Below are 67,470 nucleotides of genomic sequence, written 5' to 3'. Positions count from 1 at the left end.
CTCAAACTCACTCTTAATTTCAAGTGTCCAATGCTAAACAAGATGGAATAACAGTGGAGATTTTCCCTGCCATTTGAACCAACTAGAAAAACATGACAAAATTTAAGAAACACTGGTTTTCTTCTTCTTCTTCTTATTATACTTTAAGTTCTATGGTACATGTGCACAACGTGCAGGTTTGTTACATATGTATACATGTGCCTTGTTGGTGTGCTGCACCCGTTAACTCCTCATTTACATTAGGTATATTTCCTAATGCTATCCCTCCCCCTTCCCCCTACCCCATGACAGGCCCCGGTGTGTGATGTTCCCCAACCTGTGTCCAAGTGTTCTCGTTGTTCAATTCCCACCTATGAGTGAGAACATGCGGAAGAAACACTGGTTTTCAAGACATTAGGCAATGCAGGACAGTGATTTCAGAGAGACTGGAAACAAATACGGAGACTGTTACCATTGCCCCACGTTGCCTTGGAGAGAGTTCCCAGGCCATGGCTTCACTGGAGGAATTCTGCCAAACATTTAAGGAAAAATAATACTAATTCTACACAAACTCCTCCAGAAAATTGGAGAGAAGGAAATACTTCTAAACTCATCTTTTCAGGACAGCATTATTGTAGTAACAAAACCATGCAAAGACATTACAAGAAAAGAACATTTTAAGCCAATTATCCCTCATGAATGTAAAAGCAGAATTCTAAGCAAAATTTTGGTAAATAAAATTCAACAATTTATAAAAAGGATGTTATATCATAACTAAGTGGGGTTTATTCTGGGAATGTAAGGTTAGTTTAACATTTAAAAATAAATGTAATTCACCATATTAAACAAAAAAAGGAAAACCATATAGTTATCTCAATAGACAGAGAAAAATATTTGACAAATATTCAATGTTCATTTCTGATAAAAACTCACAGCAAACCAGGAATAGAAGGGAACTTCCTCAACTTGATAAAGGGTATCCAAGAAAAACCTAACATCATACTTAAAAAACTGAATTCTGAAGATGTGAACTTTTTAATAGCTTTACTGAGATATAATTGACATACAGTGGACTGCACACATTTGAACTATACAATTTGATCAATTTTGACATATGTGTACACCTGTGAATTCATTATCACCACTAAGATAAAGAACATATTCATCATCTCCCAAACGTTCCTTATGTCCTTTTATAGTCTTATAGTCCCACCTTCCCCTTCTCTCTGTCCCTACCTTCCCAGATAATCACTAATGTGCTGTCACTATGCATTTGCTTGAATTTTCTAGAAAAATTATAAATATATCCAAATATGGAATCATACACTATGTACTTTTTTTTTTTTTTTTTTTTTTTTTTTTGAGACGGAGTCTCGCTCTGTCGCCCAGGCTGGAGTGTAGTGGCCAGATCTCAGCTCACTGCAAGCTCCGCCTCCCGGGTTTACACCATTCTCCTGCCTCAGCCTCCCGAGTAGCTGGGACTACAGGCGCCCGCCACCTCGCCCGGCTAAGTTTTTGTATTTTTTAGTAGAGACGGGGTTTCACCGTGTCAGCCAGGATGGTCTCGATCTCCTGACCTCGTGATCTGCCCGTCTCGGCCTCCCAAAGTGCTGGGATTACAGGCTTGAGCCACCGCGCCCGGCTTTTTTTTTTTTTTTTTTGAGACAGAGTCTTGCTCTGTCACCCAGGCTGGAGTGCAGTGGCATGACCTTGGCTCACTGCAAACTCTGCCTCCCGGGTTCAAGCGATTCTCCTGCCTCAGCCTCCTGAGTAGCTGGAATTACAGGCACCCACCACCACACCCGGCTAATTTTTGTATTTTTAGTAGAGGCAGGGTTTCACCATGTTGGTCAAGCTGGTCTCGAACTCCTGACATTGTCTGCCCAATTCGGCTTCCCAAAGTGCTGGGATTACAGGTGTGAGCCACTGCTCCCGGCCTGTACTTTCTTAAAAAAATTTTTATCTGGCTTCTTTCCCTGAGAATAATTATTTTGAGATTCATCCATATTGTGTCTATTAGTAGCTTATTCATTTTTGTTATTGGGTAATGGATATGCCACAATTTGTTTATCCAATTTGTTGTTGGACATTTAGACTGCTTCCAGCTTAAGGCTATTACAAATAAAGCTAACATATCTTCCAAGTGTATTTCCTCCTCACCCATCCTAAGTTGGAAACTGCATATTTTCATTTATACTTTATACAGCACGATCATGTATCATTTTTGATGTTCCTACACATCCACAACCCAAGGGACCATGTCAAGTTCTCCCAGGAATGCTTTCCCCAAACTTCATTGCAGTTGGTAGCTGCATTTTCTGCAACTCCACAAGGAGTTAAGACATAATGATGACAATGATGATAATAATAAGTAACTAGTACTTATATAACGCTTACTGTGTGCCAAGATCTAACTTCTTCACATGATGTAATAGATGTAATAAATATTAACCCTGACAACAATCCTATGAAGCATATATTGTTATTTTCCCCCTTTTACAGATAGAGGAAATTAAGAGAGATTAAGTGATGTGTTCAAGGTTTGTCTAGTGTTACCTAGCTAGAGAGTGGTGGAATGGGGGGATAAACCCAATCAGTCAGGCTCAGAGCCCTTTCTCTTAACTATTATGCTATGTTGCTTCTCAACCTCCCCGTCTTTTAAGGTCCCTGATCTCTTGAGGGATTTTCTTGAAACTCTCCCTCACTTGAATCTGGGGAGAGGAAAGTGCCCCACCTTTAGTCTCTACTCTCCTAAGGGTGAAGCGAGGTGGGATATGTGTGTGGGAGTCTCTTATTACAAACACTATGATTTCAACAAGGTAACAGCTGCTGTTATTCCCCCTCTTCCCTCCCTGGTCTTCTAAAGACAAGATGGGAGTGTATGGGAGTGGTGGAGTGGTGGTTGATGGAAGTAGATTGAGTTTTGTTGCCTCTTTTTAGAAAAAAATTTTATGGGCACATAATAGTTACACATTGAAAACTACTGTTACCTTCCTTAGCCTGGCCTTCAATTCCTGGCCTCAAGCGATCCTCCTGCCTCAGCCTCCTGAGTAGCTGAGACTACAGGCATGCACCACTGTGTTTGGCTTTGTTGCCTCTTAACAAACCTTGGAGGAAGTATTTGGCTTGCTTTAGATTTGTGGTACTTAGCCATTTTTGTTTATGATCTGTGTGCCTTAGTCACCAATGCTAGGGAAAGGAAAAGTTACTTTTTAATTATAGAAATTATTATGATAGTATAGGAAAGAGGATGGAGGCTTGGACTAGGTTGGTAGTGAAAATGGAGAGAATCAGATGAATTTGGGACATGTTTTGGAGAGAAAGCCGACAGGTCATGCTGGTAAATTGGATGTAGGGGAGAGGAGAAGAAAGGAAACGAAGAAGAGGATTTTGGCTTGAGTAACTGATGGAGGTGCCATTTACTGAGATGGGGGAAAACTTGAGACAGAAAGAGATTGGTATGTGAGTGTGAGGGTGGATTGGTCATCAAGAGTACCGTTTTACATGGTTAAGTTTTAGATACCCATTTAGATAGCTACATAGAGATATACAAAGTTGGACATAGGCATTTAGAACTCAATGGGCAAGGTCAAAGTTAAAGTAATACATTTAAGAGTCCTCAGTGTGCCCTATGTTAAAGGCATGGAATAAGGTAAAATTAATTAGGGAGAGGCTAAGAGAATAGAAAAGATGAGAAATAAGCCTTGATGCCCTCAATATTCAGAGGAAAATTTAGCAAGAGACCCAGAAGGAGTCACCGGTGAGACAGGAGGAAAACAGGGAGTAATATTCTCTGTGTCCCATGAGAATAAAGTCTTGTCACAGTTTGAATATCCCAAAATACAATGAGCTGTGTCCAGAGGGAGTGAAGCATCCATCTATTTTGGATGATTTTCAAATAAATGCTGAATTTAGCTGTATAGAACATTGAAAAAAAAATTTGAGAGTCATGAAGGTGAGACTAAATTACCTTTAAGATCTCTTTCATCCGGCTAAGTCTATCACTGAATCTCTTACTACACAAATCTTAAATGTAAGTGTAGAAAAATAAGCCTTTTTTTTTTTTTTTTGCTAAGAATTTAGAACACATGGCTAAGTTCTCAATTACTTAACACACATGTAAAGAGTTCTACTATTCACATTTTACATTTTTTTTTAGTGGCAAAAATATAACTAAAACTGGTAAAGAAATGGTTTAAAAATTAAACTGGAACTTGCATTTGTATATAGTAGGTTAATTATAAAAAGAATATGCAACAGCTTACCTACAGCACAGAGTTATAAGCAAATACAAACTTCAGCTAACTTTTCAGTATGACTATTTATTTAAAAATTACCTTTATTAACCTTTTGTTCTTCCATAAATAGTTAATGCTGCTAGTTATTCTGCACCCCCTTACCTCCTGCTCCAGGCCAGCCTTTTTTCCCATTAGTTTGCAAACTTCAATGCACATCAGAATCAACTGGGACGCTTTTTGAAAATATATATTCCAAGGCCACATCTCCAGAAATTCTGAGTGTTGCCAGGAAATCCATATTTTAACCAGTACTACAAGTGGTTCTAGTCAGATGATCCCTAGAGCACACAAGGCAAAACACTAGTCCAGATCCTGTGTTGCCAGCACAGGTAATTCTCTTCTGATAACAAATGTGTCACACCTTATTTTTATTAACACAATTTATTTTAGATTTATAGTTTACGTAATCAAAATATAAAAATGCAAGATTGGCTGGGTGCAGTGGCTCATGCCTGTAATCCCAATACTCTGGGAGGCCGAGGCAGGCAAATTACCTGAGGTTGGGAGTCCGAAACCAGCGTGAACAACATGGAGAAACCCCGTCTCTACTAAAGATACAAAATTAGTCGGGCATGGTGGCACATGCCTATAATCCTAGCAACTTGGGAGGCTGAGACAGGAGAATCGCTTGAACCCAGGAGGCAGAGGTTGCAGTGAGCTGAGATCGCACCATTGCACTCCAGCCTAGGCAACAAGAGCGAAACTCTGTCTCAAAAAAAAAAAAAAAAAAAAAAAGCAAGAATGGAAGAATGAAAATATCAAATACAGAGCTTTTCTTAGGTTAGTAATTATGAGTTAAACAATCTTTGCTGTTATAAAAAAAAAAGAAACTTTTGGAGAAGCTTTAATTTGTTTCCAAGGATTTGTCCAACTTGCTTTGGGAAGGCAGTCTAGCCTTGAGTTTATTTTTCAAGAATTAAAAAGGTATCTAGCTCACTATTAATTACCCTTTTTTTTTTTGAGTAATTGAATAAGTCATTTATTTAGAAACTTCAGTTGGGGGTGAGGATCTTTTAGGGTGGTTGATAGTTGTTTTGACATCCTGACCACAAACTAAAATAATGTGCTTTCAGGTCTGTTTCTTTTTTTAATAAACTCTTCGTGTGATGCCAGTATATTTTCCCTAAACTCAAGTAGTTCCTAAGTCCCACTGATAGTAGAAATTAACATAAGGATAAACTTTGACAGTATAGTAATATTGCGTGTGATAGTGCCTGGCACTTTGTTCTTACAGACTTTCAATACATACTCTTTGAAGAAGTGCAATCATGTGCTAGCCTTTAATGTCTCTTTCATCCTGTCATTTCGTACTTCTAGCTTTGAAGTCAGCCTGGCTTACTTATGATTCTGAAGTACTCCTAATTACCTCTTAAAATTCTAGGAGTCTCTTCAAAAATTAGAGCTGAGAACCAAAAGTAACACAGATTTGATGCTGTTGTGTAACCAGCATATTCTTGGAACCAACCTTGCCTAAGAGAGAGGAAATTCTAGCATGTTGGAGTGGGAGTGCAGGGGGTGCTCCCCAAAAGCTCAGTTAGAAAAAAAATGACACTAATTAAGTGAAAAAATTTTTACACAAAATACTGCAGTGATTCAGTTTTCTGTTGAGGCATCTCAAATACAAATCATCTTATGGGTTTACAATTCTGAAAGGTGTAACTAGACACAAGGTCTGTCTTAATGTTATCAAATTAAAATATGGCAACTTATTTATCTAGTATCTACCAGCTTGTTTTTCGAGATAGAGTCTCCCTCTGTCACCCAGGCTAGAGTGCAGTGATGCCATCTCGGCTCACTGCAGCCTCTGCCTTCCAGATTCAAGTGATTCTCCTGCCCTAGCCTCCTGCATAGGTGGGATTACAGGCGCTCGCCACCGTGTGCAGCTCATTTTTGTATTTTTAGTAGAGACAGGGTTTCACCATGTTGGCCAGGCTGGTCTCCAATTCCTGACCTCAAGTGATCCACCTGCCTGGGCCTCCCAGAGTGCAGGGATTACAGGTGTGAGGCACTGTGCGCAGCTGAGTATCTACCAGTTTCTAATTCCAGTTCCATATTTCAGCTTATAAAATAACTGAAAGTAATCAAAATATATATTTTGTAAGGTATATACAATGTATATATTTTGTAAGGAATATACAATGCATATATTTTGTAAGAAATATACAATGCATATATTTTGTAGGTATATACAATGTATATATTTTGTAAGGTATATACAACGTATATATTTCGTAAGGTATATATAAAATATATATTTAAATCTGATAGCTTGGTTAATTAAGGACTAGTATAAAAAATTAGCATAAGGTACACTTGGGACCTTAAAGGACTTTCATTTCTCTCCCTTCATCTCTCCTCCTTCACTTCACTTCATTTATTATTCTAGGCATGGCAAATGTCAGATATCTGATTTGAAGACTAATATGAATATATCTAGGTAATAAAATGGAAAGTCCCTATTTCAACATTCTTAATGGAATCCTTCTTTGAAATTATTATTAGTCTTCTGGTTTAAACATTTATATAGTGTAAATGCAAAATAAAAATGATTGCATCAAATTATGGGTTTTTTTTTTTTTTGGATGCTTTGCAAGAAAATACTTAAATGTGAGTCATATGTTTTTCCAGTTCGGCATTTAAACTTCAGACTTCAACCACAGTTGTGATTGTTTTTAGTTTGTTAGCTGCCTGGAGTGTTATTTTAAGAAAGCAGAAGCACCATCATTTGCACACTCCTTATAGATCACACACCTTAACCCTGACTTTTTTTGCTCCAGTTTTTCAGAAGAAGTGAAGTCAAGATGAAGAACCATTTGCTTTTCTGGGGAGTCCTGGCCATTTTTGTTAAGGCTGTTCATGTAAAAGGTATGTGATATTTAGAAAATCAAAGGAAAAATATAGGACAGATCTTTTTTTCAGTTTTAAACATTTATGCCTATGCTTTGGTTGGCCAGCAGGCCAGCTACTTTTTCCTAACATGCTTTCATCTTTCTATGGCAGTTGTCTTTACACAGATAAGAATCTTTTAATTATTTTTTCTCTTCTATTAGTTATTTGCCTACTACAAACTAGAGAATAAGAAATTAGCTAACTACAGATAGTCCTACTTATATGAATGTCCACATTGAATCTTAAAAATCTGTAATCCTTCCCTTGAGTCTCTTAAATTAATATTCTGGAGAAGTGAAATAATAATTACTGTAAGTACAACATGGAATGCATTGGGATTTTATTTCCCCAAAGAGGCTGGTATTGGTTTTAACAGCTTTCCTGGATCTGAGCCCACAGATTTATTATGACCCTTTAGCAATGTTTAATGTTATACAGGTTGCCTATAAATTGATGACTGAACTTTTATTTTGTTTATTGATCTTTCAAACAACTTCAGAAAATGGAATACATTCTGAATTTAGAGGTACAGTATTAAATAATTTTCATTTAGAAGGGCACATTAAAATTTGTCTGGATTGTTCCTATCACTGAGTCTGTGGTTCTTATTTCAAGACAAATAATGACAGAAATGTGATTAGGAATAGGCATTTCATATATATATATAAAATACTAATTTAGCATCAAGAATAACTTTCTAATGATTTAAAATATAAAATATTACTAAAGGATGTACAACATAAGTATATGTACATATCTAAAAATATATGATATATATAATGGGGCTATTTCCCTATAAACCCTACAAAGTTGAAAGTTGAAAATATCAAAAGTATGATATTTTCAACTTTCAACTCATAATGACTTTATAGGGAGGTAGCCCCATTGTGGCTGAAGATCATACTGAATGCATATCACTTTCACAGCATCATAAAGTAGGAAAATTGTAAGTAGAACCATGGTAAGCTGGGGACCATCTGTATATAAAATAGCTATCACTTACTGAATATGATATTCTAGGTGTCATGCTAATTCCTTTACATATAATATTCCATTTAATTCTCTCAGTAACCATGTGAAGATAAATACTATTATTACTTCTGACATACAGTTGAGCCAGTTGAGTCTTACGGAGGTGAAATAACTTACCAAAGTCATACAGCAAGCAAGAGAGTAAGTAGAACCCAGCAATCTGACCCTATAGCCCACACTCCTACTATCCTATTCTGCCTTGTGTAAGGCAATCACTTTTTAGTAAACTCATTATGGTCATATCTAGCATATGTTGTTAAATCTATTTTCTTATTTGTTTGAACTGAATTACATTTAACAAATATTCATTGAACAGCTACTATGTGTCAGATGCTCTTGGAATAAAGTAAAGCACAGTCCGTAATATCAGGTTTGTTAGGAAAAATACTGCCTATTGGTGAGATCAAATATTAGACTCTAAGTCTTGGTGAATTGAAAGTATTTGTAAATTTTCTGACAGCTATGTATTTCTGATAGATATTAGGCTGCCTAATATTTTTATATATTAACTTCCCAGGTTTCTGGTAAGGAAATAATTATATGCCATAATAGAATATAGACATTTTCTATTTAAGACTTAATAGTTAAGTCACTCCTCAACAATCTGTATTTTTGGTCAGGCATTATGTGCTTATTTATGTTTCACTGAGAAAAAACATTTAAGAGTCATGGATACACAAGTAGAAAAGAGGACATCATTTAGGTCATTTTACCTTTTTCAGATGATAATGAGTTATTTCATTACCTTAAATTGACTCCATAATGTTTCTTTCCAATATTACACAGACTGTGTCAGAAGATTTATTAGGAACTTATGAATAATGGTATAATAATGCATTATAAAGTGCTTCAAACAATTACAAGTACAATAACAATGGTCTTAAAATGTTTTTGTAGTGGCTCTTATCATTAAGACTGAAATACTGCACTAGGTCCTCTCTGTTCTGGGAATTGTCTCAGGAACAGACTTCCAGTTAAAATTGTAACTATTCTGATCATTTAAACTTTATAACTTGAATTCATGTGCTAAATCTGTGTTTTTTTTTTAGTTGAGGCTTAATGAGAGGAATTGTTAAAGGTCACTTAGCTAAAATTATACGAATAAAGCATGTTTAACATCATCGTTATTATTATTATTATTTTTTGAGATGGAGTCTCGCTCTGTCACCCAGGCTGGAGTGCAGTGGTACAATCTCAGCTCACTGCAACCTCCATCTCTGAGGTTCAAGCGATTCTTCTGCCTCAGCCTCCCTGGTAGCTGGGACTACAGGTGTGCACCACCACGCCTGGCTAATTTTTGTGTTATCAGTAGAGACAGAGTTTCGCCATATTGACAGGCTGGTCTGGAACTCCTGAACTCATTATCCACCCACCTTGGCCTCCCAAAGTGCTGGGATTACAGGCGTGAGCCACTGCACCCGGCCAGCATCATCGTTATTATTAATTAGCACTCTTATTTAATAGCATTATTTATGTAAAGCTATTATTGAATTTTTAGAATCTGGTAATTTGCTGGGCATTCTGGCTCACGCCCATAATCCCAGCACTTTGGGAGGCCAAGGCGGGTGGATCACCTGAGGTCAGGAGTTCGAGACCAGCCTGACCAACATGGTGAAACTCGGTCTCTACTAAAAATACAAAAATTAGATGGGCATGGTGGCACATGCCTGTAATCCCAGCTACTTGGGAGGTTGAGGCAGGAGAATCGCTTGAACCCGGGAGGCAGAGGTTGCAGTGAGCTGAGATTGCGTCATTGCACTGCAGCCTGGGCAACAAGAGTGAAACTCTGTCTCAAAAATAGAAAATTAAAATAAAATCTGGTAGTCCAAATCCAGATGATACAAAATTTCCTTTGTTTATTCCTTGCAATACTTATCAAGGTTGGGTGCGGTGGCTCTGTAATCCCAGCACTTTGGGAGGCTCGAGGCAGGTGGATCACTTGAGGTCAGGAGTTTAAGACCAGCCTGGGCAACATGGTGAAACTCCATCTGTGCTAAAAAAACCACAACGATCTAGCCAGGCATGATGGTGCACACCTGTAGTCCCAATTACTTGGGAGGCTGAGGCAGGAAAATCGCTTGAACCCGGGAGGCAGAGGTTGCAGTGAGCTGAGATTGTGCCACTGCACTCCAGCCTGGGTGACAGAGTGAGACACTATCTTAAACAAACAAACAACTTATCAGAACTTTTTGTCTAATATTCAGATTAGACAATAAATTTTGACATTCAAAGTTAAGGCTTTAATGGTCATATGTGTATTTATTCATTTATTCATTTTTTAATGTATACAGGCATATTCAATTGCGATTGTACCTCATAATATTTCTAAATTGCTTTTGCAAATTTATAGCACTTTATGTCATACGTACTCTATCTTTTAAAATAATTCTTTTTTTTTCCTTTTTTTTGAGATGAAGTCTCACTCTGTTGCCTAAGCTGGAGTGCAGTGGCACGATCTTGGCTCACTGCAACCTCCACCTCCCAGGTTCAAGTGATTCTCCTGCCTCAGCCTCTCAAGTGGCTGGGACTACAGGCATTCACCACTATGCCCGGCTAATTTTTGTATTTTTAGTAGAGATGGGGTTTCACTATGTTGGCCAGGCTGGTCTTGAACTCCTGACCTTGTGATCTGCCCACCTCGGCCTCCCAAAGTCCTGGGATTACAGGCATGAGCCACTGCACCCTGCTTAAAATAATTCTTATAAGAAATTTAGTCTTTATTATTTTTTATTGAATTATGTACTATGATAATCTGTTATGAAAAGGCAGATAATTGTGGTAGAGAGTATTTAAAAGTCATACAAAATAAGGTTATCTCGGAGGAAAACATGCCTGTTCTTAACTATAATACAATTTATACAAAAAAATTTTAAGTACAAATGAGAGTTCAGGAAGGATGTGAAAATCAGAATTATTTCATCCCAGATTCCCATCCCCTGGTTCAAGAAAAAAGTGAAAATTCCTTTTAGAGTACTTTTGGATTTCCTTCACTGTGATGTAAGATTCTGCTTAGAGAACAAATGGATAAAGCTGAGACAAACCAACCATAAAACTATTTTTCTGCAGGCAAGAAAGATAAAATAACTCAATACAAAATATATAAATTGACATTTGTTTTCCTTTTTTTTGTAATACGTTTACCTTTCAAGCTCAAGAAGGTGAAAGGATTGTTCTTGTTGACAACAAATGTAAGTGTGCCCGGATTACTTCCAGGATCATCCGTTCTTCCGAAGATCCTAATGAGGACATTGTGGAGAGAAACATCCGAATTATGTATGTGGCATTCCATATTCCTTTTTTTCCTGTTCTAAGCAGAGATGCTTTCTGACACTAAGCATTGTTTGAATGTAATACCTACATCTTTACTCCTCTTTTTGCTGTGTAGCACTTTACATCAGTAAAGAATTGAATCTTGTGAATGAGCTTGAGGCAATTTTATTGAAATTAGAGGTAAGAATGAAAGATTATAGGCAATCTAAAATCAGTGGGCTACATCAAATTATAAACAAAGGCTGTTATCTAGTCATCAGCATGCACTGTTTATATGAAGTTATTTCTATTTATTTATTTATTTTTGTTTGCTTGTTTTTGAGACACGGTCTCACTCTGTCACCCAGGCTAGAGTGCAGTGGCAAGATCACTGCTTACTGCAGCGAACTCCCAGGCTTAAGTGATCCTCCTCAGTAGATGGAACTACAGGCATGCACCACCACACCTGGATAATTTTTTATTTTTCTCTAGAGACAGGGTCTCACTATGTTGCCCAGGCTGTTCTTGAACTTCTGAGCTCAAGCGATCCTCCTGCCTTGGCCTCCCAGAGTGCTAGGATTACAGGCCTGAGCCACCACGGCTGGGCAAGTTATTTCAATTTGAATCAGAACTTTCAGTTGCCCTTGATCAATTCAAACTGAAACTGCAGATAACACTAAAGTCTTATTTTGTACCATATATAGATAACTGAGTCTTTTACACTGTAATCAGATGTCTGCATCGAGATAAGGCAGACTGATCACATTAACTAATTTGATTCGATCTCACTTTTAGATTGGATTTCAGATATTCATTTCATTTCACACACAGTCCAGAGTTATATGCTATATAGCTCTTTTTCAATAGCAAGAATGCTGATACTATTTGAGAAATTAGATTTCTATTGGATCCAATCAGTTATAAGTTTTCCTTGTAAACCACTCCTACCTTAATAGTTTTTCCCCAATCAAATCTCCTATAGAAAGAGAACAAGGCATTCCATTCCTTTCAATCAATGGGAAAAGTATAATGTGTTTAAGAATTTTGTTTTAAGTTCTGTCTGGGACACTTAATAGCTGTGTGTTCTTGTGTGCAAGTTACTTATCTACTTTGAACTTCAACTTTTTCATCTTTAAATGAGGAAAAAAATCACACTTAACTCATAGGATTATTGTAAAAATAAATAGAGAATATTCCTTTTAGAGCTTATGTATTTCTGGGACATATTAAAAATATTTACTATTATTTATTCACCTAATCTATGTGCCAATTATTGTCACTATCCTGCTTAAAAGCCTTGTGATGGTTTCCCCAACATTGATCTTAGGATCTATTACAAATGCCTCAGCCTGACCTACAAAGCTTAGCATAACTCTCAAGATCATCCATTGCCACTTTTCTTTTACTTTGTGTTTAAAAATTCAGCACTACTGGGGCTGGGCGTGATGGCTCACGCCTGTAATCGCAGCACTTTGGGAGGCCAAGGCGGGCAGATCACCTGAGGTCAGGAGTTTGAGACCAGTCTGGCCAACATGGTGAAACCCCGTCTCTACTGAAAATACAAAAATTAGCCGGACGTAGTGGCAGGTGCCTGTAGTCCCAGCTACTCGGAAGGCTGAGGCAGGAGAATTGCTTGAACCCGGGAGGCGGAGTTTGCGGTGAGCCGAGATCGCATCATTGCTGCACTCCAGCCTGGGGGACAAGAGCAAGACTTCCTCAAAAAATAAAAAATAAAAATAAATAAATAAATTCAGGACCGCTGTAATGTCTCTATTTCCCCACATTCACAGTGCTTTTATACTTGTTAGTTCCTCTGTTTGAAGAACTCTGTCCCACCCCTCTTAGCCTAGTTAACTCCTTCTCAATGTGCATGTCTTAGTTCAGCCATCACTTCCTCTAGCAGGTTTTCTTTTTGAGATCCTGCCCACATAGCTTCGTGTTAGGGATAGAACAGCTGGAGTAGTGGGTAATTGGAAAGAATGGCATACATGACATTGGCACTTAAGCCATGTTGAAGAGTGTCTATCTTATGTTTAAACCTCCAGGAGATTTTTAAAACGGCTCTCCATGATCTTCTAATTCATCTTTTTATTTTATGAAATGACTCTTTTTATATTATATTGTTTACTGAAATCAGATAATTTAGATACTTCATGACACTTTGTCTGATGTGTTGATCTTCTCTGTTCTGATTTCTGAAAGTATATTACCATTGCTGTGCCATTATGGTATTATTATTATTATTATTATTATTATTATTATTGTTATTTTGAGATGGAGTCTCCCCCTGTCACCCAGGCTGGAATGCAGTGCTGCAATCTTGGCTCACTGCAATCTCTGCCTCCTGGGTTCAAGCAATTCGCTTGTCTCAGCCTCCCCGAGTAGCTGGGACTAAAGGCACGTGCCACCATGCCCAGCTAATTTTTTTTTGTACTTTTAGTAGAGACAAAGTTTCACCATATTGGCCAGGCTAGTCTCAAACTCTTGACCTCAGGTGATCTGCCCACCTTGGCCTCCCAAAGCACAGACATGAGCCACCATGCCTGGCTATTTTTTTTTTTTTTGAGATAGAGTCTCACTGTGTTGCCCAGGCTGGAGTGTAGTAGCATGATCTTGGCTCACTGCAACATCTGCCTCCCGGGTTCAAACAATTCTGCCTCAGCCTCCCGAGTAGCTGGGACTACATGTGCGTGCCACATCTCCCGGCTAATTTTTGTATTTTTAGTAGAGACAGGATTTCACCATGTTGGCCAGGCTGGGCTTGAACTCCTGACTTCAAGCAATCTACCCGCCTCAGCCTCCCGAAGTGCTGGGATTACAGGCATGAGCCATCATGCCGAGCCTGCCATTATGGTATTATTCCCAACTCCATTACTTACTAAAATGATGTGACTTTGGGCAAGTTACTTAACTAAGTCTTTTTCTTAAACTTTAAAAAAAGGGATAATTATGTATGTATGTGTGAATATATACACATATACTTTATAGGATTGTGAGGATTAAATACAATAATTCATAAAAGAACAGCATTTGGCTTATAGTAGCCTCTCAAAAATGTTTATTACCTTGTCTTTCTCATTATTTAAAGCTTTTTCTGGTATTACTAGAGTCTTTACAGTCTTGTTAAGAATAGATTCATTCATTCATTCAACAAATGTTTATTTAGTAACTGCCAAATATTAAGGGTTGGCGGTGGGGATAAAACAGTTTATTTAAAATACAGTCCATTTCTTAAGAGAATTTATAGTCTAACAGGAAACCTTAAACAATTAAAAAGGCAATTACAATTCTGTATTGTAAGTGCTATGATAGGAACGGGCATGGGTTGTTATAGGAGCACTGAGGAGGGGTACCCAGTCCAATCCTCAGGGAGAGGAGAAGGGTGGCAGTGGGAGGCAGGAAAGGGTGTTTGGAATAAGTGGTGGGATGGATGATGGCTGTCAGCTCAATAGGAGTTTGCTGGCTAAATGTGTGTGGGGAGTGAGAGAATTAATAGGTGGGGCAGGTCATTCCAGGAAAAGGAAACAGGATTGCTGTAAGGATTATATGAGATCATCACGTAATATGCTTAGCATAGTACCAGGCACACTGTAACCAGTATTATATGTTAGAACTGTTATTGTTAAGATGGGAGATGAGAAAAGCATGGCACGTTTGTGGAATTGCAAGTGATTGTTTACAGCTGGCATGCATTGTGGAGCGTGACATTGTGAGAGATGAAGCTGGAGAGTTAGGGGCATATTAGGATGTGCCTTCTATGCTATTTTGAGGATACCCTGTTATCTGTGGAGAGACGCTAGAGGTTTTAAGCAGAGAAGGAAATTTTTTTTTTTTTTTTTTTTTTTTTTTTTTGAGACAGAGTCTTGCTCTGTCGCCCAGGCTGGGGTGCAGTGGCCGGATCTCAGCTCACTGCAAGCTCCGCCTCCCGGGTTTAGACCATTCTCCTGCCTCAGTCTCCCGAGTAGCTGGGACTACAGGCGCCCGCCACCTCGCCCGGCTAGTTTTTTGTATTTTTTAGTAGAGACGGGGTTTCACCGTGTTAGCCTGGATGGTCTCGATCTCCTGACCTCGTGATCCGCCCGTCTCGGCCTCCCAAAGTGCTGGGATTACAGGCTTGAGCCACCGCGCCCAGCCAGAGAAGGAAATTAAGCTTGCATTTTAGAAAGGACGTTTGGCCATAATGTGACCAGTGCTTTGAAGGGGTCAAGACAAAAGGAAGACATTGTTATAATCTAGGAGAGGATAGTGGTGTCCTGAATTAAGGCAGTAATAATGAGAAGAGAGGCAAGTGGATGGATTTCACACATGAAAATAATTAGAATCAACCGGACTGTGAGATTGAGTAGATATGTGACGGGGGAGGATTCAGGTATGATAACCAGGTTTCTGGCTTGGATGGTATTGCTAAATACTGAGTTAGGAAACACAAGTTTTTCGTTGTTCCTTTTGGTAGGGAGGGGCATATGAGAAGGAATGATGACTTAGATGAAAAAAATTTTAAAGTTAATGAAATCACCTGAACTCGTTGACAATCATTATCTAATTTTTCATAGGACATCACAATGAAAAAGTTCCAGCTTTGCTACTTAATTTTTGTGTGAACTTGGGTGGACCACTAACCTCTCCTATTTATGACTTCCTCTCCTCTAAAATCTGGATAATAATATCTGTCTGTCCATTTCACAAATATTGAACATATTCCATATGCCACATACCTAGCTAGGCACTGGGAATATATAAATGTTTTTACTTCAAGGAACTTACATAGCCCAGGGAAGCAACCACTCTGTAGACAAGCAACTATGATATGGTATTCAATATAATAAATATATATGAGCATTAATGAGACTGCAGAGGAAGAAGTTTGTTGAAGGGTGAGGATAACATCAATATAATTATTACAAAGGTAAAACCTGAGTTGAGTTTTAAAGGAAAAGCAAAAATTTGCCAAGTCAGCAAAGATAGTTGACAGCGGAGTTGCCGTGAGGTTTATTTTGAATGAGACATATTTAAAACATAGCAAGTTACTATAAAAATCTGAGTAATGGTATTACTCTAGAGTGCTTATAGAGTGCTAAATACAATGATAAGTACTGTTCTGATGAAATAGTGGCAGTATACCTATTACCAAAAACAACAATATCTGTATTTCATTGTTTTAACTTTGTTTTCTTTATTTTCTTTTAGTGTTCCTCTGAACAACAGGGAGAATATCTCTGATCCCACCTCACCATTGAGAACCAAATTTGTGTACCATTTGTCTGACCTGTAAGATATATTTTTTTCCATAGTAACATAGATGTGGAAGTTAATAGCTTTTAATTTTTTCCTTGTAAGAATGTTTTTCAAAATATGTTGGAGTATAAACATTTACAAATATAATCTGAACTTTTGAATACATTAATTCCTATGTTAATTATTAGGTATCATAAATTCATAAAACTTTGTCACAGATAAAATTTATCTATACATTTTTTCTAAAGAAAAAATTATTGGCATTCATAGAAAGGCCAATTTCTCTTAATAGTTCAATAAGTAGATTTGATCTTATGAACAGGCAGGTGTTTCTTTGGAAATGACAGACTCCAACATCAATTTTTTAAAAAAAATTCTCCCTTTCTTGTTGCTATAAATAACTTGTTTAAACAGGTATACAGTTGGGAATAAGCCTAACACAGTAGAAATTGCTGTATGGTATAGATAAAATAATCGTATTATCACATCATTAATCATATTGCTTATTTTCAACTAATATACATTAAAGATTGGAAAATCCCATAAGCTCTTCTGTATTGTAGAGCTTCTTATGTCTGAAAGGGGTCGTCCTTTGCTGTCACGTCAGAGCTGCAAGAACTAATTGATTTTGGATTGAAATGTGTAGTCGCATTTTGAGACAGCATTTGAGGGGATTGTCTAATGCATGTGTTTGCTTTTCAGCTGTAAAAAATGTGATCCTACAGAAGTGGAGCTGGATAATCAGATAGTTACTGCTACCCAGAGCAATATCTGTGATGAAGACAGTGCTACAGAGACCTGCTACACTTATGACAGAAACAAGTGCTACACGGCTGTGGTCCCACTCACATATGGTGGTGAGACCAAAATGGTGCAAACAGCCTTAACCCCAGATTCCTGCTATCCTGACTAATTTAAGTCATTGCTGACTGCATAGCTCTTTTTCTTGAGAGGCTCTCCATTTTGATTCAGAAAGTTAGCATATTGATTACCAATGAATTTGAAACCAGGGTTTTTTTTTTTTTTTTTTGGATGATGTAAAACCAACTCCTTGCCACCAAAATAATTAAAATAGTCACATTGTTATCTTTATTAGGTAATCACTTCTTAATTATATATTCACACTCTAAGTATCAAAATCTGCCAATTATCATGCTCACCTGAAAGAGGTATGCTTCCTTAGGAATACAGTTTCTAGCATTAAACAAATAAACAAGGGGAGAAAATAAAACTCAAGGAGTAAAAATCAGGAGGTGTAATAAAATGTTCCTCACATTTCCCCCCCCTTCTTTTTTTTTTGCCTTTGTCTTGGAGAGTCAGAGCTTCTGCATTTTCTTTACTATTCTCTTTAAAACAAGTTTTACTGTGTAGAGAATACATATGTATAAACATAGGTCAAATATATGTCTTCATTAGGAAAATAATCGGAAAACATGTTCTAGAACTATTTACAAAAATAATTTAAGATGAAATCTCTAATATTTATAAAACTAGCTAAATAAATGCATAATTAAAAATATATTTGGACATAATAGATTTGGAAGCAGATGATACAGACTTCTTTTTTTCATAATCAGGTTAGTGTAAGAAATTCCCGTTTGAAACCATCCATTTTGTAACTGAACCTTGTGAAATATATGTATTTCTTGGTACGTATTCTCTAGCACAGTCTGAGCAATTAAATAGATTCATAAGCATATACCTGTGTGAAATAATTTGTTGGACAAATTTTGCTCATGTTAACTTTATGTAAGTTAACTTGCTATTGATGAATGGTTTGTAAGTATGATGTAACGATGCATTAATTACAGAACTCATACATGTACATATTTGAGGTGGCTTTGCCATTTTATACCCATAATTAAATAAAAGGGCAAAAATCCCTCCTGATAAATACCATGTTTATCATGGTACATAAAACTTCTTTATGGCAGAAAGCCAAGGCCAATTGACATATATATTTAAGGGTACTATGGAAAGTAAATGCTAACTCGGATTTTAAACAGTGGGAGAATGATTAGTAAGAGTTGGTTTCTTGAAAAGGAATTGTTCTGTTTCCTTCTTTTAAAAAAATGGTAATAGTCATTTTTAGTGACTTCCACCGATTATTCAGTGTTTCTTTAGGGATATGCATAGGACACTCTGGTGAAACCCCAGTTTTGGTGTATTAAAGATACATCCATTCTTGACTGATCTTTAATCTTGAGTGTGGTTTTAGCCAAGTCTTTGAATTTCATTTAGTCAGTAAACATTAATTAAATATTAACCAAATGCACAGGATTGGTCTGTGGTGGTGAAGTTATGGTAAGCGCCCTCGAGAAAGTCACTATCACTGCTCACTCCCCAGAACCGCGCTTAGGTGTCATCTTCTCTGTGACACCCACCCTGACTACTTTTTAAATATTTCAAACCCGATTTCTTTATGTTAGTCTACTTCCCCCCGTGTACTTATCTCCCTCTAGCAGACTATGTAATTTAGTTATGTGTCATGTTTATGGTCTGTCTCCCCTCAATAGAGTGTAATCTCCACAAAGGCATACGCTTTTGCCCATTGATGTGTCCTCATCATCTAGAACAGCGTCTGGCACATGGAGGTACTCAATAGATATTTGTTGAATGAATGAACATGAGTATAGCTTAGGTGAAGAGATAAGACATACACATAAAGAATTATTATTTGGCCGGGCGCGGTGGCTCAAGCCTGTAATCCCAGCACTTTGGGAGGCCGAGACGGGCGGATCACGAGGTCAGGAGATAGAGACCATCCTGGCTAACATGGTGAAACCCCGTCTCTACTAAAAAATACAAAAAAAAACTAGCCGGGCGAGGTGGCGGGCGCCTGTAGTCCCAGCTACTCGGGAGGCTGAGGCAGGAGAATGGCGTAAACCCGGGAGGCGGAGCTTGCAGTGAGCTGAGATCCGGCCACTGCACTCCAGCCTGGGAGACAGAGCGAAACTCCGCCTCAAAAAAAAAAAAAAAAAAAAAAAGAATTATTATTTGACAGAGCCTGCTGAAGGCAAAGAAATAGCTTCCAAAGAGCTATGATAATTCATGGGAGATTGCTTCTGAAGAGACCCCTTACTTTCTCCTCATCTTTGCCTTAGTTTCTCGGTGTACTCAGTAGAAAAAGTATTGTAGATCCACATTGCAGATCCTTATAGGAGAGACCCCTATTCCAGCATTATTACCTCATTAAATGCTAGCTGGAAGAAGACTGCAATTTGTAGTCCCACAAGTCTTCCTTCTTTCAGAAGTTCAGTTAAACTCTGATACTACCATATTAGTAACAATTTAGTACTTACTATGTGCTAGGTACCAATGTAAGTGCTTTATAAATATTAACTGATTCAATATAAATCCAGAGTAGCTGGTGACTCTTAAATGAGAGTTATTGAGGATACATTAAAGCCTTTTTTTCAAGTTGTATTCAAACATTTGCTGGTATTAGTGGAACATTTAGAGGGACACACTAAGGAATCAGTGTAAGATGTGGTGGCCATGAAAGGAGCCTCTCAGTTCTCTGCAAGGAATGTAATTGACTTATAGTTCTGAGATCCACTGTGTTTGTGCAAGGGACACTAAGACAGGTCAGTTCCTGGGAGACACAGGACTCTTCTGATGGGGCACTGACTTGGGGGCTCATTATCTTAGCTGAAAATTTCTTAGCACTGCACCTCCAGACATTATCTGTCCAGTCATCCTTCCTATCCTCTTTGCTCCACATGGGTAAGACCTGCATCAGGATCCGATGACTCAGCCTTCTTCAGCTCCCTTCCCATTTTCCCTCACAGATGTTTTCCTAATAAATCTCTTGCACCCACTAATCTCATCTTGCAATTCTGCAGGGTCCAAATTAACACAATACTAATTATGACCTATCTGATTTAGTGATGATAATAATGACAGCATTCTTCAAGTACCAAATGATTTATCTATGTCATCTCATTTTATCCTTACAATAACTTTTTGGGTATTTCATATTATAAATGAGAAAACCAACTAAGTGGATAATTAGCCATTTGAGTGGTTCATTTATCTAGTAAATGGCAATGAAAAGTCTGAATCACTCTGCGATAGTCTTAACAAATATCAGTTGAGGTTCTTAGAGAATCATGTTCACTGTAACATTTTCTTAAACCTCATGAGATATTTTGAGGTTAATGTGACCAATTCATTGACCTGCCATAAGTCTATTATAATTTTTGTACTTTTTGCACCCACTTTTTAATTTGAATTAAATGGATGACATTTAAAAAAGACAGGCATAAATAGGTACAATTGGTAAGAAGTGTTTTTCTTCTGCATAGTTCTTGACAAGTTAGCCATTTGCTCAGGTAAGCACACTCAGCACCAGCCAGATTAAAATTATATTAATTAGCAATAAGAGTAAAGTCCTTTAATGGGATTTCCAGGTCTTGGCTTTGGGGTAGCAGTATAGTCTAGTGAATAAATCCATGGTCTATATTGAAATACATACTCTAAGTAACATTGGGCAAGTTAATTCAAAGATTGCTTTCTCATTTGAAAAATGGGAGCAAAAATAACTACATAGATTTTTGTAAAAATAAGGATGCATGCTGTGTATATCACTTATTACCACTGTGGTACCAATTAGCAACAATCCATAAATTACAGTTAGTATGTGTTAATTTTCTTTGACTCTGCTCCCTGCCTAAGCAACAAATAAGAAAAGAATGTAAATATATGTGAATATATATTGGATCAGTGATTTTCTGTTTTTTGTTTTGTTTTGTTTTTTTTCAGACGGAGTTTTGCTCTTGTTGCCCAGGCTGAAGTGCAATGGCACGATCTTGGCTCGCCGCAACCTCTGCCTCCTGGGTTCAAGTGATTCTCCTGCCTCAGCCTCCCAAGTAGCTGGGATTACAGGCATGTGCCACAACGCCTGGCTAATTTTTTGTATTTTTAGTAGAAGACGGGGTTTCTCCATGTTGGTCAGGCTGGTCTCAAACTCCCGACCTCAAGTGATCTGCCCCCACCTCGGCCTCCCAAAGTGCTGGGATTACAGGTGTGAGCCACTGTGCCCGGCAGGATCAGTGATTTTCAAACTTTAGTGTATATGAGAATTACCTGGAGGACTCATGAAAGTAGATTGCTGAGCCCCAACTCAGAAATACTGATTAAGTAGCTCAGAGATGCAGCTGGAGACATTGCAGGTCGCATAAATTCCCCAGGTGCTACTGAGGCTGGGAATTGCAGGAGAGCCACTACTTTATAATCATAAATCTCCACTTCCATCTAGTGGTTGAGTTACAAAATACAATGAATATACAGTTTTAACATGCATTGTTTCATTGAATTCTCCTAACACTCCATGAAGTAAGTACTGTCTTCACTTTACAAATGGTAAAACTGAGCTGTGAGGGTGATGAAGTAACCTGCCTAATGTTTTTCAGGTATCTGGAGAACTGATGATTAGCTTCAAGGCTGTCAGACTCCAAAGCCAAAGCTCTCAGTCAGTATGTTATCCTGTCTAAACATCCTTCAAACCGTCTTTCCTCGGTAATTCCACTTCTGAGGAAATAACCAGAAATACGGACAAAGAGAGATCGAGATATCTATTATAATATGATTTATAATAGTGAAAATTCATAGGAAACTTTTAAGTCCATCATCAAGGGATTGGTAATATAGGGATACTTCAAAATATTTTACAGACAACTGAAGTGAAATATCATGTTTTTTAAAATTTATGGAAATTGATATACAATGGGAAGAGGAAAATGTAGGATTTTGCATAAAGGAGTGACTTTAAGAAAATTCCCGGCCGGGCGCGGTGGTTCATGCCTGTAATCCCAGCACTTTGGGAGGCCGAGGCGGGCGGATCACAAGGTCAGGAGATCGAGACCATCCTGGCTAACACAGTGAAACCCCATCTCTACTAAAAATACAAAAAATTAGCCAGGTGTGGTGGCGGGTGCCTGTAGTCCCAGCTACTCTGGAGGCTGAGGCAGAAGAATGGCCAGAACCTGGGAGGCGGAGCTTGCAGTGAGCCAAGATCTTGCCACTGCACTCCAGCCTGGGTGACAGAGCAAGATTCCCTCTCAAAAAAGAAAAAAAAAAAAAAGAAAATTCCCTACACATACATGGGAAAAGACTTGAGGGAAATAGGCCAAAATGTTATTTTTTTGTTTCCTTTTACATTTTAGTATAGAATGTTCCAAATATTCTACAAAGACTGTATATTTTATAATTAGAAAAGTGTTAATCATTATTAAACTTTTAATATTAATTAATACATTAATACTAATTTTGGTGAAATTCTATATTTTTATTCATTTGCATAAGATAAAGAGAGTGGTATTTACTTAGAATCTACTCTGTACTCAGCACAGTGCTATGAGGGCCACATAAGAAGAATAAGAACTAGGTCTCACTTTTTCAATTTTCCTATTTCTTCTATAGGCAAAACTAACACAGGAAAAAATTAGCACACAGTATAAGACACATTTGTGATTAAATATGAAAGATCGGCTGGGTGTGGTGGCTTACACCTGTAATCCCAGCACATGCGGAGGCTGAGGTGTGTGGATCACTTGAGGCCAGGAATTCGAGAACAACCTGGCCCACATGACAAAACCCCTGCTCTACTAAAAATACAAAAATTAGCTGGGTGTAGTGTCCCTTGTCTGTAATCCCAGCTACTCAGGAGGTTGAGGCATGAGAATCACTTGAACCCGGGAGGCGAAAGTTGCAGTGAGCTAAGATCGCATCACTGCACTCCAGCCTGGGCAACAGAGCACAACTGTCTCAAATAAATAAATAAATAAATAAATAAATATTAAAGATCATGTACTGTGAGCCTTCAGGGAAGCTGGGTTGTAAGGAACTCATATCTGGTATCCAGGCTTGCAAATGCATACCTGTGCTGATGACATCAAGAGTTTTCTGGGCTGAGCACAGTGGCTCATGCCTATAATCCCAGAACTTTGGGAGGCCAAGGTGGACGGATCACTTGAGGTCAGGGGTTTGAGACCAGCCTGACCAACATGGTGAAACCCTGTCTCTATTAAAAATACAAAACTTAGCCACGCCTGGTGGCACACATTTGTAATCTCAGCTACTCAGGAGGCTGAGGCACGAGAATTGTTTCAACTCGGGAGGCAGAGTTTGCAGTGAGCCGAGATCATGCCACTGCACTCCAGCCTGGGCAACAGAGCAAGACTCCATCTCACAAAAAAAAAAAAAAAAAGAAAAAGAAAAAAAAAGAAAACAGTTATTTTCTGGAGAGACATTTTCCCTTCTTTTTACAGTGTGTTTTCAAATTCAAAATTTGTTTTCTTTTGGTCACACTATACTTTTTTAGAAAAAAGATTTACCTATGCTCAAGACAGCTTGGAAGGGTCATACTATACTTTTTACATTTTACATTGCAGCGATCTCAGATGGCAGTTTAAGCAGCAGCGTCTCATAAATTCAGATATGTCAACATATCTGCCAAAACAATTATGTGAACCCATACATTTTGGTGAAATATGAAGTGAGTATCTTGTAATGAAAGTACTCATATTGAGATTTCAAAAAAATCATTTGGAAAAATAAACTAGTGAAACAATAACATTTTTATTTTGAAAGGATAATTCTTAAAAGACAGTTTTATACAGAATAAGTTAATGAATTTTTCAATGTGTGGTTAAAATATAAAACTGGCCAGGGGGAGGGGAATGTAAGCACTAGGGGATGGCCTGGATAATCTACCTCTAAGGTCCCTTCTTACACTGAAATTCTATGATGGAAATGTTGCTGAATATATAAAGCTACAGAGTGGTGGCTCATTCAGCATCCCAGATGGTCGCCTTTCAGGAAAAGCAGACTATGGTGTTTTCATGGGAGTTTTGAAAGTCATTAAAAAATCAATTGATATATATTTATTGGGTACCTTCTATGTTCAAGACACTGTGCTAGGTGCTTTAGAAGCTTCAAGGGCAAGATTCCTTTTCTCAGGAAGTTTTCAACATTGTATTTCCCCAAATGTTTGAGATCTTCTTATGAAGTCTGCCCCTGAACATTTATCCCAAGAAATCTCTTAAAGTTATAAGGTATGCTTTTAGGCAATTCTGAGAATGTTTCCTGCTCTAGGCAAGGGATATCCAGATAATAGGCCAACATGTTATTAATAAGAATAATAATCACTGATGTATTATAAGCAAGGTATATAGAAATATCCAGTTTTCAAAATAATTTACACAATTTATTCAAGATACCAAGAAAAAGTGTCTGTAAATAATTCTGCATGGACTTGAAGAATGTTTAGTAGTAGCACATACTGGTAGAATCACTTATGTTGAACTAGTAAAACAAAACAAAACAAAACAAAACAAAAAAAAACACAACTAAACATTGAGTTTTTATTTAAGAGAGTGTTTCCCAAAATGTCTTCTACAGATCCTGCGGATTATAACTTGGTGGTGTATGGCAAGTCCTAGTCCTTTTTCCTGGATGTGCAGTCTCAGAGCAGCAGTTTCTTCAGTTCCTCATTCTCCACCTTCCTAAGCCTTTTCCCTAGGCTGCTAGTCCTGGGTATCCCATCTTCCCTTCTCCTTAAATACGTCTCTCTAACTGAACTGTGTCTACTTGGTAGGGACCCTAAGATAACTAAAAAAAAGTAGCTATCAGTGTCTACCATTTCCAAAATAAATTCTATAATGATGGTTAAGCTGGGTCAATAAAAAATTAGGGTACGATTTAGAGAGTGGATACAAAAAGGAAGAGAGTGACATGCGGTCAAGATGAAAATGGTGTAGCAGGGAAAAAGATAAACTGAAGGGAAGAAAGGAGTCAGAGAGGAGAGGGATTAGTTGACAAATGGTACATTGGGAGACAAAACAGATAGGTGGGAAGAGAGGAAGACATAATGGAGGAGGTAGACATAAAGAAAAGACTAGTAATGGTTAAAATAGCGAGCTTAATATGTAAGAAGTGATACATAGAGAGAAAAAGATGAGGAATAGAAAGCTAAATACAGAAAGTTTGAGGGAGAGAGAAAAGAAGGAAGAAAGCTAAGAAAAGGAAATGATAAAGGTAAAGAGAGTGGCAGTGGAAGAAAAAAATGCTTGAAGAGAATATTGAGTAGGAAAAAACCTGACAAGATCAACACAAGAAAAAAATGTACAGTGCATTAGGACTATGCTGATTTGTGGATCTCCATGTGTAGAATGGAAAGTTAATCTGCCTTTCAGTCTTGAAAAACCAATTTTGCAAGAATGGAACTTTGAGAGCAAAAAGAGAAGTCATCAGGCAAAAGGAAACTAACTCAGACAAGTAACTTCCAAGTTTCAAGGCAGGAGTGGTCATGACCTTCTTGCTTTTTTAAGGTCTGCACTAATTTGTGAAAGTGCTAAATCTGGTGATCCCCAGAGGCCCAATCTCAGCTCCACCTGGGTTGCTACTCCTAGCTCCACCTGGATTGCTACTCCTATTGCTGAGAGGGGAGAAAACTTAAGGATCACCAAGACAGTCAGATACTTAATTAAGTCTTGGGGAAAAAATTTTGGGAACCATTGGTATAGAATGTCAGTGATTTCTCTTCCCCCCAAGAATGCTTGGTTGAGATAACCCTTAGGCCTGAAGTAGTAAGCAGTCTTGTACCTGGTCCTCTGCATTGGTCCCTCTTTGAAGGAATTCAAATGGACTGCGTTCACCTGCATCAAGTGGGTCTGCATTTGTACTCTTAAATTGTTCCCCAGTAGCTAACTCAACCAATGTGTTAGGATTTTCAGTAGGCATAATTGAATCCCCATCAAATGGGCTTTGCCTTCCATTGCTAGATGGAGTTCCAGTGCTGGAAGAGTGATGCTTTGCTAATTTGGAGCCAAAGCATGGCAAATGCAGGATGTTAGATGGTCTTTGTTGCTGTCTCTCACTCTCATTTTCTTGGACTTGACTTTGGATGCCTTCTGGATTGGAGCCTTCATCAGGTGTACCAATAACAAGCTGCTCAGGAGTAAGGTCAACAGTTCTTTCATTGAGCTGGTTGTCTTCAAAAATTTGTTCCAGAATGTTGTTCCCATCTCCTCCAAGATCATTTTTGAGACAAGGTGTATTCTTTGCTTGAAGGGAACCGACTTCAGGAAATGGCATAATTCCCTTTTGGCCCAGTTGATTATTTATAGAACATGGTGTGTTCCTCCTCAGAGTGGACACATCATCTCTAAAAGGGTTTTCATTTTCCATCTTCTCTGAGCTGTTTCTTTGGCCTGGTAGGGTGCTTGTTGGGGAGATGATATGTCTTGTGTGCTTGCTATGACTACCTTCTGTATACAGAGGACTGGTGTCTTGGTTCTCCCCAGGTGCAAGACCATAGGATGGAGTGTAGTCTTGTAGAGCTAGTGGATTGTCCTTGGGTCCTGTGGAGCTACCAGTACAGCAAGAGCCTCTCTGGCTTAGGTGAAATAAATGTGCCTCTTTTTGACCTGATGGGTAACTTTGTGGGATGAAGTCAGGGAAAGATGAATGTTCTCTCTCTGGAGAATTCATCCTAGTCATTTGCATGCCATAGTTCAAATCCTCACCTTCATGCCACATTGGATTTTTCTGAAGCCCAACTGGAGTGTTACTGGAATAGGGCTGGTTACCTTTCTGGTCTGGTGGCCTAGCTGGGGCTTTTTGTAAATGTGTTGCCTGATCCCAGATATTTCTGTTAAAATATGGCCTTCTTTCTTTCTGACCGTGGGCTTGTATCCTGTGGTCCCAGGAATTCCATGAAGGAAATAGATTGCTTTCTTCTGGTCTAACGGCATTATTAACATAGTAACCCCTGCTCTCTGTAGGTGGTGACATAGTAGGAGCTGTATTATATGATGGAAAATTCTCATCCGGGTTCCATGGGTAGAATTCACTATAATAAAAATCCTCCCTTGGTTTTGATGGATTGTCTAAAGAATAGGGAGGATATTCCTTTGGCTGATTTGAGGTATATTGTTCACCTTCATAGTGCCTAACTGTTGGGCCCCCTTTGAAGCTCAACTCTTCACCCCATCTATTTTGTCCAGGAAAGACTTCATCTCCAGTTGGATCAATTGGGTCTTCTTCATTATAAGGGACTGTCTCCTTGTGGTCTGGGGTATTTATGGGGTAGAGTGAACTTTCTTTTTGCCCCATAGTATTGGGAGAATCATCTCTCTCATCCCATGTATTGCTTCTACGGTATGGTGAGTTTTCCCTGGGATCATAGGGGTTATATTCAGGGTAGAAAACCCTTCCTCTAGAACCATGGGAAGGATGGGGTAAATGTTCTTCTTGCCTCCCAGGATGTTCCTTAAAAGGTGGAGAGATTTCTTGGTGGTCCCAAGTATTTCTTCCAGCAGGAAAATGTTCTTTTGCAGAAGGGATTTCCTCAGGGTGTACAGCAGGCTGATATGCACTGCGCTTTAATTCTGGCTGATTAGTTTCTGATTCATATGGGATCCTTCTTGGTGCTAAAACCATCCCTTTGGGCAAAATCTGGCTTTGGGTTTGTCCATCAGAATTTGGTACTTTTCTGGAATCTTCCCTTGGGTAATAGGAGTTTTCATGTTGATCAACAGAATTAAAATTTGGGACTGGTGTATAACCCTCAGAGTGAGGCAGTTTATAATTTGATTTATTAACTTCATACTGTTGAGAGTTTCTCCCGGGGCTGGTTGGATTCTTTGTAGGAACTATTATTTGTTCTTTTGGACCCAGGTGCTTCTCCCTTGGATTTTGGATTTTTTCATTGTGAACAACAGGGCCATGTTTGGGACCAACTGGGGCAACATTAGTTCCCATAGGGTGTTTATTTGGCCCCTGAGGCTTTCTTCTGAGATTTGCTGGATTTCCTGCATAATTGAGATAATTGCCTCTTGAAATAGAAGGGTAAACTTTGTGATAAACTGGATTTCCTGGACGAACTACTTGTTTACCTTCCCAAGCGAAGGAGTTCCACTGAGGACCCCTTTGAACTTGTCGATTTCTGTAAAAAGGCCCATTCTGTCTGTGCCCCATGGCAGTACCAGTGGGATACCACCGTCTTCCTGAAGGAAAATTTCTTATATTAGGATTTGGATGATTTTCACGAATATTTGGCTGACTTGGTCTCCATGGGATTTGACTTCCTGGCCCTCCCTGGCCTGAAGTGTTGACTGCAGGGAGTGGGACAATCCCATTTTGAGCTGGAGGGTTGTTCCCAGTGTTCGGTCCTGGGATACTGTTTCCTGTGGGGCTGGTGTCATTTCCACCCTGACTCCCTTTAGGATTTGATTGGGTAGAATTCGTCTCAGTAACTGTTGAATTAGCTGTGGGTTCTGTGCCTGGACTTTCTGCTTTAGGAGGATCTTCTTCTTTGGGTTTTTCAAAATCTTGTTCAAACATTTCTTCTGAATAATAAGGAGGGCGACCCCCAAAGCCATGATATCCAAAATATCCAAAGTAAGGATTCTGTAGGAAAGAAAATGGAAATCAGTATTACCCTTTGTTTTCCACCATGGTGTTGCTTGGAATTTTTTAGTATAACAGGGAAATCTTATCAGTCACATGTTTCTTTTAACATTCATTAGCTTTACTTTCTTTCTTGAAATTTGATTCCTCCTTGGTTTCCATGACCATACTTTTTCTGGTTCTCTCTTCTGGTATTTTTTTCTGACCACTGGTCAGCTTTCTCTTTTTAGGTCTTATATATCTGAGGGTTTTTGTTTTGTTTTTAATGATTTCATCTTCCATTTTCCTAATTTTTCTGTTTTCTTTTTACATATCTCTTTTAAGATTTCTATTGCTCCTGTAATGCCAGCACTTTGGAAGGCCGAGGCAGGCGGATCACGAGGTCAAGAGATTGAGACCATCCTGGCCAACATGGTGAACCCCATCTCTACTAAAAATACAAAAATTAGCTGGGTGTGGTGGTGTGCGTGCCTGAGGTCCCAGTTACTCAGGAGGGTGAGGCAGGATAATCGCCTGAACCCAGGAGGTGGAGGTTGCAATGAGCCCAGATAGTGCCACTGCATTCCAGCCTGGTGACAGAGCAAGACTCTGTCTCAAAAACAAACAAACAAAAAAAAAATAAAAGAAGAAGAATTCTATTGCATCAGCCCATGCTTTCAATAGGCATACATGCTAACAACTCCCAAAGGCATAATTCTAACCCACAACACTCCCACCCAAGGTTGAGGCAGCAAAACATCTCCACTAAAGATTTCATGAGTACCTCCAACTGAATGCACCCAGAACTGGGCTCATCTCCTGCCAAATCTCCTCCTCCAATGTTCTATATTTGAGCAACATTCACCACTATCTGTACAGTTTCTCAAGTTTCTGCTCTCTCTTAGTACTCCAGACTATTAATAACCAGGTCCTATAAAATCTAAGCTTTCATCCTTGTTCCCACTTCCTTAATCCACAGTACCCCTGAACTGTTAGAATAGTTTTCTTACTGGCTACTCTGGATGCAGTCTTACTTTCCTTTAATCTTGCTTCTGCATTGCCATCAGAGTAGTAGAGGCTGAGAGTGGGTATATGGAAATTTGGCCCCTTTCCTCTTTAAATTTGTATTTAAAGTTCTCCTTTACAAAATAAACTCTAAATCCCTTAGAATAACATACAAAGCAGTACAACATGCTGCTAAAGAGTGGGGCTCTAGGCAGATGTGCATTAAAATCCCCATTCCACCAGTATTAGTAGTATGATTGTGGGTTAACCTTGGTTTATTCATTTGTAATATGGGGATGATAATAAAATAACGTCTACCTCATAGGTTGTCATGAGGGTCAAATGGGACAAAATGAGTACAGCTCAGTGCCGGGTACTTAGTGCCTGATAAGTGTTATATATTATATAATAATATAATTTTTTAATAATAATCTGGGCTATAACTATTACTTTCAGCCTCATTTCCTCCCCTTTGCACTTTATGCAGTTGCAAATCGCAACTACTCTGAATTCTCTGGGTTCTCTATTCTTTTTATGTTTCAGTGCCTTTGCACACAGCTCATTCATATTGAAACTTCTTCCACCGACACATTTATTCCCCTGGCAAACTTGACTCGTCCTTCAGAGCTCAGTTTGATTTCTACCTTCTGTGTCTTGACTTCCATGGGCAGAATTAGGTCCTATTCCTAGGAGTCCACAGCAGTACAGGTTTCTGTCATCACAATCATCCCACTGAATTTCAGTTGCCTATTTTCCTGGGATTCTTCCATTTAATTCTCTCATGTGAAGATTTGGAATGAAAACATTATGTTTCTCATCCTTGTTTTCCAGTACCGAGGAGTGGAGAATGCTCTTAATAAATTTTCATTTAATGAATGATTTAATCATCACGAATTCTGTCATTCAGTATGTTTGTTAGACATTTGTGTGGCATTTAAATCGTTTGATTTTTCTTTTAAAACAAATGAAATATAAAGAAAAAGTATTTTAATCCCCATTTGTTGATGGAGATGAGACAGACAGGTGAGGAAGTAACAAGATCATGCAGGAAATCAGGTAGTACCCTCAAGCGGTAGAATACAGACATCTTAGTTTTTGAGACAGGGTTTCTCTTTGTCGCCCAGGCTGGATCGCAGTGGCAAGATCAGGGTTCACTGCAGCCTTGACTTCCCAGGCTAAAGTGATCCTCCCACTTCAGCCTCCTGAGTAGCTGGGACCACAGGTGCATGCCACCATATTTGCCTAACATTTATTTTAGTCTCCCTATGTTGCCCAGGCTGGTCTTGAAATCCTGGGCTTAAGTGATCCACCTGTCTCAACCTCCCAAAGTGTTGGGATTACGGTGTGAGCCATTGTTCCTATCTAAATTCAGATTTCTTTACTTTTTTGTTTTTTGAGACTGAGTCTTGCTCTGTCGCCCAGGCTGGAGTGCAACGCTGAGATCTTAGCTCATTGCAACCTCCCCGTCCTGGGTTCAAGCGATTCTTCTGCCTCAGGCTCCACAGTAGCTGGGATTACAGGCCAGCACCACCACACCCGGCTAATTTTTGTATTCTTAGTAGATTTCACCATGTTGGTCAGGCTGGTCTCAAACTCCTTACCTCAAGTGATCCACCCGCCTCAGCCTCCCAAAGTGCTGGGATTATAGGTGTGAGCCACCTGTGCCTGGCCTGAATACAGGCTTCTTAAAGCCTATGGTAACTGCCTGGATCTTTCGGCTTCCTTTCTTATCTTACGCATATGAAAATTTGAAGTGCCAGTTTCTAGGTTGCATACAATTATCTGAATCATTTTTATTTGGGGTTATTTCATGATACATTTGAGAGCGCCTTATACCATTACTGACACAGTCATCTTCAATGTTATTTTATGAACAAGCACCTTATACCATTACCGACACAGTCATCTTCAATGTTATTTTATGAACAAGCGCCTTATACCATTACTGACACAGTCATCTTCAATGTTATTTTAAGAATAATCTCTGCCAGGTGCGGTGGCTCATGCCTGTAATCCCAGCACTTTGGGAGGCTGAGGTGGCTGGATCACCTCAGATACCAGTCTGGTCAACATGGTGAAATCCCATCTTTACAAAAATACAAAAATTAGCCAGGTGTGATGGCACATACCTGTAATCTCAGCTACTCGGGAGGCTGAGGTATGAGAATTGAATTGCTTGAACCCAGAAGGTGGAGGTTGCAGTAAACTGAGATTGTGCCACTGCACTCCAGCCTGGGTGACAGAGCGAGACTCTGTCTTACAAAAAAAAAAAAAAAAAAAAAAAAAGAAAAGAAAAGAAAGAAAGACAAGAAAGTGGCAGTCATTGCAGGGACTGAGCAGAGGAGCGACAAGATTAGACTATTGTTTTCACAGGGTCACTCTGGCTGCTATGCTAACAATAGATTGTGAGAGATGAAAAGACTTACTTACAAAATGTATATATACATAATCTTAAAGCTGAAAGGGACCTCTTAGAGCAAGTAATGCCAACCTCTCTTTTGTTTGAGACAGTCTCGCTCTGTCACCCAGGCTGGAGTGCAGTGGTGCTATGACTCACTGCAACCTCCACCCCCCGGGCTCAAGTGATGTCCCACCTGTCTCAAAAAAAAAAAAAAAAAAAAAAAGAAAAGAACAGTCTGTCCCCCACCCCCCAGTAAAGCTATTAAGTTACCACAGTTCACTGAAGACATATCACATATACAGGGAAAAAACAGTAAGTTCCAGGGGGGTGGGGTGCTATGTCACAATCACTAAAATGATATAGTGCTGGAATATTAAGAGTATATCACTCTGTGATATACATTTGGTTCTTCTCCTAGTGTGGTAGAGTAAAAAGGCCATTGAACAGAGTGACAGAAGACTTGGGTGCGGGGTTCAGTTTATCCATAACTTAAAAGTGAAATTGAGTAGTAACTGATCTTTTCTTGGCTTCAATTTATTTGTATTAATATAATCAGGAAGTTAGATATCACTTAATTTCCTCTTGAGGATAACATTCTAAGAAACTCTTACTTTTTTTCTCTTTTTATCACTGTCTGGAGTCCAGCATCAATCTTTGGACCGCTAGCTTGATTTGTTTCACTTTTTTATTTTCTAAAAAATCACGGAAGCTTGAGCTACAGGTTCATGTGTTGGATTTTAACTTTTTTATTAGATGTGGATAAAAAAGCAGTGGTGAATAGACTGTAATTTCCAGTGGAGAATATAGTTTTACTTGTACTTACCCCGCCTTCTTCATTGCTGGCTGGTGGGCGTCCATAACCTGGTGGCGGTAACCTCTGAGAAGTGAAAAACACAGTGAACACAGGAGAAAACCACTTTCGATGCTGCCATTTGTAAGACTCAGGGTGTCTAAAAATAGCTCAAGTCAGTGATCGAGCTCAGTTAGTACTCTGAGCTTTTAGCCTTTGAATTATTAGCTCTCACAGTCCAGCTGCTAAGAATTATGATCTAACAGTGAACACTGGTAAATACAAAGGCTTCAGCTGGATCCCAGATTATCCTCCTTAAAATACTCTGTATGGCTGCATCTCCTGGCAATCCTCCTTACCACCTCTAACACTCAAAACATACCCTCCACAACCCCCAACAAACACACACCATGCACACACATACAGAGAGAGAGGGTGAGAGAGAGAAATTTGAGTGCTGTTAGAATCCAAGCATCCATATTAGAGCATCTAATAATAGAGATTAAGTAACAATGTTGTTTTTAGAATGTGGCTTCATGTTTAGGGAGACAAACTGCAAACTGACAATCCTTGGATTATTACTATGATATTTTTATTTGACTAAAGTTAATTCTTCTAATCAAACTTGGAGGCCGAGTTTCTGCCTCTCAAGTTTTATGTAGATGAGATTAATAGTTACTTCAGCATTAGAATCATGTTTATCTGTTTTTAAAATCTTTACCTTATACTGCCTTAATTTCCTTAGTTCAGCATAGGTAATAAAAGAAAGTCACTCTTTCAAGGAGGAAAAATGTAAGGAACTCTTACTCTTTAAAATGAATTGTTCCTCATTGATAAAAAGCCTTCCTGGTTATAGAGTTGTAGACAAGGAAAACCTATGTCATAGCTGAATGAACAGTCAACAAATATTTCCTGTTGTTTTGTTTGTTTAGCAGCAACTGGTCGTTAATATTTCTTTAGTTCAAAAAGTTTATTTTGCCATTCATATTTTTAACGCCTATGATGCAATTTCAGTATTATCTTTTATTTTAATGATTTTAAACATTTAAGATTCTTTGAGGCTTTTTGTAAATAATATTTTGCAAGATTTTTTTTTTTTTGAGACGGAGTCTCACTCTGTCACCTAGGCTGGAGTGCAATGGCACGATCTCAGCTCACTGAAACCTCTGCTTCCTGGGCTCAAGTGAGCCTCCTCCCTCAGCCTCCAAATATCTGGGATTACAGGTACCTGCCATCACACCCAGTTAATCTTTGTATTTTTAGTAGAGACGAGGTTTCACCTTGTTGGTCAGGCTGATCTTGAACTCCTGACCTCAGGTGATCCGCCTGCCTGGGCTTCCCAAAGTGCTGGGATTACAAGCATGCACCACCATGCCTGGCAAATTTTTGTATTTTTTGTAGAGACAGGGTTTCACCATGTTGGCCAGGCTGGTTTTGAACTCCTGACCTCAAGTGATCACCCACCTTGGCCTCCCAGAGTGCTGGGATTACAGGTGTGAGCCACCGTGACCAGCCCCAAGATTCTTTATAATGATATATCTGTGGCTAGAAACAGTAAGATAGGATGAAAATGTCTTAGTCTAATTATAGCTCACCCTATGGTTTTCAAACTCCATTTTGTCCTGTGTCCCAATTTCCCCATTACATTAAATGAAGATAATTTTTTTTTTTAAATTTCTTAAGGATGTGGGGAAATAGTAATGAAGTAGCACAACCTTTTAATGTTAATTTATTAGCTAAGTTATTTGTATCTGTTTGGGGATTTAGGTTGTATTTATGTCACTAATTTGTCTGAGTATGAAATTCAAAAAATTCTCTGTTCCTTTTCTGCATGATTACTGATGCGCTGGTTTTGTTTCATACCATCTACTGATTGGTATATGGTATTCCATTAGAATGTATGAATTTATATTAATTTAAACTATAACATACTAATATTATTTTTCACTTATAGTGTAAAGAAAAAAACAATTTATCACCTGTGGAATTTGCCATGGTGGTGGATAGAGGAATAGCCCATTTCCAAATGGTGGGAATGCCTAGAGAGAAAGAAAGAATCAGAGTGATGTGGTATTGAGAAGAATACATAAAAAAAATGAAGCAAACCAACTAAATACAATTGAAACTTGGCAGTCTACATTTCACTTTGCATTAAAGTGTGTGTTTTTTATAGGGCAAAGATGATAATGATAATAACAATTAGTATTATTGGACACACGTTCCAGGCTCTGTGCTGAGCATTTTATATTGTTAAACTCATTTCATTCTCATATAACCATAGAAGATATAAACTATTACTATTCCCATTTGACTTAAGAACATGAAGTTCAGAGAAGTTTGATCACTTGCCCAAAATCTCATAGTTCGTAAATGATTGAAGCCAGGATTCCAATCCAGGAGTGTCTTTTCATTCAATTTTGTGTTCCCTACATCTGTAATAGTGTCTGATAATAAGTGTTAACTGACCAAAAGCCAGTGTTTTCTTTTTAGTTTTTGAGACAGAGTCTTTCTCTGCTGCCCAGGCTGGAGTGCAGTGGCATGATCTTGCCTCACTGCAACCTCCGCCTCCTGGGTTCAAGCGATTCTCCTGCCTTAGCCTCCTGAATAGCTGGGATTACAGGTGTGTGCCACCAAGCCCAGCTACTTTTTGTATTTTTAGTAGAGACAGGGTTTCACTATGTTGGCCAGGCTGGTCTCGAACTCCTGACCTCAGGTGATCTGCCTACCTTGGCCTCCCAAAATGTTGGGATTACAGATCTGAGCCACTGTGCCTGGCCTAAAAGCCAGTATTTTTGAAGCTCCCCCCACACTGGATGAGCTCTTGAGAAACCATTTGCACATCTTCTTACCTTGTGTCATACTAGTACTGGAAGCAATGTTAATTTAAGAGCAATATTTTAGACCATCAAAGCATAGATCTGGATGAAACTTGGAAACCATTTAGTTTACTCATGGGGAAACTGAAACCTAGAAAGGTGAAGTAACTTGTTCAATATCATACGACTAATAAGGACCAGGTATAGGACTTGAATCTTTGATTCTCAACTGTTAGATTAGTGCTCATGTTATTACACCATGTTGTCTCTGTAATTTAAAAGGAGCTTTTAAAAGGCAACAGTATTTGGGTAATTTGAACCAAACAAGATTGGAGTTGACTTGCCATGCAGTTTTGGATGCATGTCAAAACAAAAGATGGTACTGCAACATAGCACCTGTATTGAAGTGTGTATATGGGGGTGGCATGGCCCTCCAAATCTCTCCGAGGCTATTTACAGATATGGAATTTTTCTGTGCAAGTCTCACCTGAGGTGGCTGAGCTTCCTCTTCGGGCTGGGCTGGAGTATGCGATGGCTGCTTCAAAGGCCGCTTTTGTGGTGGCTTTTTTGACTGAGTCTGGTTGGGTTTCTGGGTTTCTTGGGTCTGATCAGTCTTATTATGACGTTTTTGTGCTGAGGGTTTCTGTGGGTGCCATGGTGGTGGCTGAGGCCACATGGGCATCTGGTACTGTGGAAATTGCTGAGGGAGACCGTTTCCAAAGAAGGGCCCCAGGTGTGCCAACTGAAAGGGTAGCAAATAATAGTGAAATCGTAATAGAGTTGAGGTTCAGTCTCTCTCCATCCTCTAACGTCATCGTCCAAAACTCAGTCAAAGAGCTTAAAAGTCCTATGGAACTTGACTTAACTATGGAAGCTTTGAGATCTTTAGTTAGATTTTCCTTACACACAGTCTTACAGAATTAACTTCAGTCTTCTAGAAAGCCAAACAACCAAAACAAACTAAAAGGCAGAACTAGGTGAGAAATCTCAGCTTAAGAATTTGACTGATGATTTTCTAACTCTGAAACTCTAACTCAGGTCGGAAGTATACAAGTCAGGTTACAGAAAATTTAATGTTGTATTCAGAACCCATGTGATTTGTTATAAGGCTGGATAAAGAAGAGAAAAAACAAAAATAAGATAAAGTAAGTGAGATTGTAAAGCAAAAAATAAAAAACAAGAAAAATAGGAAAAGAGAGGATAAAAATTCAGTCTGTGTAAACACATTTATATGGTGTCTGCGTTTCTTGGTTACAGGTGGATCCTCATTAAATCCATTTTTGTTATCAAAATCGCCACAATTACAAGGTTGGGCAGGGAAGCAAAAGTAGTTATAATCTAAAAATGTTAATTTATAAATTTATGATAATTTATAAAAATGCTAATTTCTAAATTTATGATAATTTATGTATGGTCAGTCTTGCAACATCAGTTCTCATCAAAATATTTCCTCCCTGGTTTAACACCTGTCTCTATCCCCAGTCTTCATTAATTAGTTTCTTGCTATCTCTTGGATGATGTACCCATGCTTTGTGGATTGATGAAATTCAAAATTGCAAACAACTAAGTTGGTAAAAATTTCAAATCACAGGCAAAGTCACTAAAACTAAAAACAAGGGTATGAAAAAGTTGAGCCAATCAAAAGCTGAGGAAGAGGAAATTTACAATGATTATTTTAATCAAAGAACTTTAAAAGAGAATGACTTGAATAAAAAGGATTACAAAAAAATGGATGTAGTCCTTGATTTTCCCCTCAAAATGGCCCTCATGATCATTTCACGGAAATCAAAAGTGATGTGTAGTGTTATTGTGCTAACATAGAATTTTATCAGAAAAATTGTGCCAAAGAACCACCTGATACTTGATTTATCAGTTTGTTCTGATAATTAGCATACAGTGACAAGAATAACCTATATTTATTTAAAGAACATAAAACTTGCTTTGTAACTGTAGTGTTATCTTTCAAGATAATCCAAGTAAAATTTATCCCCCACCAGTACTTACTCTGTTATTTTTATTGTCATTATTTGTGACATCTTATGTGATATTTTCACAGAACTATTTTTTCTTGACTATACATTTGAGACTCAGTCTCAAATAAATAACATTTCTAATTAGTAATTATTTGGATTTACATGAAAGAACAATAGTAATGAATAAGAAGAAAATTTGGTGTGAGAGGATGGGGCAATACTTTTTCCATCTTGAAACTTTTGTAATGATTACATTATACTTAAAACATGTGGATTGGTGTCTCTATTGGCTAAGGCAAACTTTATAATGGAGTTATCTAGATAAACTAGAAATCACCAGAAATAACATAAAGAAAAACTTACATGTGGGAGGGTCATAAAGTTGAATTGATTATACCGCATCATCTGCAACCAAAGGAATCCATTAATATGATACAAAGTGAAACTTTTATTAAATCAATGCACAAATCATAAAAAAATAAGTAAAATTTCTTTTTCAACCTGAGAACTTCCCAGTGTAAAAATTTCCGATTTTAATGCACAACAGTCATATTATCTTTTACTACTTATGCTTGAATTTTAAGTAAGTGTACAATTAAATTTTAAGAAGCTTCTCAGGCACTTTAACTTTTAAGTCAGAATTTTATTTTGAGAAGAATCAATAAAGAATCACAGAAAATAAAAATCTGGTCTACTCTAAAGTTTTTGAATGTTCTGTTCTATACTTTGAGAGTTCAGGATTTGAGAACATGAGAATTATGTGACAAGATGATTCATCTTTCTGATATGTATTGAATTTGATTAATGATCTGGGCTATGAGTCATGTAAAAGATATTTATATTTTTAAGCATCTACCTTTTAATAACCCTTGATACTATTGGTCACTTTTGCTAGCTAAAAAACTTAGCAAATAAGGTAACATCAACTAGATTTTAACACAAATCCACATTTACTTTGAAAGGGAACATTGAAGTACATAGGTAGGCTGATGGCTGGGGAAATTACTACTTTGCCTCGATTTGAGAGTTTAAGACTTCCAACTCTCCCTCTTTTTACCTCTTTCATAAGAAATATTATATATCAGACAATTTTCCAATGTTCTCCTTTTTAATAAACTTGTGAGATAGGACTCTGGATAACGTCTCCCCTGAGACTGAACATACATACCTCCTCACTTTTACTGCTAAATCCAGGCATTCGGGGCATGTGCATCTGGAAGTAAGAGAATGCCAGTGACAAATGCAGAACATCAGCTGAAATAAGTTCAACAATGTTCCTAAGCTATACAATGATAGAACACAAAGAGAAGAGCTAACATTTAAAAAATACTCACTGGCATAGCAACAGAATTACCAAGAAGCCCCAGAAAGACCAGGAGAATCTTCATTTTTCCTTTTGGTACCTAGAATAAAAAACTGATTTTTATTTTTGGTCTGTGAAATAAGTATGCTTAGGGCACTCTGCACTTACCTAGCTACTAGCCTACTTGTCTGTCAAGGAGAGTATGGAAATAGATAAGGTCCCTGCTGCCATTTTTATTTTATGTCAAGAAACTATTAGATAGTTATCACCTGGTACTTTTCAAGCTGCCAAAAGAGTCAGATTAAAAGGAAATATAAAAGTGTGTGTGTGTGAGAGAGAGAGAGAGAGACAGAGAGACAGGGGAACAGAGAGAGAGAGAGAGAGAGAGAGAGAGAGAGAGAGAAAGAGAGAGATTTCATAGCACCAGAATGTGAAAATTAGAAATTAGGTTATCCCCAAAGTAGGAATATTAATGGGGTTGAGTTTCTAGTTACTAGTTGATTTGTAAAGGAATAGTGATGTCCAACTACATTCATCGTACCGAATAATCTTAGTTTCAAGGAGAGCACACTACAAAATCAAAACTTTGTGCTACTTTCTAAGACGTTGTAGAAAATATTCTGTTACATAGAGACTAAGTAAACTGGAATATTCAGAATTATTTTTTTCCTGGTTTCCTCTATTGTTCCTATTGTTATTATTATTATCATCATCATCACTTCCTTTAAAAATCACTTATGCGACCAGGTACGGTGGCTCACACCTTAATCCCAGTACTTTGGGAGGCTGAGGGGGGCGGATCACCTGAGGTCAGGAGCCCGAGACCAGCCCAGCCATCATGGTGAAAACTTGTCTCTACTAAAAATACAAAAATTAGTCAGGCATGGTGTCTCACACCTGCAATACCAGCCACACGGGAGGCTGAGGCAGGAGAATCACTTGAACCCAGGAGGCGGAGGTTGCAGTGAGCCGAGATTGTGTTGTTGCACTCCAGCCTGAGCAACAGAGCGAGACTCTGTCTCAAAAAAAAAAAAAAAAAAAAAAAAAATCACTTATGTTCTAAGGTGGTTAGGAAAATAGGGAGAAATAGGAAATAGGCAGAATAGTAAATTTATCTCTTTATTAGATACCTTGATTAAACATATAGACTTATGTATGAAGTTTGGAGATTGTTTTTAACGGGGTTCATTCATTTATCCCACTCTAGTTAATTATGAAAGACTTGTAAAATTAAGTCTTGTATTTACATCTTTGAACAAAGTTTATTCTGAAACACTTACTTGAGTAATTTCTTAAGAAAACTTTCTATTTGCATATACAATAGAGGAAAATAAAAGATTTTAATCAGAATGATTCATTTTCATTGTATATCAGATATAGCCCATTTCCTAGCATAGTAACCAACATGTAGACACCCAGTTGTTATTCATTCCTTTCGTTCTTTCTTTTCTGGACATAAAATGCATCTAGCATAATTGGACCGATGCCTACCCTTCTGTTTACTTCCTATAGGAGCAACATAAATGATGCTTTAGCATTTTTATAATGGACATTTTCCTAAATTGTGGGTGTAATGAGTTTTCTTTCATATATTAGAAAAAATGGTAGAATGTAATTAAACAAAGGAAGCAGTGGTATGTAAATACCTTTCCTACTGTTTAAAGATTTTCAGAGTTAGAATATCATAGAGAATGAAAAACAACAGCTGAAACTAGTGTGTTTAGTATAGGATACAACAATATGTGGAAACTAATAAAGAGAATACTGGTGAAAGTTTTCTTTGCTAAATGTTTCTAAGATTATGGCCCAAGATTTAAGGGTACTTTTGGATGGTTAATTTCTGCCTTGCTTAATCATTCATCTCATCTCTCTAGTAGCTGTCACAGTGATTCTTGATAATATATATAGCCTTTATATTTGCAAATAGAAAACTCATTTTCTCTTCTGTAAAATTAGTGTATTATGTTGGATGACTGAGATCCCTTCCATCTCTAACAGTTCATGATTAAAATCTATAATTAGTTATTTTTTGAGTTGAAAGTAACACTCATAATGATTGCCACAAAGTACAATGACTTTGTAAGTTCTTCTTCCATTCCATCTGTGAAAGCAGACGCTCTTTAATTCTTCTGATATATTTCAGTAGTGTTTGGCCCTCTCAAGTGTATTTCTGACAGTATCTAGTTTGAGAACCTGTATGTATTGGCAAAAATAAATGAAAGTACTCACCAAGTTGTCTAGTTTAGGAAAAGAGGTTCCATGCCTGCACCGAAGCACCAACATTTTTTTTCAGCAAAATTTTTATAAGCCTTTAAGAAAAATACAGCTTTAGCATGAGAAGAAACTAAATTATAGAAATGGAACAAATAAATGAAATGAATAGCAAAGCTTCAGTTCTAAGGCAGAACATGTCATGTTAATTATTTTATCCAGTCATACCTGTATTAGGGGGCCACAAAATCAAGTTTAATCTTCTGTTGCTTTAAAAGTAGGATGAAAGCTAAATCAGAGAGGAAATGACACAGGCACTGTATTTTGAGATACTTCTAGGGCAATGGTGACAAAACTAGACTTCACTATGGGGAAATGTACAAAGTCACAGTATTAAAGGAGGTCTAAGAAGGCTGGAAAAAACTTATAAGAAAAATAAATGCACCAAATAAACTGAGGAGTTTAAAGTTTTATCAGAAGATTAGTCTGCATACAATGACTACACAACCAACAACAATGAATGAAATAAGGAGAATTAACCAACATCTAGGAATTAAATTCATTATTTGGCACTATATGTAATTTATGTTGATAATCTCTAATACTTACCCAATGCCAATTAGAAGCTGTAATATATAAAAAATAATTTTTACTTGAACTTTGTTAGCTTGCCTTTGAAATATATTCTTAATGGTCTATAGTGGAAATGACTACAAATTGCTGAAGCCAGGGAGATCTCAAGAAGCAAGACACATTTATTTCTTAATGATAAAACAAAAATTCTTCAGTCAGATATCATGTGCAGCATCAAAAAGGCTCAAAATAAAAAGATTCCTCCTTGGCAGAAAGCTTGGCCCAGCAAGGTTCCATTTAAGCACTGTTGTAGACCTGCATAACCAATCAGCTTTGAGGAAAATGGTTTTGCCATCACAAGAGTTTAAAGTAAAAAACACACATCAAATTTAAAATTTAGAATGTGTTATTATAGGAGCTGTCAAGTCAAGTCTCTTATTATGTATAATAACAGTCCAGGAAAATGAGCTTACAGCAGTGAGATTTAGAAGATGCTTCCCTTGGTGAATTTGGGCTTTGAGGTATAGAAACTTTGTTTATAACAAAGATATTTTGGGAACAAAGGCGAATATTATCTGTATGCTATTTACATAAGTCAGTTGCCTTCATCAAAAGGCAGACTAATATATATATTTACTTAATATACATTTTTATGTAATTAAAATGAACTAGAATGTTATAACTATGGATGGCAACTCAGCGACTTGATTTAATTTGTATTACATAAAGCTAGCAGGACATAGTGTTCTTTTTGAAGTCAAATATAATCCAGTCACTGGGGATTCAGACTTTTAGATGAGTCGGGTACAATGGCAAATGAAATCTCGGCTATCATGATAATACAACCTAATGAAAACAGGACTTGAGAAATTCACTGAAGTAGTTATGTTATGGATTTTTTTCCTGAAATCTGACTTTCCATAATAAAGGTTTCACTTTCAAATAAATGTGCCAATTACACTTTTAATTGACAAGAGCAAGCTTTGCTATCTTTGCTTAACTTGGATTCTCCTGTTCTGTTATGGCTTTACAAGAGAAAACATTTGTTGTGGTGATGTTTGCTTATTTTAATGTTGGGATTTAAAAACCAAGAAAGATTGGATTTGATGGCGAAACCTGGTTCCTACCTGGTATGATTGTGTATGTATGTTAATCCAGTGGTTGCCCATGGTGCTGTTCTTCCAAGGACAGAGAAGTGCTGTGTCATTCGTTTTGGGCCAAATAACATTGTATTTCTTAGTGCCTCCCTGCTCCACGTATTTAGTGCCACAAATAATAAAAATGTACTAGAATATATGACTTTAAATGAAGCTAGGACTATCTTTTAACTCTACATGTATCCAGGACGTGCAAAGTTAAATGTGCTTCAAGTACCTGCTTGCCTTTGTCTGATTTTGTAGAAACTGAGTAGTATTTATCACGCTGTGTGCACATTGAGATGAATTTGCAAATGGTAGGACACTTATGGAACAGTGGCCTACAGTGTGTTCTTGGAAGTGAAATGGGAGTTCTGATGCTGGATGGCCTGGCCTATCCTGTGCCCATTCATGTAGAGGGTAATTTTTGATTTTGGCTTTACCCATATAGGTTATTGGGAGTTGCCACTAAACCTCACTTTTGATAACTTTCCTCTATTTACCTTTGTTCTCTTGGCCACAAGAGTGATTAGTTGTCATGAAATAATTTATGTTTCTAAAATCCAGCCAAGCTATTGAATGAGTGAATTCTTAGTAGTGTTGGATTGGATTGGAAGAATTACCAAATTTTCTTTTTTTTTTTTTTTTTTTTTTTTTTGAGACGGAGTCTCACGCTGTTGCCCAGGCTGGAGTGCAGTGGCGCGATCTCGGCTCACTGCAAGCTCTGCCTCCTGGGTTCACGCCATTCTCCTGCCTCAGCCTCCTGAGTAGCTAGGACTACAGGCGCCCGCCACCGCGCCTGGCTAATTTTTTGTATTTTTAGTAGAGACGGGGTTTCACTGTGGTCTCGATCTCCTGACCTTGTCATCCGCCCGCCTCGGCCTCCCAAAGTGCTGGGATTACAGGCTTGAGCCACCGCGCCCGGCCTCCAAATTTTCTTTCATGGAAAAAAAAAAAAAAAGAAGTGCTCAAACTATACATTTTTTTTTTTTTTTTTTTTTTTTTTTTTGAGACAGAGTCTGGCTCTGTCACCCAGGCTGGAGTGCAGTGGCGTGATCTTGGCTCACTGCAACCTCTGCCTCCTGGGTTCAAGCGATTCTCCTGCCTCAGCCTCTCATGTAACTGAGATTACAGACATGAGCCACCATGACCGACATATAAAATGTTTTGAAATCAGTCCTTTATGACTTTTTTCCCCTTCACTTTATCTCTATTTACTCTGTAAATTATTTTTCCCTTCAGACAATTATAACTGTTTGTGAAACATGTTTACGATTTGGCTTAAATTTTTAAAAAATGTATCTCTTTGATTTTTTCTCTACATTACCCTTCTCAGTCTTAAAACAAGATGTGTTAACCTGGGAGCTGAAACCTAAGAAATTGCATATAAGAATTTGTGCATTTGTGTGTAAATGTTCCTTTTTTTCTCCCCCTGAAAAAGAACCCGTATTCTCCAGGGGGCCTGTGAACTTCTTACTTCTCTTTGCCTCCACTTTTTAAGATCCTCTCATTGCTCTAGATTTTAAGCCAGCAGGAGCAGAAAAGTCTTTTAATTTCATACTCTAGATGTGAAGGAAAGAGGCTGGGTTTTGGAATTGCCAGATCTAAGTTTAAACCTTCCACAAATTATCCAGCTGTTCAATTTCCTGTTCAGTAAAATGAGGGTAATATTACCTTCCTCATAAGTTTCCTCTAAGAAATGAATGAAGTAATAAATATAGCTTGGGCAACAAAGTGGGACTCCATCTCTACAAAAAAAGATATTAACCAGGCACAGTGGTGTGTGCCTGTAGTCCCAGCTACTTGGGAGGCTGAGAGGGCTCCTCAAGGAGCCCAGGAGGTCAAGGTTGCAGTGAGCCATGATCGCACCGCTGCCCTCCAGCCTGGGTGAGACAGAGAGCACCTTGTCTCAAAAAAAAAAAAAAAAAAAAAAAAAAAAGTGAAATGCCTGGCTCCTAGTAGCTGACTATCAGTGACTGATCAATACACAAAGGTACTTTATTGTTCCACATTACACCTTATAATTATTTACTAAGGATTTAAGAACAATAAATGCAGCCATAGTTCTCATAGCTCTCAGAGCAAAGAGATCCTCTTCTAAGAACAACTATGAAGGTAAAGTTCTGTGGATTATTATTAGCAGAGCACTCCAACACTGCAGGATCACTGAATGAAGCACCTGAGATAAAGTAGTGTCTTAGGGATCCATTACTGGTGCCAAATAGTGTCTAAGCCTCCACAACCTTGAATTCTTTCTGAAACCATTCATTCCTATAACCTGTTCTCAGGCTGTAAATGTGAGAGACCCTTCTATCAAAAGAGAAGAGGAGGTGCAGTTTAATCCCTCACAAATTAAAGGGTTAATAATGCTTTATTCCACAAACATTTCCTGAGCTTTCTCTTCATGCAAAGCCCTGACTTGGGTGCCCACCCAGCCTGCATAGAGTATTAGGATAGCAAATTTTCTGAGTCAGAACTCAGTGGTGGGTTCAAATTCTGCCTCCTACAACTTACTCGTTTTAGAATCTTGGTCAAACGACTTAATCTCTTTAAACCTCAGTTCCTCATTTGTAAATGGGAGATAACATTCTCTTCATGGGTTTGTTAGGCAGATCATGAGGTCAGGAGATCCAGACTATCCTGGCCCACATGGTAAAACACTGTCTCTACTAAAAATATCAAAATTAGCTGGGCGTGGTGGTGGGTGCCTATAATCCCAGCTACTTGGGAGGCTGAGACAGGAGAATTGCTTGAACCAGGGAGTCAGAAGTTGCAGTGAGCCAAGATCATTGCACTCCAGCCTGGGCAACAGAGCAAGATTCTGTCTCAAAAAAAAAAAAAAAAAAAAAAAGGGAATTTAGTGGGATAACTTATTTAAAGTTCTTAATATATACTTCAACTAAACATTATAAATAAATTGATAAATGTTAGCTATTATTATCATTAGAGCTTTCTCAATAGTTGTTTTATCTGCCCACAGTCACATTTCCTAAAGATTTCTGAAGAATGTTTCTCATCATTGTACTTACTTATTCATTAAAAAAAGACAGCAAACAAAAAGCCTCCCAAAGAAAAACTGAGCATCTCCACAGAGTATAGAAAAAAGGAAACTAGGTTGGGCATGGTGGCTCACACCTGTAATCCCAGCACTTTGGGAGGCCGAGGCGGGTGGATTACCTGAAGTCAGAAGTTCGAGACCAGCCTGGCCAACATGGTGAAACCCCGTCTCTACTAAAAATACAAAAAAATTAGTCAGGCGTGGTGGCGGGCGCCTGTAATCCCAGCTACTCTGGAGGCTGAGGCAGGAGAATCGCTTGAACCTGGGAGGTGGAGGTTGCAGTGAGCTGAGGTTGCCTGGGCATCAAGAGCAAAACTCTGTCTCAAAAAAAAAGAAAAAGGAAAAGAAAAAAGCAAACTAGATCACAGTGTTTATCAGATTTTATTTAATTTAAATTCTACTTTTTGTCTACTAATAAGAAAGTTGCTCAGTGAAGTCAGTGAGTAACTATTGTTGGGTGGTGATTATTAATATTTGGATCACCCTCAGAGGTGGTGTTTATTTCCTGGGCTTCTAGCAATAAGAACTCTCTTATATGTACTCAAGATCAGCTTCTTTCTCTCTTCACCTTGAGGAGAAAATAAAACCCTATGGTTAAGAAAACAGGCGTTGGGGTTGGAAATACTCAATAATATATACACTGTGCTTACAACAGTGCCTGACCCAGTAAGTGTTTCAGATGGGTTAGGTGTCATCTCATCATGGAAATAATACATTATATCTCATTACATTTCTTACAACAATTTTATGGTTTATTTCTTCCTTTGCCATAAAAAGAAGTATGTGACATTCTGTGTTCTCCTGTCACTCTGGTTACTAGGAAACTCAGAGCTAAATTTGATGCCTAATTAACAGTGGATCCAGGTTATATGAGCCAAAGCTAATTAGATTTTAAGGGATCTCTTTAAGAAAATGAACACAAAATTAGGTACAAGTGTAAATATTTGTTTTGATGAACTATAGAAATGATCCCTGAAAGTACAGTCTTAATATTTGTTTTCATATGACAGTAACAAATTTCAGATTTTAAAAAGGTGACAAATAGTACAAATATCACAAAATCCAGAAAAGCAGCTTAATATTTTTTCTAACTGTCTGATGCACCTCTATAATAACATCTGATTCTATACATTTCAAGTCTTAATTTCCCTCTACCTCACATGTTTCTAGTGCCAGCTACAACGGACACATTCATAGGGAAATATGAGCCCTGATCCTGCACCTTCGGGATGCATGTTGAATGAGTAGGCATTGAAAGTTAGGCATGGGAGGTAGAAATATTTCTGGAAGCCGTTCCTAGATGAGGAGGTCCAGCAATATTTTAACTATATACAGAAGTTGACTGTGAATCGCATAAATATATCCCACTAAACCCAAACTAAATGTCTCCCCATCTCAACTTCCTATTATTATTAAGTTATGTTAATAATATAACTTACATTATGTACATGCATATATGTATATACATGTATAATATAATTTAATTAATAAAACAAAGCAGTGACAATAAACCCTTCCTAATTACTATTGTCCTATAGAAAAGCACCTTGGAACGCATAACAAGAGTAACTTCATTCACTATGTGGTAGGCACTGTGCTAAGTGCCTAGAAGACTCCTTTAAAATTCACAGAAACCCTGTGGGATAGTTACTGTGATCCCCCACCAACATTTTGCCATTGAAAAAATAGAATCTTAATGAAGTTAAATAACTTGTTCAAGGCTAAGAGGTAGAATGGGAATTTGAACTCAGATCCGCATACGCATTTTTCACTATCAATAGTGTAGACATATACAATATCTATGTTTTTCCAGGTGTCAGGACACCAGGACCAATATTCTGTAAAGTTCTTTTTTTGTAAAAATCAAGTGTGGTATGAACTTAAATGAAATGGGTTTGAGAAATTTCAGTTCTGAAGACTGACATAAATTATGATTTTTTTTGAAAGTCCAATTGCATGGAAAGTAGAAAAAAAAAGCCTTGCTTGTCTTGAAGTCAAGAAAGTACTCTCTTGGTATTGGTAATGAAGTGCATGCTGGGCCGGATGAATCAACTTTTAAATAAATAGTTACAGCAGACTAGATAATTGAGTAAGTTGAAGCTTGTTGAGTTAATTGCATCATCTCTTACCAGACATCATCTAATCATTTTTTCCAGAACTGTTAGCACCTATACTGACACATCTACATTCAAACAATGCACACATTTCAAGCCCCTCTTCTTAAATAGGCCCATTTATAGTGGGAGCAGCCCTCAGTTTATGGCTTTTGCCTCGTGTGGGTCCTTTCGCCACTGTATTATTCCATTTTCACGCTGCTGATAAAGACATACCTAAGACTGGGCAATTTACAAAAGAAAGAGGTTTAATTGGACTTAGAGTTCCATGAGGCTGGGGAAGCCTCACAATCATGGCGGAAGGCAAGGAGGAGCAAGTCTCGGCTTTCATGGATGGCAAGAGGCAAATAGAGAATAAGGAAGACGCAAAAGCAAAAACCTCTGGTAAAACCATCAGACATGGTGAGACTTATTCACTACCACCAGAAAAGTATGGGGGAAATTACCCCCATGATTCAGTTATCTCCCACCAGGTCCCTCTCACAACACCTGGGAATTATGGGAGTACAATTCAAGATGAGATTTGGGTGGGGACACAGCCAAACCATATTACTCCGCCCCTGGCCCCTGCCAAATCTCATGTCCTCACATTTCAAAACCAATTATGCCTTCCCAACAATCCCCCAAAGTCTTAACTAATTTCATCATTAACTAAAAAATCCAGAGTTCAAAGTCTCATCTGAGATCATCTCAGCCCGGACCTTATTGTCCATATTACTATCAGCATTTTGCACAAAGCCATTCAACAAGTCTTTAGGAAGTTCCAAACTTTCCCACATTTTCCTGTCTTCTTCTGAGCCCTCCAAACAGTTCCAACCTCTGCCTGTTACCCAGTTCCAAACTCGCTACCACATTTTTGGGTATCTTTTCAGCAATGTCCCAGTCTACTGGTATTAATTTACTGTATTATTCCACTTTCACACTGCTGATAAAGACATACCCAAGACTGGGCAATTTACAAAAGAAAGTGGTTTAATTGGACTTACAGTTCCATGAGGCTGGGGAAGCCTCACAATCATGGCGGAAGGCAAGGAGGAGCAAGTCTCATCTTTTATGGATGGCCGCAGGCCAAAAGAGAACGAGGAAGACGCAAAAGCGGAAACCCCTGATAAGTCAAAATCATTACATCTGGTGAGACTTATTCACTAACACGAGAACAGTATGGGGGGGAAACCGCCCCCATAATTCAATTATCTCCCACCAGGTCCCTTCCACAATACATGGGAATTGTAGGAGTACAATTCAAGATGAGAATTGGGTGGGGACACAGAGCCAAACTACATGAGCCACTAGTAATCACCTCAGTTAATCCATTCACGGGGAGTGGACCTCATAAGGTCCCTCTCAGGATGTTAGGTGAATGTGTCCTTAGACTCCAAGGTTTCATACTTCAGATATGTTGTCTTTTTCCTCATAATAGATATTTAACACGTGTGGAAACTGAGGCTCAGGGTGATGATGTAACAAACGTGAGCTTAGGATCCATGGAGCATGGGTTTGTACCAAAATCTGTCTATCTCTACTTTCCACTTGTTATACAATAGCTTCAGCACAGGGCTAGGCAAGCACCAGCACAAGGATCACTGCTTGACCATAGAGTGCTGCAGCCGGCTGACAGTTTCCCTGTTTCTGGGCTTGGGCCCCTCTCAGTTCATCTGCCTTCTCTGGTGATGGGACCATTCTGAGCTCACCAAAAATTCGATAACTGCCTTATCCACAAGAAATGTGGGAATGGAACACAATTTAGTATTCAAAAGATAAGTAACTGGAAAAGATTAGGTTTTTAAACAAATGCACATTTTTTTCAGTGGTTTTTATTAAGGTTTTTGTCATAGATTTTTCCCGTATTGTAAAGCTATCTGAGGAGAGAAAAATATTTAAAAGAGGTAACATATACTTTTAGTTTTTTTTCTTTTATCTCAACTCCCTGCAATCTCTACCTCCCAGGTTCAAGCAATTCCCCCACCTCAGTCTACTAAGTAGCTGGGATTACAGGCACACAACACCAAGCCTGGCTAATTTTTGTATTTTTAGTAGAGACAGGGTTTCACCATGTTGCGCAGACTGGTCTTGAACTCTTGACCTCAAGTGATCCACCTGTCTCAGCCTCCCAAAGTACTGGGATTACAGGCGTGAGCCACTGAGCCCAGCTACATTTCGTTTTTTAAGAACTAGTATCTAAATGAGTGGAAGATTCCACCAAAAAGAAAGAGAAAAAGCTTCTCCAAATTGTAGAATCTCAGAGTCAGAAGAAAATGTAAGGGTCATCTAAAGAGCCGTGTTTGTCCTTTCAGTTCCACAGACTTCAAACCTCGAGGCCATCCTTGACTTCTTTCTTCTGTCATTCCTGGGCAATCCTGTTAGCTCTGCCTTCAAGATCAGCTTGCTTTGCGCATCTCCATGCATTGTAGTTCAATCTCACCACCTTCCTGGTTCCTCTGCTTCTTGCCTCTCTTCAGTTTATTCTCAAATCCCCAGCCAGTGATATTCTAAAAACGTAAGTCAGATCATGACTCTTCTCTGGTGGCTCCTTATCTTAGCCTGTGTTAGAGCCAGTCCTTACAGTACCCACAAGACCCTGTGGAATCTGATCTCACCTCTCTGATGTCCAGCTCCTACTACTCTCCATCCCTCCTCTGCTACAGCCACATGGGCCTTGTTACTTTGGATCATACCAGGCATGAAACTGCTTCAAGATGCTTGCACTGGCTGCGCCCTTTGTCTGGAACACTTTTTCTCAAAATCTGTATGGCTCATTACCTTGCCTCCTCCATGTCTTCACTCAAATTTACCTTTTCAGCGAGGGCTTACCTCATGAAAATTATAGCTTCATCGTCTTTTTAAATCTCTTTTCCTACTTTATTTTTCTCCCTTGCACTCACCATCAATTAACACATATTTTTCTAGCTTAAATTTTGTTGTCTGTCTTTTTCCACTGCAACATAAGCTCCATAAAGGCAGGGAGTTTTGTCTATTTTGTTCACTACAGTAACCCTAGCACTTAGAGCACAGTAGGTGCTCAGTAAATATTTGTGGAATTAAATAAAACCTGGTAACTCAGCCCTTTTATTGTGTAGATAAGGAAGTGAAGGCCTAGAGAGATTAATTTCTCTAGGGTATGCACCACTGATTAGGGTTAGTGGGGATGTTGACTTTCAATTTATTGTTCATTTCACCACATGATATCTTGTTTTGAGAAATTCCTAAGACATATCACATTCTATGTTTGAGACTCAGTACACCAGGTGATAATAGAGGGAGAAGCAGAGAGAGAGAGAGAGAGAAGGAGAGTGAGATAGAGAGTGAGAATAAAAGTGTGATACACACACACACACACACACACACACAGAGTCAGGGAGATAGAGAAGACAGAGACAAGAACAAAGACACAGAGGATAGAGACAGCCCTAACTGGATTCATAACTCTAGCTGTGGCTCATCCAAGTACACCCTCCAGTCCTCCATGTACCATCAGGATTAATTTTCCCCAAACCAGTAGTAATCCTGTAACACCCTTGATGGTTCCCTGGGAGCTATAGAACAAAATGCAACCTTCTTAGCTTGGCATGCAGGTCACCATTAGCTTCCTCCTATTTTCCTCAAAATAACACCACATATTTTTCCCTGATATGATGATACTCTTGTCATAGTGTTCTGTTTCCCTCTCCAAATTCTCTGAATCTTTCCACATATTTGTCCTTCGGCATTTGTGGTTTATTGAGCCTAGAATTCCCTCTTTACTTCTTCCACTTGGAATACTCCCCTATATTTTTTATGAGCCAGCTCAAAAATCCACTCCTCTTGTGAAACTTCCCCCTTCTTTCCCAGCAGAGTCAGCTTTTCTGTCCTCTGCATGCCCTTTTTCTGGTGGTAACATTTACCACAGTGTCTAGGTTTCCTCATCATCATGGTATCACTTTGTCTCTAGCGGCTAGTACAGTGCCATACAGTGCCAGGGCCTAGTGGGTACCCAAAATGTGTTAGCTGAATGAATGAAGATCAATCACAACAACTTAACTAACTTTGGTTCTTATGATAAGTGATTATGGACAATGAGTAGTAGGAGAGCATATACACACAGCTGGTTATACAAAGTAAAGTTAGGCTACTGCTTACGTAAAGCCCTCTCTTATGACAACAAGCACTAAATTCTAGATTAAAGCCTCATTAAGTCAGTGCGCGTTGGAGGTTTTTATAGGCAACATTTTCATCATCTTTGCTTTCTTTTCCATGATTATGGAAATTAACCATTTTTAGTTCATTAACTCATTTAGTAAATATTTATTAGCTCATATTCTGTGTCAGGCACTGTTCTGGGGTCTAGAGATACTGAAGTAAGAAAAATGTCATCCCTGCCATCACAGAGCTTATAGGCTAGCAGGGAGGCAGATTTTAAACAAATATTACACAAATAATTAATTTTTTAGTAATTATAATGACAGCTGATGTTATATACATCAGTAGCCTAAAAAGCACAACAATGCCTAGTGTTTACTGAGCTCTTAAAATGTGTGAGTCACTGTTGTAAGTTTTACATGTTGAATTTTATTACTTCTCTTAACCCCGAGTGCTGGGGTTATTATTTTTTTTTTGTCTTGTTGTTTTCAGATAAAGAAGCTGTGGCACAGAGAGATTAAGTAACAGGGTCACAAGCAAGAAAGGGCAGAATTGGGATTTAAACTGCCATGCTATATTGCTGTTTGGCACTTGTATAAGAAGTAATGTTTTCAAGTTCTAAAGAAACCAGGCACGGAGTGCAGGTTAATTTACATTAATTTACATGTTTCCCCCACCCACCTGTTTAATTAATTAATTAATTTTGGTTTATTTTTATTTCTTTGACACTGGCTCTGAACCGACACCCCCACCTGTTTAACACCATGACTAGGAAGGTGCTTCAGAATGTGGCAGAAAGCAGTCCGGAGTACTGGACTGGAAATGTTTCAGTCAGGGAGGCATCAGGTTCTCTTCTAATTGTGGGTTGCATATTCCCCTCTGGGCAAATGAGTAAGTTATTTAGCTTATTCAGCACGCAGTTTTTTTTTTTTTTTTTTTTTAATGTGTGTGTGTGGCAGTTCTCAACTTCTCAGTTTTGAAATCTTTGCATTCAAATGGCGCTTCCCCAGAGCGCTTTCCTTGACCCTCGCAACATCCCTTCTCCCTCTCTTCATTCACTTTAGTTTCTTTATAGGGCTTATTATGACCTGACATAGAACACTAGATCTGATGTTTTTTTACTGTTTTCCTAACGCCTGGAACAGTGCGTGGTACGTGTGTTCACTTCAATTGTTACTGAACAAATGTATCCTCTGGGAAACTGCCATAGGTAACAACTCTTAGAACCAGGATGGGATCTATCACAACAATATATACACTTGGCACTGACAATTCCTAAACTGCCAAACGGAAGCAAAAACTATGTCTTCTGGAATCTGCTGTTAAAAGGGAAAGTTACATTTCATAAACTTGGCTTGAAAGTAGCTGACTTGGCATAGTTGGGCATTGGGTGGATATGAAAGAAAGCCCTAGAGATCCAAGACAGTGAGATAGTCTCTACCAGGATTTCTTTCTTTCATTTTTCCTGAGGAGGAGGTTTCCTGAGGAGTAGGAATAACAGCAGCCACCCATGGAAGTGCTGAAGCTTCTGTCTTCTGGGAAACTGTCCTCCTTGCTTCTTGGAGGGAGCACAGCCCTAGACAGTCACATTGAAATGATATCCAAAGTGTGCTAGACATATAACTTCAGGGTTGATCTTTTCTGTGTCAGTTTTTCCAAAACACATCTTTAAATAACACCCATACGTTTCTAGTTTGTGAATAAATTAGAATGCAAATCCACATCCACTCCCAAAAACCCACAGTCATTTCCTTCCCTGTGCTCGCTAGAGCTTATCTTTAAGTAATTATCAAACCGGTTGTTAGGCGGGTCTCCGGGTGGAAAGCTGCTGAACCCAGGGGAAAGATGAAAGATGAAAGGGAGACAGCTGAAGGCATCAGCAAAAGTTATTATGACAAACAGCTTTATAATAATCATTCCTCAAAGCTGGGAATGTGTGTTTCTAATGTCTGGCTTCTGTGAAGTGTGGTTGCTGCTGTTTCTACTTTACCCCCAGTCTCTAATGTTTATGGAAGAAAGAAATCATCTAAACTTCTGGTTTGGTCTTTCTCTTTGTGAAATGCAGCAGTCTGCTGTTGATGTCACTTGACTAGTAGCCACATACTGTCTACAGAAGTCAACTTTTTTAGTACTGAGCAGTTTTGGAAGGAAGAGAAACACACTTAGAAGCTCGAAGCTTTTATGTGTTTGAGACTCATTTGCCCAAAGGCAAGGTTATTGAGTTCTAGAAAAATTCAGACACAGCCTGGGTCACTTTAAATATTTGCTTCATTTTGTAAAACACTCCACGCTGGTGGGTACTTAAATGATTAGATGGAGGGTTGTTAACGTTAGGTCCGTGAATGAACTTTAGGCCGTCTGAGTAACCACTGACATTGTAGGCAGAATTTTACGTGTTGTTTCCATTTACGTTTTTGGGAATAATAACTCACAGCTTTCATTAGGTTCTCAAAAGAATACTTCAGTGCCGTGGAGGATCTGTGTGGATGAGTGACAAATGGGAAATCCAGAGACTTGGGTTCTTCTGCCTCCAACAGCAGCCAAAACTTCAAAAAAGACGTTACTCTCTGGACTTTTAGTCTCCTCACCCATAAATGAGGAGGTTAAATTAAATCAATCAATGTTTTCCCAAAGTTCATTCATGTACATAGTCATTTATGGACTGTCGTTATGATTATTGCCATATCCAATCACAACCTGTTCTATTTACTTAATATTTTTTCTTACATCTCATCACTTAAAAATCTATTTGAAAAGAAATCTGTTTTGTGCATCTATAAATGGAAAATCAGCATCACATGATGTAAATTTTAAAAAGGTTATTAATTTACTACATAAAGATTATTGTCTTTACACCAGCGGTAGGTGTGCCACACCTGACACATTGGCATAATAGATGTACAGTCATACCTTGGCATCTGTGGGGGATTGGTTCCAGGACCCCTCTGAGGATACCAAAATCTGAGGATGCTCAAGTCCTTTATATAAAATGAAATTGTATTTGCATATATCCCATGTACGTACTCCCAAATACTTAGTCAACTCTAGATTTCTTGTAATACTTAATACAATGTAAATGCTCTGTGAATAGTTGTAGCACTGTATTGTTTAGAGAATAATGACAAGAAAAACAGTCTGTATATGTTCATTGTAGGTCCACTGACATTTTTCATTTGCAGTTGGTTGAATCCATAGATGAAACCCCCCCGGATATGGAGGGCTGACTGTATTACACTTAACCCTCTAGATTCACTCTTCACCTTTTTCTACTCAGAAGAGCCCAGACAACACTTTCTTCACTAAGGCATTAAGAAATGAAGATTGTAGTTTTTCTCTGTGGGCCAGATATGACAATGAGGGATGCTGCTTCTGAATTTCCATGGGAAAAATAGGAGCCTGAAATAGTAGACAGAGGCCAGAGGGTGGTGCTTATCTTTCAGAGACAAGGATGCAATGACCAATAAGCCACAGGATGGAATGCTAAGCAGCATGTTTTGACCAATAGGGTTCTGTATGATGGCTACTTGATCACAGGTCTATAGGAAAAAATAGATGGACATCCTATCCTACATTGATTGTCCACTTTCCGCTTGACATAAAGGTGCTGCTTGACACAAAAAGACAAAAAAAAATTCTATGTTCACTGAGCCTAACTCAAATCGCTGTGGTGGGATTTATAGTTTCTTACCTGGTTTCCAGACTTAAAGCTCCTCAACTGAGGGGACATCAGGTTCCTATGAGGAAGTAACCTGAAACGTGGCCAAATTTTATACCATGACAGTTTCCCTAAGCCACTGCCAGAGGGATCTGAAGCAATTAAGTAGGGAGAATGTGTAAGGTGGGGTGGGGGAAGGGAAATACCCAGACTTTCTGGGGGGTTATTAGGAAGTGATTCTGAACCTTAAAAGCCTTCATAGTTTACTCGTTAAAGCTTATAGAAGTAAGATGAGAGAGAGATTTCTTTTTTTTTTGAGATGGAGTCTCGCTTTGTCACCCAGGCTGGAGTGCAGTGATGCGATCTCGGCTCACTGCAACCTCCACTTCCTGGGTTCAGGCAATTCTCTTGCCTCAGCCTCCTGAGTAGCTCGGATTACAAGCACGTGCCACAAAACCCAACTAATTTTTGTATTTTTAGTAGAGATGGGTTTCACTATGTTGGTCAAGCTGGTCTCAAACTCCTCACCTCAAGTGATCCACCCGCCTTGGTCTCCCCAAGTGCTGGGATTACAGGTGTAAGCCACTGCACCTGACCTTTTTTTTTTTTTATTGAGACAGGTCTCACTCTGTCACCTAAGCTGGAGTGCAATGGCATGATCCCAGCTCACTGCAACCTCCACATCCTGGGCTCAAATTATCCTCCTGCCTCAGCCTCCCAAGTAGCTGAGACCACAGATAGGCACCACCATGCCTGGCTAATTTTTGTATTTTGTTGCAGAGAAAGGGTTTCACCATGTTGCCCAGGCTGGTCTCTAACTCCTGGGCTTAAGCAACCTGCCTGCCTCAGCCTCTCAAACTGCTGGGATTACAGGTGTGAGCCACCACATCCAGCCCAGGAATAGATACATATGTAACAATCCTACAATGATTCTTATACCAATGGAATGAAAGCTATAGTAGGAAGAGCCAAGTGTAAGGAAGCCCCTGGAACTGTACACCTTCTTCTTCACTCCCAACAAGATGGCAAGTCTTATAGGGAGAATTGCAGAGATTAGCATTACCATAGAAAAATTGGAAGATATAGAAAAGGTGTCCTACCACCTCCCCATTTAACTCACCTGTCTGACTGGTGGAAAAGCTAAATAGGTCATGAAGAATTACAGTGGATTGTTGCAAACTTAATCAGGTGATGATGCAAATGTATTTCCAGACGTGATAACGCAGATGTATTTCCAGACGTGATAACTTTATTGGAGCAAATCAGCATAGCCCATGGCACCTAGTATATAGCTATTGATCTGGTAGCTGTTTCTTTCTGTTCTAATCAGTAAGAAACATCAGAAGTAATTTGCTTTTAAAAAACAGGAACAATGTAAATTTATACTCTCTTGCCCTAGGACTATGTCAACTCTCTTACAATCTATCCTAACAGTCCTGAGAGTCCTGGATCATATTTATATTCCATAGAACACCATGCTCATCCAGTACATTGAAGACACAATGCAACAGGATTTGATTAACATGAGGTACCAAGCCAGAGAGTAGAAGATAAACACCAAAGCATTCATGGTGCTAACAACATTTCTAGAGGTCTAGTAGCATAAGGCATATTGGGATAGCTAAAGTTGTTTGCAAGTTATTGCATCTTGCACCACCTTACAAAAAGAAAGAAGTACAATTCTTGTTGGTCTTCTTTGTGTTTTGAAGGTAAAGTATGCCACATATTGTATAACTCAGAAGGCTGAACATTTTGAGTAGACAGAGCATGAAAGGGGTCCATCCTTGTCACTTGGGCATTATGACCCGGAAGACTCAAATGTGTTGGAAGTATCTGCAGCTGTATGAGACTCGTGGCAATCCCTGATAGGAGAATAACAGCACAGAAACTTAGGGATTTCTTTGTGAAAAGTAGTTTTTGCCTTGCTACTGGATTCCAGTAGACACATGTGCCTGACTATGGGATGCCAAACGATTATGTTATTTGAGTTGCCCATCTTGAACTTTGTGATATATGATCAACTGAACCGTAAAATGAAACATAACAATGTTTTATTTTAGATGGAAATATATATGATATCGGGCTCCTGTAGGTCTGGAGGGCTTAGTTAGATTGTACTAGTAAGTGGTTTTGACTTCCATGTACTTCCTCTTGATGAGTATATGCCTGGCCCATGGATTTCTGTATGGTATTCTGGCATTGGCAGAAAGTAGACAATCAATGTACTACAACCCCACTCAATGAGGAGAACTTTAAGTGGAATTTCTGGTTGTCTATTTTGTGTGAAGGAGATGATGGCCTGTGATACAGATCTACACTGACTCAGGGTTGGTACCAGATGGGTCACCTGGTCAGGGACTTGGAAATAATAAAACTGAAAGATTGGTGATAAGGAGGGTCTAGAAGACAGGTTATCTGTATAGTCTTCTCAGAATGGGACATAGTATGAAGACTTTTTTTTTCTCATGTAAATGCCTGGTAGAAGAAAACCAAAGTAGAGGAAATTCTCAATAATCAATATGGCTTCTTCTGAGAGTGACATTTAGCCTCTTTCCCTGGCCACCTTGGGGTTTACCCAATGGTCCAGTATTTGAAGTGACAATGGTGGCAGGGATAGATGTTATTCAAGGACTCAACAACATGTTGTCTCCACTGCAAAGTTGACCTGGCTATTGCCATTATTATTATTATTTTTTGAGATGGAGTTTTGCTCTTGTTGCCCAGGCTGGAGTGCAATGGCACGATCTTGGCTCACTGCAACCTCTGCCTCCTGGGTTCAAGCGATACTCCTGTCTCAATCTCCCGAGTAGCTGGGATTATAGGCGCATGCCACCACTCCTGGCTAATTTTTGTATTTTTAGTAGAGCCGGGGTTTCATCATGTTGGTCAGGCTGGCCTCAAATTCCTGACCTCAGGTGATCCGCCCACCTTGGCCTCCCAAAGTGTGGGATTGCAGGCGTGAGCCACCATGCCCAGCTGCTATTACCATTGTTAAGTGTCCAGATGGTCAGTAAGAGAGACTAACTTCGAGCCCCTGCTACAGCAAGACTCATCGGGGAAACCGGCATGTGTGTCTCACAAAAGCATGCTCCGAATTACAAAGAAGGACAAGCAGGGCGATGGTTGGAGTGTTAATGGAAAAACACAAACTCATCAGATAATGGGAACAATTCCATTCTTCCACTGTTGCTGCTGCTATTTTGCTTAATTCTCTTTACCAAAAGGATCAGTTGGAAAAGAAGGAAACTGTTATGATTCAGCAATTTCATCTGTGAGCTTTATCTCATTTCATTCTCATAACAACTCTCCATGCTAGGTCATAGCCCCATTACAGAAATGAAGACACAGGCGCAGAGAGATTAAGTTTCACATCGAAAGTCTCATGGATAATAAGATGTGATACCGAAGTTTGAACGCAGATCTGTTTATATGTATTGTACCATACTGCTTTTTAGGAAACTGTCTGCGATGCTAAGATAGATCTCAGTGGGTATCTGCTGGCTACTGTGGAGGTCATTCTACCCTCGCACCTTTGCCAGGGACACTTGGGGAAGCAAACTGAAATTTTTCTTCTGTATCTGTCTTTCAGCTGCAGTCAATGGGGTGAGGATGAGCAGAACCCTGCTTGAAGAGAGGGAGGCAATAGGTGGCAGCTACATGCTCCTGGTAAGGCTCCTGAAGTACCCCAGGTTGGGAGGCATCTCAGGGCTCTTTTTCCTGGGTTGCATCTACAGAATCTCCATCAATGGATGGAGAGAAGTCTGAGTGTCATTGAGTCGAAGACCTGGGTCGAGCCACTTAGGAGAAGGTGAAGAGAAGGGGGTAGGAGCTACTTTGTAGGAGTGACCAAATCTGGGCTGGGAGCCCTTTAATTTAGGTGTATAGCTCTGCTCGATACACACCTAGCCCTGGTGACAAGCAAGGGTCATTTTCTGCATCCCCCTTTCCCACATTATATTTCACAGGAATAAGCTAATTCTCACATGACACCCACATGGCTCTTTTTCTGTTTCTTCCTCTTGGAGAGTGAGACCTCTCACTCTTGAAATCGTTTCTAGAAACTGTTCTGAGACAACTTGTCTGATTCCTCCTAGACCCTCCGATGCCCCTCAGGCTGGGTTAGGTACCTCTTCTCTGTGGCTCCAGGGGCACCCTGTGCTTGGCCTTTTCATAGCACTTTTCACGTGTGCTGTGGGTTGAGTGTATCTATTTTACATTATTGTTGTGGGATAATACATGTAAAGTAATTGAGCTTGGTCTAGGGTTTTGTCATGGTGATTGTCTACTTGTCAGTCATGTTCATCGTAAGCTTTGAAGGAAGGGACTATATCTCTGATACCTTGCACTGCACCCAGGACATGAATATTCAGTAAAGTTCTGATGAAAGAATGAATGAATTGAATACAATGAGTTAAAGAGTAGCAAAGGTAGAGGATGAGTATGCTTTTCTTGAACCATTTAAATATATATAAATAATAAGCATACAATTCCTGAAAATTTCAGTGAGAAAAATTCTTTATTTAAAATAGGCTAGATTTTTTATACTAGATTAAATAAAATACTCTATAAATGAGACTTTTAAATTCAATTATACCAAACCCAGTAATACCAGTCAGGAGTTTTCCACCAATCCCCATTTAATAAAGTTTAAATGAATTAGCTTAGAATTATGAGGATATTTGCCTTTGCTTAGAGAAAAAAGCAGTGCCACATTTCCTGAATATAATAGTGTCATGCTAGTAAGAGAAATTCTGTAATGCTTAAGACAGCTAAGAAAAAGTGATGATTAAATGCTGAGACCCTTAGACCCTTGCTCTGATGTTATTAATAGTGTTTCTAAATCACAGAGACAATTGACAGATTTTATTTCAACAAGATATTGAAAGCAAGAAGGGGACCTACACTATTTCTAGCCACTTGTATTTATTAATATATGCTTAGCGCTTTTAATGCCTTTGCTGCAGAAGGGTAATAAGTGTTTTAGCAAAAAGGTACACTGTGGGGACAAAGCTGGGAAGCTTGTGCATACAGAAAGTAGCTAATATCTTAGAGCTGTCAGGGCTCTTGGAAATGCCACGCATCATACATCATCTCGGGCTCCTGGGCTCTGTTTCCTGGCATGGATGTTTGCAGAGAGTTTGGGGCCATTGTGGTATCCATGGTTACTTCATCCTGGAAATCCACGGATGTGGTCATGTCAGCATCGTAGGTCCTATAAACATCAGCTAATTCAGGGGTCATCAGTGGGTCAGCACCTGCTGGGGTGACGCTAGGGAGTCCCTTCATCTTCCCTGAAGGGCTCCTTGGCAGGCTGGGAACATCATCCTTAGGGAGAGCAAGGAGTCCTGCATGGGCAACAGGTTCTAGCTCTGTAAGGAAAGCTGGGTTTTCTGGATCGTCTGGGTTGGCCTCCGGCATAGGGGAGCCTTGTGCACCTCCTTCTCCCTTCTCAGGGCCTTTGGTCGCAGCCACTGGGGAGTCAAATTCCAGAGTGAAGTCACCGCCCATAGCTGGCTTGTGGGGCATTCCCCCCAAGCTGGACCTCATGCCTCCAAATCCTGGAAATATGGCTTCATAGGCCATTGGGTCTCCTCTCCCGCCCTGGAAAAAAGACATTCGTTAAAGATGCCATTATCACATGCTATTAACTATACCATGCAACTCTACCTGGTCACATTCACCAAGGATCTCTAAAAAACTGGTAGAGAATAGGAAGTTGGCTGATAGCTTTGTGTAAGCTCATTTCTCACTAAACTGGCTTTGAAACATAATGAAGAGGATTCTGCACTTATCTGGGTGGATCTTGGCGTGATCTCCACAAGAGGGAGATAACAGGGCAGAAGCAAGACTTGAGGCAAAGTGAGTTTGAATTTAATTTTAAGAAAACGAGTAGTTGAAGTGAGTACTACCATCACAAAACAAATAAGAACTGAAACTCATAACTGCATTTGTTGAGGGAGAATCTTGTCAATGGCATTTTTCAGTGTACCCCAAATGAAGTTCCATGTACGTTTTTTTTTTTTTTTTTCTTTTAGGGGTCTCATTGTATGGCCCAGGCTACTGGTCCAGAACTCCTAGGCTCAAGTGATCTTCCTGCCTCAGCCTCCCTAGTAGCTGGGATTACAGGGGCGAGACACTGCACCCAGCTAAGACTTAAATTTTTTTAAAGCACAAAGTTTAAGAAAAAAATTTGGCTTCCATGGAGTAACTAAAATATTTTCTTCCTGTGGACAAACAGAATTCCAGAACTGACCATGTTTCTTTTTCTACCTTTGCTGCCAGAAATATGGGGTCCAAAATCTTAGGCTGTTTGTAGCAATTGAGCAGGACTGTGTGACTTGCATATCTGTATTCTGATTTTCTTGAAATTATGACTCATTTTAAATCCTACCTTCAACTTTTTGGTTATATTTATTGTGTGTTTTTCACAAGCTCTGCAAAATCTTTTGGGAATGAGGCAGAATAGAAATAATTAATATTATATGATGGCAATTAACACTTACTTGAATTTTGAACTTCCAGTGACTTGTATTGGTGTTATATAGATACAATACTCTTTCCTTCTCCTTTCTCCTGACTCTTCATTCTTTCTCAGCTTTCACATCATCTCCAGGGATGATACTGTGAAAGCCTGGACTGGGCTAACTGCCCTTCCTCTCTGACTCTTTCTCTGTAATAAAACTGTTATTGCTTTTATCCCACGATTTTGACATTAGATATCTGCCCTTGTACCTATCTTTTCCATTCAGTAGACTGTAAGTTCCTTGAAAACAAGATTTTTTTTTTTTTTAAATTTATTATTATTATTTTTTTAGCAGGGTCTTGCTCTGTTGCCTAGGCTGGAGTGCAGCGGCGTGATCTCAGCTCATTGAAACCTCTGCCTCCCAGGTTCAAGTGACTCTCCTGCCTCAGCCTCCTGAGTAGCTGCAACTACAGGCTTGAGCCCCTAAACCCGGCTGATTTTTCTATTTTTAGTGGAGACGGGGTTTTACCATGTTGGCCAGGCTAGTCTCAAACTCCTGATCTCAGGTGATCCACCTGCCTTGACCTCCCAAAGTGCTGGGATTATAGGCGTGGCCACTGCGCCCAGCCAAAAACAAGAATCTTACCTTGTTTTGTTTATAGTATTTTGCTATGTGTGTGGCACATGGAAGGCACACAAAAATACTGATATGTAATTTTTCTTTCACAGATAATATGTGTGTTTGTTAACTCGAAAGAATCTGTAGTTGACAATGATTTGTTAATTCAATATAGCTTTTGTTTGTCTTGCCTTGTGCTCTAACAAATGTAACAGATAAAAAATTTCTTAGGAAAAGAGTTGTACGACTTTATTGATCTCAAATCCTAAACTTGCATGGATAATGATAACATAATACTAGTATATGCTCATTGACAATGCACGTTGACATTTAAAATAATCACATTTTAAACTTGGTTTTCTTTTGCTTTTTGATCTTTCAATTCTGAGATCTGAAGTACTTGTAATGCTGTTGAATTTGATGTTTTGAGGGACCAAATGGTCCGAGAAAGAACAAGAACTCTGTATGAACCACATGTATCTTTTTGGTTTGAAGTGTTTATAGTTCAACGACGGCCTTTCAAGTGGAGGTTTCTCCTCTGTTCATCTACAAGCAATGGGCAAAACTCTATGCTCAAGAATAGTTATCACCCAGAAATGAAAGACTACATAGGAAACATGATGAAATCTTTGGATACTGCTTCAGACTTAAGCTTAGTTTTTGGAGTGGAAAAATCTGAGTCCCATGCTCATTTGGTGACATTCATGGCAGACGTCTCTTGCAGCCAGTCATAAGTGACTGTTCTTCCCTGGCCACTATTTTAAGAAGAGTTAGAAGACATTACTCACTGCCATTTCTTCAGAACTCATGATGCCAAGTCTGGCAGGGGCATTCTGTTCAAAAAGAAATATTGCATCAAAGTACGAACCAGCTACCTTCTTATCTACTTAAGACAAAGTTAAAAGTTATTTAGTTTTCACTTAAGCCTTAATATTAATGCTGTGTACAGAGGTAAAGTGGAGAGGTGAGTCATTATGGAATAAATGTAGTCAACTTGGATAATTCAGAGCTAAAATTTATTTTTTCTTTAATACCCTTGTGTGTGCGCGCGCGCGTGTGTGTGTGTGTGTGTGTGTGTAGCCAAGATTATCCAAATAGGAAACTTGCCTCCTTAATATTTCAGTTACTAATGTAGGCGTTCAGAGAATGTTTATTTGGAATCTCTTGTGTGAGACCTAGATTTTATAATTGTAGCTCTTAAGATAAAATTTAATTAAAAACAATACTTTTTATAGAATATGGACTTACCAGTTGATTTGCTCCAAAAGGCATGTAAAACATTCCTGGATAAAGCTAAATAAAATACAATCATTATCACAAAATGCATTTTCCAATGGAAAAACTTTTAAGTAAATTGCAAACAGAGATGTGGTATTAAAAAAAAACTTACTGGAGATTGTTTATTTTGTGGCATTGGTCCCCGAGAAATCAAACGCGCTATTTGGAAAATCTTTAAATGGTGGAAAACAGAATAAGTAATTCACATAGGCAAATCCCCATTATAGTAATTTTTGAGTCACATGAAACACATTTTCAGATGGATTAGTATAGAAATAAGTATTTAATATTTAAGAAAACAAAGGAATCCATTATACTTCATATTCATGGATTAATGGGACAATGAAAAAATTCACTCTTCTTTTTTGAAATATAGAGACAGTTTTTACGACAAAGTGTCTCATTGAGATCTGTACTTACTGATGGACCTTGTGGATCAGGAAAATCCAATCCTGGGAGCTATGTTACAGATAAATATTAAAATTATCAGTCAAAAAATGAACAAAATAGATAAAAGCAAATAAAAGATAGACAAAGTGAACAAATAAAATAAAAACAAAAAATAGAAGTGTCTCATTGAGATCTGTACTTACTGATGGACCTTGTGGATCAGGAAAATCCATTCTTGGGAGCTATATCATAGGTAAATATTAAAATTATCATAAAAATGAATAAAATAGATAAATACAAATACAAATTAAAAATAGACAAAGTGAACAAATAAAAAAAGTAAAATACAGAAAGTGTCTCATTGAGATCTGTACTTACTGATGGACCTTGTGGATCAGCAAAATCTATTCTTGGGAGCTATATCATAGGTAAATATTAAAATTATCATAAAAATGAATAAAATAGATAAATACAAATACAAATTAAAAATAGACAAAGTGAACAAATAAAAAAAGTAAAATACAGAAAGTGTCTCATTGAGATCTGTACTTACTGGTGGACCTTGTGGATCAGCAACATCTGCTCCTGGGAGCTATATCACAGATAAATATTAAAATTATCAGTCAAAAAATTAACAAAATAGACAACAAGAAAATAAAAAAATAGACAAAGTGACATTAAAAATGAAAAAATTGACGAAGTGAACTGATCACATGATTATCTTGTTTGCAATTACAGTAAAACAAAATGAGTTTCATTATTTTACTTTCTTTCAGTGTTTTGGGAGGTATGACCCGAGAGTTTGCAATGGTCTTTTACTAACATTACTCAAATGTACCAGCAGGGGAATGAGGTACATCTATCATGGCTTTGCTATCTCTTGCAGATTAGAAAGTAATGAATTTTGGAACGGGAACATACCTGGTTGGTTTGAACCCTGGCTCTGCCACTTAGTTTTTGTGTACTCCTGGGCCAATTTTGTAACTTCTCAAAGTCTGTCTTCCTTTCTTTAAAAAGACTGATAATATGTATTTTTATAGGATGGTAGGCAGGATGGTATGGGGGAATGACACATGCCCACAACATACTGGTTACATGGTACCTTCCTTTTCTTTTACCCATTACACTTTTCTCTACATTATTACAAGACACTTTTTGCATAGTTGTCACCTTTCTGTCAGACAGATAATAATGGAAAATCCTACTTGTTATGCTGAGGGATCAATCACTTTTCTCAGTCTTTCCAACACCAAAAAAAGAACAGTGATAGGAAACCTGGACTTCTCTGGGGTTTTATTCTATTTCCTATGGAAGTTTTCATCTTTTGCAACTAAGAAACCCAGTTTTATAGGCACAGGATCTTTTAGAATCCATGCCCTGTCTCTGATGGCAAAAGATAGGAATGGATATTTATGTTTTACTCAAAAAATAAATCTCAGATATGGAAGACTGATTAAGAATATATTTATATCATGTATTATGCCTGAAGGCTACGATTATTTAAAAGTGCCCTGCAAATTAGTTTTCTTCTATTAGGTTAGCTGGTGACTCTGATCTGACTTCGAGAGAAAGGAAGTACCTCAGGCTTTGGTGGCTTATCTGATGGTGCCACCTGCTGCTGAACCAGAGGCAGTTCTCCTTCCTGCAAGAGCAGCTGTCCCAGGTGAATTGGAGGCTGAAGTGCTTCTTTCTGTGCTGTGGCCTCGTCGGCGGTTGCAGCAGCGGCCTGGAGGAAAGGTTTCAGTCCTGGCTGTTGAGGCTTCAAGGATGGCTGTGATGGGAGAGGTGGGGGATGCACAGGCAAAGAATATTCATACTGCAGAGAAATTTGAAAAGAGTGTCAGGAAGGGATGGCTCATTAAACAACGGTGCCTAGAATTTCTAAACAAAGGGGCTTGGGGCACTTTCTATCTGGAAGGGAGGCTAGGGGACTTGTCTTGAAGTTGAGTTTACATAGGAAGCACCAGTTAGTGTTAATGTTGTTTGGGGAGGTCTTGCGTGTGCCTCCCCTACCTGCTTTGGGACCAACATTGCTCATGAAGGTGAAGCTACATGAACCTCCTGGTAGGATGAGACATGTCCTTCTCTAAGTTCTCATAGCTGTCTGTATGTATCTGTATCTTTATTTTACCACTTTCTCATTGGATGGTAATTATTTGTTATAAATCTTTGTCCCCCAGTCAATGGAGAGAGAATGATATGTCTTGTTTCTCTTTATAGCCCCTGTACATAACATAGCTCCTAACAAGTGCCTGGCCCATGGTGAGTACCTAGTATATTTTTCAAATTAATGAAAGCATAAAGCATAATTAATTAAAATGCCAATCAAATTCTTGCAACATGGAAATTCACTTTGGAAACAAGTGAAGAAACAGTCACCATTAACATAATTTATTGTCCTACTAAATGGGACCTCGTGGTAATGCTCCTGCTGTGGAAGACCACCTGGAACTAAAATTCCCTGTTAATCTTGGTTCTGAGTCCATATATTAAA

At 38.6% G+C, this 67,470-nt stretch overlaps 3 protein-coding genes across 3 annotated transcripts in view; 1 reads left to right on the top strand and 2 right to left on the bottom strand.

Annotated features, from left to right (window-relative positions):
- The first annotated feature begins 6,917 nt into the window (after positions 1 to 6,917).
- Positions 6,918 to 18,381, top strand: LOC105477331 (joining chain of multimeric IgA and IgM). The gene is made up of 4 exons (XM_011733803.3): positions 6,918 to 7,142; positions 11,348 to 11,471; positions 16,635 to 16,715; positions 17,385 to 18,381. Exons 1-4 carry the CDS (start codon positions 7,079 to 7,081, stop codon positions 17,593 to 17,595), a joined length of 480 nt encoding a protein of 159 aa, XP_011732105.1. The 5' UTR covers positions 6,918 to 7,078; the 3' UTR covers positions 17,596 to 18,381.
- A 5,863-nt stretch (positions 18,382 to 24,244) lies between these two features.
- LOC105477332 (enamelin) lies at positions 24,245 to 41,646 on the bottom strand. Its single transcript, XM_011733805.3, has 8 exons — positions 41,593 to 41,646; positions 39,395 to 39,463; positions 39,229 to 39,273; positions 38,424 to 38,465; positions 36,575 to 36,829; positions 35,251 to 35,310; positions 33,305 to 33,358; positions 24,245 to 29,096 (listed from the first exon to the last, which is right to left on the bottom strand). Exons 1-8 carry the CDS (start codon positions 41,644 to 41,646, stop codon positions 26,259 to 26,261), a joined length of 3,417 nt encoding a protein of 1,138 aa, XP_011732107.2. The 3' UTR covers positions 24,245 to 26,258.
- Positions 41,647 to 60,723: 19,077 nt separating this feature from the next.
- Positions 60,724 to 67,470, bottom strand: part of LOC105477333 (ameloblastin) — a 15,207-nt gene continuing 8,460 nt past the window's right edge. The window contains exons 6-13 of the mRNA XM_071092674.1: positions 66,556 to 66,792; positions 65,355 to 65,393; positions 65,180 to 65,218; positions 65,007 to 65,045; positions 64,699 to 64,758; positions 64,557 to 64,601; positions 64,097 to 64,141; positions 60,724 to 61,827 (exon numbers count right to left, since the gene is read on the bottom strand). Of these exons, the coding sequence (XP_070948775.1) occupies positions 61,282 to 61,827; positions 64,097 to 64,141; positions 64,557 to 64,601; positions 64,699 to 64,758; positions 65,007 to 65,045; positions 65,180 to 65,218; positions 65,355 to 65,393; positions 66,556 to 66,792 (1,050 nt within the window). The 3' untranslated portion in view covers positions 60,724 to 61,281. The remainder of the gene's footprint in view (positions 61,828 to 64,096; positions 64,142 to 64,556; positions 64,602 to 64,698; positions 64,759 to 65,006; positions 65,046 to 65,179; positions 65,219 to 65,354; positions 65,394 to 66,555; positions 66,793 to 67,470) is intronic.

Source organism: Macaca nemestrina, chromosome 3 (assembly GCF_043159975.1).
Source record: "Macaca nemestrina isolate mMacNem1 chromosome 3, mMacNem.hap1, whole genome shotgun sequence".
Classification (NCBI taxonomy): Eukaryota; Metazoa; Chordata; class Mammalia; order Primates; family Cercopithecidae; genus Macaca; species Macaca nemestrina.
Note: the sequence above shows the minus strand (reverse complement) of the source record. Positions and strands in the feature narration are given on the sequence as shown.

What these genes read in the sequence shown, in the direction of transcription:
- LOC105477331 (XM_011733803.3), top strand. Translation starts at nt 7,079, where the DNA reads ATGAAGAACCATTTGCTTTTCTGGGGAGTCCTGGCCATTTTTGTTAAG. An exon ending in TAAGGCTGTTCATGTAAAAG is followed by an intron (nt 7,143 to 11,347) that starts GTATGTGATATT and finishes TTACCTTTCAAG; the next exon opens with CTCAAGAAGGTGAAAGGATT. An exon ending in GAGAGAAACATCCGAATTAT is followed by an intron (nt 11,472 to 16,634) that starts GTATGTGGCATT and finishes ATTTTCTTTTAG; the next exon opens with TGTTCCTCTGAACAACAGGG.
- LOC105477332 (XM_011733805.3), bottom strand. Translation starts at nt 41,646, where the DNA reads ATGTTGGTGCTTCGGTGCAGGCATGGAACCTCTTTTCCTAAACTAGAC. An exon ending in ACTTTATGACCCTCCCACAT is followed by an intron (nt 36,830 to 38,423) that starts GTAAGTTTTTCT and finishes CTACCCTTTCAG; the next exon opens with TTGGCACACCTGGGGCCCTT. An exon ending in AGGAAGCTCAGCCACCTCAG is followed by an intron (nt 35,311 to 36,574) that starts GTGAGACTTGCA and finishes CTTTCTCTCTAG; the next exon opens with GCATTCCCACCATTTGGAAA.